Here is a 62,690-nt window from a genome sequence, read left to right as displayed (position 1 = left end):
TCACGTGCAACGAACCCTTTCTCTCCGACCAAAGTACAAAAGCGACTCAACCAGAGTGCATTTTCGATGCGAACGACCTACAAATCTAATCTTATGTCATAAGCCTAGTTTATCATCCGCGCAAATACACTATTTAGCGATAATAACACATATCTCAGTAAATTGGTCTGAGTTTCGTGTGTGATTTATTATTTTGGCTCGTGAACAGCGCGAGGTTAGGCTTGTACGACTACATGGCTTTAAGTACTGGAATCAAGTGTTACAGCTTCTTTCAATTTCAAATATATTTGGAATAGCGAGCTATCTCGTCTCAATCAAGTAGGAAGTTATTTACCTAGTTATACACATGTGGGTTAGCAAATAAAGCTCCGTATACTTTGTGTATTTAAGCTATCAGTTGCATGTTTATTTTACAAATACGTGGTTGCGGTGAGTGCAGCGATCATTGTTGCATTGTTTATCGTTGCACAATTATGGCGGATCGCGCTCAGCCGTTGAAAACAAATTGAATGTATTACGCGTACCGCACCACTACACCAGCTTCATACACCATACACGCTTTATGTCAGTTTATACACACATTGTGATAGTTTATACTGTGCATTTTATGATATGTGCGTGCTATTTTGTACCATGTCAGAATAACGTTAGCTGAGAGTAACGATGTGACCAGTTTTAAGATAGTTTTACGAGTTAGTTCCCGATATTGCACGTTGAAAAGCTGTAATACGTTTCTTTTTCTTCTACAAGTTAGTTATGTTGATATAGTAAAAACTGCACTTTGCTGGAAAATTGCAAAAAGTACAAAGTAAGTGATTTCTCTTACTAGTAGTTCGTCGATGGAGGTATATAAAATGGAGCACCTTGGGGTTGAAACCGTGTCATTTGAAATATTGTAATTGGAGTGGCGAGCGGCGGCTGAGTCCGCGGCCCGACGGCGAAGTGCGACCTTTCTCCTTAAATGGATACCAAACCTCTCAGCTTTTACGCGAAAAATCTTTCGGAAAATAAATGAATCCATACCGTATGTAAATCGTATGCCGTGGAAAGTTTTTATTGAAAAACTTGAAGAACTGATGAAAATGGGGCCGCAACGTTAAAGATCTCTCCTCCTTTCTTATGAATGTGATTCGCAGTTCTCAAAGTTACTTTTGTCTTTTTCAACATTTTCTTATTTCGCCGCTGGAAAGTGGTGCCTTATTGAGCTACCGCTGTGATCGAATAGAGATACTTTATTGAGTAAACCAATCCGATCAATCAGTTTTAGTATCTCTGATAGAACATTTTATAAACTATAAACCCAAATAAGCAGGCCAAGTATTAAATTGACGAGCTTTGGTGAATAAATAATACTATTGAGTTAAGCGGAGGGTGTTTACATAATTCAGTTACTTAAGATTAGAGGGGCGAGTTGAGGACGGCACTCAGAGAGGGCACAGGGCAGAGGCCGGTCCTCAGCCAAGAGGCTAAGTAATTGATAAAGCTAACTCCACTGTCCTCAATCACGGCGAACTGCAAGTTAAACTTCGTAATGAGTTATTTATTAAGTTGTCTACGAACTTGATTAGTAGGTAGTCACATGCCTATTATTTATATTCATTAGATACATATACTTAGTGTGCTTATGTACAATATCGTATTCTGCTTACTACTTATTTAATGTTACAATTATTAGTAAGTATAAAAATATAATCTAATCTTGTAACAGTAACAAGACAGTGCGGCGAGTCACCATAAATCACATTTTATGATCACATATTCTGCTCTAGATATTTAACTAAATTAGCTCGCCCATGGTAAACCTATAAATAAATTAGAAGAAGCGTGTTTAGTGTCGCGATGACTAGTTCAGAATTTGGACTGTAATTTACAGAGCATACGCCTGACGTGACTCATGCATACTAGACTACTTATTAATAAACATACACAAAGAAAAAATAAACTACTAACTTCCTTTGCGTGCTTATAAACATAAAAGTTTTTCGTGCGTATCCTAACGAAAACATAAATTAGGTAAATTTACTACATTTTATAGAGAGCATCCCCTTCGTTACAATATGTCCGTAACGACAGCGGGGCACTGCGCGGACTCCCCTCGATTCGTAACGGCTTCGAATCGGCAAAATTATCAAAACTTTTGAAAGTAACAACTTTTCTTCGAACGCTTAAAGCGAGCGAGCTTCCTCATTCGCTCCGAGCTTTCGCAGATTGAGCTTTTGAGCACACTTCGTCCTTGTCTGGCGAGGAAGGTGCGAGCCAGAGGGCAGAGCGAGTGTCGGCGTACAGCGCTCGCAGTGGCGGGCGCCGGGCGGCGGTTGCCATCCGCCACTAGCCGCGCCAGTCAGTTCAGTCCCCGTCGCTGCGATGTCGGTGGCGCACGCCACGCCGCACGCTCCCCTACTTTACTTTACGTTACGAGGATCGCGCCGATTCTTTCCAAACTAATAAATCACGCGAAGCGAAGTAAACCCTCACGAACAGATTATAACTCGATATGAGATAACAAGCTTGCGGTCAGTGATTAATTGTTGGGAGTCAGTCCGAATGATTGGAACGGAAGCGTAATCTCCGAGTTTTGGATTAGTTGCGTGTAATGTAAACAGAGGAACATTCGAAGTTTTCGTGTATTGTTTGTTGACATTAGCGGTGGATGCATGGCGGTATGATGGGCAGGCGGGCGCGGGCGTAGCTGGTGCTGCAGACATGCGGGCGGCGGCGCTGCTGGTGCTGGCGGGCGCGCTGGTGGTGGCGCGGGCTGACTCCTGGACCACCTACCAGGAGCAGCCGTGCTGCCGGCCCGTCTCGCACCACCGGGTCCGGCACCACAGAGGTAACACTCTTAAATTGGTTACCATTATCAAAACATTGGTTTCAAACATAATTAAACTGGTTCTTTTATCGCTTAACATAAAGACGGCGCGACAATAAATGTTTATGTAGAGTCAGTTATTGTAGCTACCTATAATGATAATACCTACCTATGTAGGTAGACATTGGATTGATAAAATGGAACACTTCAAGATCACATGCTCATAAAAATGGAATTCGGAGCCATCATCATTTAGGAGTTCCGTTAGTGGATGTATTAGGAACAAAAACAAGAGTACAGAGTAACGGGCGCAGTCGCCGGTCGTCGTCCGATAATATCTCATGATGACTCACGTGCTAAATATTCTACCTAATACTAATGCAATAAGGTGATAATATGATACTAACGAGTTTAATACCTATTCTTAAAATATTTCGTCACAAGAATGCGTTATTTTAGGTCGTAACAAAGTTAGTCGACAAGACTTGCTTTGTATTTGAGAGTTAATTTTTAAGTCTATAAATTAATTTTGCTGGTTGTGTTTTTGGTTTGACAGAGTAATTTACTAAGTACTAATTAGGCGGTATATACATAAATTAGGTAACAAAATATAAAATAGTAGGTAGGTACCTCTAACCTACTTTACTTATAGGTTATTAGTCAACGCGTGTGGTTAGTTAACGGTTAAATATTCCGAGTAATGAAGTAGTAGGAATAACTCGACGACTCAGATTGTGTTTTTTGGCCGATTGTCCAAAATTTTATTTTAATTTTGAATTCTACTAAAACAATTTTGATAATGCAGCAAAGATCACAGTTACTATAGATTTTCATCGAAATTATTAATAACGCTGATTAAACTATTACATAAACGTAGGTAGTCTATGTACCTACGTATAATATACGTTCCACTGCTGGGAACAGGCCTTCCCTCAATCAACCGGAGGAGCTATGGAGCATACTCACGCTGCGCCAATGCGGGTCGGTGGAGTTGTTTTTACGGCTATATGTAGATGGGACCGAAAACTTAACGTGTACTCCGAAGCACGATTAAACAATGAAATTGATTTACTATAAGTACATTGCATAACTGATGATCTTCGTGGCGTTTCACTTTAGCAGTTTTGACAATTTTGCGAATGGTAACTGTGTCAAAGTGCTCTGATGAACAAAGGTTCATTAGATTTTCATTTATTGAATTTAGTTAAAAGATTAGGTCTGGGCATTATTCTCTCTCCATTTACCTATCTACTTTCTCTTAAGTAGTGTAGCGTGTGTGGGTAGTTGTCCAGAATGAGTTTCTTCTAGTTTGAAGTCACAGGCATATTCTAGTTAAGCGACGATCTTCCTCCAGTCTTCGACCGCATTTCTTTTGTTATCGAAAAACGAAAACCTAGGTAGGCAGATAGGTATTTTCTTTGAAATCCCGTCTCCTGGGGTCCTACGTACGAACCTACACACCTACTACTACTTACTACGAACCTACACACCTATTAATTACCCATTTTACGTATTATATGTATATACTACATACTTATTATACTAAGTGCACAAATTATTCATTACGCATAGGTTGTTTTATTTAATTTTAATGAAGTAAACGGAGAGAAAATGCAAGAGTTGGAAATAATTGCTTCCCCGGATTAGAAGGGTCAGATTGGATACGAGATACTTACCTAGCGCTTCATTAGTTCTCCATTTGCATCTAAATCCATTGCATGTATAAATACCTACATTGAATTCGTTATTATTTCCAGTGAAAATAACATACCTACGTTTTAGTTTGTAGGTACCAAATGCATCCATAATATATGATATTATAAATAGGAAAGTGTCTGTCTGTTTGTTTGTCCGCCTTTCACGGCAAAACGGAGTGACGAATTGATGTGATTTTTGAAGTGGAGATGGAGAGTGGCATAGGCTACTTTTTGTCTCATTCTAATCCCCACGTCTTTTTGTATGGAGCATTTCCCAATTTTTAAGGTAGAAAGCCAAATATTGGTATGCATTTTTTTTGGCGCCAACCCCTTCAAAGAGGGGGTGAAACTTTATATGGGACTTTTCGCAGTTTTCAAGGTAGGAAGCTAAAAATTTGTATATTAGGAAAGGGGAATCGTGGTACCCGGAATTTAACGCGAGCGAAACCGTGGGCAAAAGCTTGTTACACGTTACTAGAAGCTCAGTGGCCATTCCGTAAATCTTTATAGATTTTGGTTAGGCAAGACTTGAACAGATAATACTTCCGAGCGCGCTCTACCTGTATAGGTGTATAGTTATTATAGGTGTATTGTCAAATTTATTTCAAATAGGTAACCATCATCATGGTAAAACACTTATACAGGTAGTGCGCGCTCGGAGGTTTTATCCTTTCGAGTCTTGCCTAACCAAACTCTACAGAGATTTATGGAATGACCATTGAGCTTCCGCCGGTAGGAAACATAGTACGCAGTATTAGAACGTTCGAAAGTTTAGAAGATCGACCTCCGTGGACCAGTGGTTGAGCGTTAGGCTCACGATCCGGAGGTCCCGGGTTCGAATCCCGGTGGAGAAATATCACAAAAATTACTTTGTGATCCCTAAATTGGTTAGGACATTACAGGCTAATCACCTGATTGTCCGAAAGTAAGATGATCCGTGCTTTGGAAGGCACGTTAAGCCGTTGGTCCCGGTTACTACTTACTGATGTAAGTAAGTAGTCGTTACATGAGTTATGTCAGGGGCCTTTGGCGGTTCAATTGTAACCCTGACACCAGGGTTGATGAGGTTGGTAATCCACTTCACAACCCACCCGAGAAAAGAAGTTTAGAAGAAATTCAAACGCGAAACGTACCTACGTGTTATTTCTTAGTGTCGTTCAGATAGGCTATAGTGCTTATTTTATACCATCCGAGCTTCCAACTGCCCTATACCTACCCAGTTTATGAATAAATATGTAAAGTTACAGCATAGAAACGAGACCGCGCCATAGGAGGCTTACAGCCAAAGCGAGTAAACATCTCCCACGCTACTAACTACACTATACTTAAACCTGAGAAAAAGGAACAAACGTGTTTATATTTAAAAATAAATGTGTTCTATTCTTTATTTTGATGTCGAAATATTTTTACTAAATAATACTTAAATAAAATAACATTTTATGCGAATTAAATAAGAAATAGCAGTCGCTATATTTCCCAATGCGCCCGGAATTCATCACATTACTTTAAAATTAATCACATTGAAACAGTAGGGCACAGTCACTACACAATTCGTTAGTAATTTATTAATAGGGTTTGGTTGCAAAGTTTTGATGTGTTTTCAGATTCAGATTTCAGAAGTATTCAGATTTGTAGATAGGTACATATTTTAGTATTTTGTTAAGAAATACGTAATAGTTACGTTATAAAGGTATTTTATATAGGTAAGTATAAACATATAATATTATCTAGCAATGTCTGAGTCAAATTGCGACGTTTAGCGGTCATTAGGGGCCATCAGCGAAATAACTGGCAATTTAAAAGTTTAGTTTGGGCTGAGGGTCGCATGGTAGAGTCGCATACAAACTTGTATTTGTACGACTATCGAGTTCCGGTCGACACACGCGAAACATTATATGTGTATATAGTGGCCAATATCGTTCAGGTTATTTATATAATTTTTACTTTTTTATAAGCGTGTTTTAGGCTGTGACTAAAAGTACTTACCTAATGTAATACCTAACATATGTAATCTTTTCACTGGCATTATAGATTCGATTAAACGACTCATTGGCATAATGTAAAAAAAGAGATATTACAGAACTACATTATGGCGATTAAACTTTCAGGTCAATTATGTAGGTACCTATATAGATATATATACATTTAATTTTTATATAGGCGTATTTTAGGCAACGGGCAAACGTAGTAACTTTCCTAGTCTTTTCACAATAAACTTTTATAAAGCTTCGTTGGTGATTAAACTCTCAGTCCAATGATTTTAATGTTCTAAATAAAAGTTTCTAATTTGAAAAAGTACAAATTACTTTTAAAGCCGGAAATTGAGTGGTAATAATTCTACTTCATTTGTTTGATGAATAGGAACTGGTCATCTGTTCATTAATTCTCAGGGATACTCAACACTTCCGCAATTTAGAAAAACTGTGACTGTAAACATTACAAAAAGTTACAAGCAGAGTGCTAACACTCTATTAGTAGTATACTATTAGTAGTATACAAGCAGATTTGGTTTGCTGTGCTAACACAATGGAACTTTAGTTTTCTAGCATTTTCTCATTCGACAGATGGGACAGATATCCAACTAAATTATCTTGTTTAGTAGGTATATAAAGTACATAAAGGTGGATGGAGCTTCACACACTATAATTTGAATTTATGATCGCCCGAATAATGTCCTACTAACACTAGTTTATAAGTTGTTTGTATACTAACATTCTATGGACTTTGTCTGAAATAAACGATTTTTATTTATTTATTTATAATTAACAAATAAAACTCAAAGTTGAGTTTTTTGAATTATGTACTTTATATACCATACGGCAGCATCTATGCTGCCAAGTTTAAAAATATTGTTACGAAAGTGGGTTTCGGCATTGGAAGAAAACTCACTAAGTCCAAGGGAAAACGAATTTATGCTCTACACATGAGGTACAGCACTAGCATAGAGCTACGCGGTTTAACTTCGTCCCCGTCACTTCACTTTATTTCGCACTTTACTCGACACTGGAACACTACACGAAACACAGCACTTTTAACACTTCACTAGACACAACCTAAACACTGTTACTTCACTTCCACTATTTCTTTGCTTTCACTTTTCCACTTCTTCTTCTTGCTTCGATCGCTCTAGACTGAACTGGCTCTCCTTGCCCTTCCCGATCCTTATATACTTACCCTATAATCACATACTAGAATTGTTGACTCCTTTCTGGAAAAATCTCGGATAGAACCACCTTGACCATTCCAGTACACAAAGACAAGGAGGATGCTATGCGTTAGAAATAGATACTGTCAAGAGAAAAAGGGAAAGGAGAAGTTTATGACAATTTTCGAGAACTCTCTGGTTGAAAAGTTTGTTGTGACAGACGTTAAATTGTCAATCCGTCATAATATTAATATCGTTCCGGACTTCGGTAAGCGTATTTCCATGTCTGTTAAATATTTAATTTTAGATGAAGAATATCCGCGCCGATTTTTTGTTGGACATCTGCGAAGTTGTCTTCATTAGTACGAAGCAAGCATTCCACACTCACGCGACCAGAAAGTAAAACACCCTTCTTAAAATACTGACGTATCATACTCCTTTCTGGGGACAGTACCATTATACAAATCACAGCATTACTTTAGGCTAACCTAGTCTCAACCCTAGATGGTTGCGCTTCGAAGTACAAAGATAACTAAAATAATAAACATACAATTCAATAATAATTCTATGAGATTATAATAATCATACCACGTTTCATGACTCAAATTAGAACTAAACCGACAACTTTACGTCCGAATCAAAAGCTTTATTTTCGTGTTTAGGAGGTCTCTATTAGGTTACCTGCATGTACCAACAATATCAGAATTATTATTACTTACGGAAATATTTTAATTAGTAAGATTAACAACTTTTGCTGTGTATAAATCGAATATTTCATATAACGGTGACAGTTTAAAACAAATTGCAAACAAGACAATTTTAATAAAGTTTACATAAATTAGCAGTTTGTAGCTAATAAAATTATTACTTCATCGAGCCAGTATTATCTATAGAGGCGATTGACGCTAATAATTGCTTTGCTAGAGTCAATTGAGTTATCTCCAATTATCCAGCCAGAAACTATTAGCATAAATATACAGTGGGAGATTATTTATCGTCGGTATTTACCGATACGGCCGGCAGTGGTCCGGTCGCTTCGTTATAACAAGGATTCGTTAAGGGGCCGCTTGCGAGGAGTTAGAGCAAAAAAACCCAGTGTGCGATGGGCGATGGGTCCGAGTGGAGTCGCTGGGGGGCAGGGGGCCGCGGGGCGGAGCGCCGCGAACCGGCTTCGCGTGCGCTCGCGCAGGTAATTGACTCTACCGCGCGACCTGGCTAAATTAAGTTATAAACGAGCTAGAGTAATCGGAGTATAAGCGATGCCCGCCGGTTTTATTATAACGTTCTTTTCATGACACCCCATTAAGATGGAATTTATATAATGTCTTCAGCGATTAGAAACGACATTACCACTATTTTTTGTAAAGACATTTTATAGTCAGACAGGGTCGCCGTAAGTGACTAGTTCTTAGTAGCTTTTAATACACAGAAGTGCAAAGTGCAGTCAGTTGTTTGCGACTGTGAATACCAAGTTAAAATAACTTTGATATTTCGAAATTCTTTTCCCGACATTCGGGCAGCTGTAATTAGCCAACGACAGACATCTTAACCACAACCAACCGGAGATAATACGTTTTTATCACTATAATTGTCCGTCGAACATGCGCTTGATTCGGTGGCATTTTTGAAGTCAATGACAATGGAAAATAATTTATTTATTCATCGGTGAGCATTGGATTTTATTGTCCGTGTCCAGGTGTTTGAACTGAGCGTTACTCTTGGTTCTATATCCGTGTATTGTGCAATCCGTGGGTCGTGGGAATCGTAAATGTCTCTATCTGCGATATCTTTTCTAGCCTTTGCGCTGTACGATTAGTAGGTATTTGTAGATTACTTTTGATTTATCGTTAGTGCACTGTGCCTAAATTGCGGTTACTGATAATGTTTGTGGTCCAATGTCGTGGTCGTTGAAGCCACAATGGATGTCGGCCTGGCGTGTGGTCCGCCGCGAGAGCGATCGTTCTGACAGCCGCTATTCTGGCGATCTTATCGCACTTATAAACCTATTTACTCTGTGCCGGTATTCACTGGTAACCGCTATTCACAGGTCAAACACACTCCCCCTTAAATATAATATCGTTGATACATCACGGACTACAAAAGCAATAAACACCGTGTGTTTTTTTAAACTGGTAAAAACCTGTATTGCCTCGTTATATTGTTGTTTTATTATGTTACTTATATCGACAAATTCATGTACGTATCAAAATATAACATGGAGTATTCGAAAATACAATATCTCAAGTAATATTTTTACAATTTGACACTCGAATCCACATCGCAAGCTATGAAATATTGTTCAAACTGAAATGCCAAACATAATGTATGTTAGATTCTGCTTTCGACAAATACGTAGGTTGGTACTTACGTTTGGCGGACTGCATAAAGTATAGATATTGAGAACGGTGTGATTAAATATCAGAATTTACCGTTAGCTGAAGTCAAAGGTTAACTGGCTTTAAATTACTATTGTACTTTAAATATATATGGTTGGTTGTTTTGCGTCGTAATAACGTCGTGTAGTGAATAAATCGTGCCTTTTAACGACGTCGCTTAAATCCTTCGTAGGAAAGTCGTATTGCGCGACGCGTATTGCTTAGTTACCTGCCGTTATTACCTCTCCTGTGTGTTTGTGCGATGTAAAGCCTCACCAATATCGCTGGGTGTCGTGTAGGGATTTCCTTTGCAGTGTTAAGCGAGCTTTATTGGTCGTGAGACGTCGCGTCGCGGGTGGTTCGGGAGCGGTGAGGCAAACTAACTCTAACCGGCATACATGCACTCGGATTGACTGACGTGGCTCACTCTATTCTATCCCAAGTAAACCTAGCGTGTCTTAGAATAACAACCAGCCCGTCCCGAATACGATTACAGCCAATTACCGGGCGGTAAAGGCTCGCAATAAAACCATTTTAAAGTGGATGAGGCTGCGCTGTAGCTACAATTACCTACTTAGGTACATGTAATGTTGTGGTGCAATGTGCATGTACTTACTTATTATGGCTGTTAAAGAAAACCCTGTATTCTAATATACGGATGATACGTACAAGTAGTAATGATGCTTACCATTTTGAAATTGTAGCATAGCTGGCAATGGCTCTATTTTTCTCACAATATTTTGATATTTGTTAAGCGTTTGGTAAGGCAAAGTATATTGCCTACAATGGGGCTTTTATGACTAAACAACATCAATTGAGAGGTGGGTACTAACAAGTTATCAATTGTAACATTATTGCGTGGAAGCAAACACAAAGCGGTCGAGTATTGACACTAGTATTCAAATACAGGGTCCGTAGTGTAGATAAGAGCGGTAACATGACACTCCTGGCATCGTGGGCACAAGAGCCTCTTGCCCGCACTCCACAACGGATGCTCAGGTTGTGTGCTCGCTCTTTGACATCGCTGAGAAATGTTAGAGCTCAGGACATCCTACACCGGACACTATCTGTACCGTCGGCACAAACACTCTCAATGACTAAGCCGGCACTTGTCTTATCTTCCATTACACTCGTATTTTCGAGCGGAATGTGACAATCGTAAATCTAGCCAGCAGGTTGTATGGCGTTTGTAAACACTTCCCTATCTTCATTCCCGAGATAGCTTCGATTTCTACTGCGACCGTGACAGGCTGTTAAGGAGGTGAAATATGAGATGTTTTGTTTTACGGCCAGCCGTAAACAACGCAGTTAATATCTTAGTGTCAATAGATATCTATGTAGAAATAAACTATTATCTACATGGCCACATTGCTCAATCTCCAAAAATAATAATTAGACGTAAATTATTATTAGGTAGGAAAAAACCCCGATTGTCCAAAAAGTAAGATAATCCGTGCTTCGGAAGGCACGTTAAGCCGTTGGTCCCGGTTACTACTTACTGATGTAAGTGAGTAATCGTTATGAGCCATGTTAGGGGCCTTTGGCGGCTCAATAATTACCCTGATACCAGGGTTGATGGGGTTGGTAATCCACCTCACAACCCACACGATAGAAGAAGAGAAGATTAGGTAGGAAGGTTTAGGTTAGGGTTGAAAGGTTGCCACGAGATAAGAAAAGGTCAGTGGGTAGACCAGCGGCCCAGTACTTGGATGACATCGTTGCAGCTACTGGAAAGTTGTGGATGAAGTTAGCGCAGGACCGCAAAGAGTGGTGCAAATAGAGGTGGCCTGGGATGATGCTTGCTGATTGATGATGATGTCAATTTTATGATCTATCGTTACACTAGAAAAAGGTTTTCTTAAACTTAACTTTTAACCGTAGAATTTATTTTACATTCAGGTATATTTTATGACTAGTTAATATAGCAAATAATAAAGCAAAGTTTATTTCGACTTGCACATGAGTAGATAATATTCTACTAATTCTTCTAATCATTTAGCTCGTGTTGGGATGTAGATAACATTATGATGGTGATAACATTTTGATTTAGTAGGTAACATGAGTTGATGAAAATACGGAAACACTGTAATATATAATAATAGCAATGGCCAACACGTTTTCATTAGTATTGAAGTCCTAACTTAAAATTTACGGAGCTGACAAGACTCCGGGTCAAATTATTTCGGTCCAGCCTACTAAATATAACTGCGACGCGCGCCAAAGCAACACCAACGATAAATTGGCAATTATTTCCAATTTTTTGTGCAATTCATACCCGCCGGGTTGTGTTTATGGCAACGCTTAGTTGAGTGGAATGATTGTGTAAAACTGTTGGAGCCCGTCCAACGGGAGCGGCGAGAAACAAACGGCTCAAATATAGTCAAATAAGTGAACCCTGCAAAGCCAGTGCACCAGAGGAGAATCCACCGGCCGATTACCTTCAAAATAAACCAATTTTAGCATATTCGTAATTGATCCTCCAACTGAAAAGCGTGCGAACAATAAAATCGGTATACCTACCTACCCAGGCACAGTAAAGATGACTTCATCAAATACATTCTCAAATTGAAAACTCGCTGAAAGATAGTAAATTGGCTATGTAAAGATACTAGGTACTCTCTTTTAACATTCATGAAGATTTATAGTACGAGATTCAATCAATTGATTTTGTAAGTTCAAGTCAAATGTTAGTTAACAAGATTCGCAGAACGAAGCGTCGTCGCGGCAAGTTATTTCTGTATCAGCAGTGTCTTCTTAGAAATGTGTGCAAGCTATATCAATGGCCCTTTACATTGACTGTATTGTGTATGTTCGGGTTCAGATACTGCGGCGCGTAATCTGACGGAAGTGATAAAAATGCGGCGAGGCCAACCACTCGCTGCGGGAGTCTTGACACCTGTCTGCTTGGCCGTGGGTTATAGCTGTAATTTTACTATACTCAAAGGAAATTATTTTCCCTTTTTGGTGGACCCAAGGCAGATGGCATGATGATAAAAACCAGCAAAAAAATCTTTGTAGTGCCGGTTATTTTTTATTAAGTAGGTACGTAATAATCTCTGATACAACCTTACATGACAGCAAAAATATATGTTCAATAATCTACGGCTTACGTAATATATTTTCGCTACAAATGACAATATAATAAATCAAGTACCTGCCATATAAAATGATCAAAATGTCGTGGCGTACCAAACACAAGCGGCGGCGGCGCGGGCGGCGCAGTGTCGGGAGCATAGTGTAATAGGCGAGGCAGCGTGTTGCTCCGCTGGCATCGCTCCAGTCGTTTCAATTTTATCCCGCGGGACGCTCTGTAAACATCCCTAAATGATAAACGCATAATTTAACGCCCCACCGAAACACGAAAAATCGTGCATCCATTTATTTTCCCGATCACAGGAGCGTGAAGACGTTCATTTCTGAAATTTACGACCTTATGTGAATTCTATTCTCAGTTTTCTCACAACATGCTTTTTGGTTTTGTTATTTATAGGCAACACATGTATCACACATGAAATACGATGATTATAAGACTTAGGTAAGTAGGTATATTATAATTTTACAAGACGAAGATAGAATTGGATTATTATATAACGTTGCGAGACAATCTTGATTATGAGCGATAAAACAAGATGCGAGAGTTATATTACCGGCTTTATGAAGTTTTTATAAGCCTATAAGAAGTTTATATTATATCTTAAAAGCTATATGAAACGATTTAAGATCATTAGCCCGAAGAGTCGATCAAGAAATTCTCCCGAGAAAATTGACGTCGATATTCATCTGAAATTAATTGGTGGCGCTAACTTTTGATATCAGTTTTAAAGGTTTCTCGATTGACTCACTAAAAGTTTTGTCAAAGAAGTACAACGATGCGGTGTTCCTTACAAAGAAGTGTTGCTCGATGTTCAATAGGAGGGGTTATTAAATTTCTCCGCGACTATGCGGTTGTCATGCTTTGACATGGCGGTATACCGAGGAAAATCCAATTCCCACGAAATAACAATAGCGCGCGAGGCTGCGGGCGCAGAGCGCGGATGTAGAGGCCCGGGGCCCGGCCGATACCATCGCCGGCGTCGTCGCCGCACCACATAAATCTAGCTTTGATACATTTTGGTAAGAAGCCAACTACCTACATGCTGCATAGCCACCCGAACACTCGCTGTTGCAAAGTAATAACGGTTTCTTTCGACACATGATTTTATTTCAGCTTCATAACACGCTGTGCTGAAATTTTCTCACTACATTTCCCTAAATGCTAAAATACAAACATTTTAAGAAAACGGTCCCGTAGACATCTAAGCTTTTAAGCTACCTATTTATCTTCAAAGAGATGAATCTATTGTCGTATTGTGGTGTCGCGTCGGTTAAATTTGGTTAATTTTTCATACGCCCACTTCTGCGTTTGTTGTACGCAGCCCAAACTACTCAATTAAAGCCAACAATGAAACTGTGTATGTAACAGAGTATTGTGACTATGTAATCACTAGTTATGGAGTACAATGAGCGCTGACTCACTGTGCTGTTCATTCGGTTTTCATATTAAATAATCCGATTGTTACAAAAGATTTATCTTGTGCAATAAAGGCATTGTGGCTGCGGTTCGTGTGCGTTCATATCGAAATAAAGACATTATGTTACAGCGTTATGATACGGAGAGCCGATCGGTTGCATAATGAATCGCGGGACCGCGGTCCGCGGCGCGGGAGGTACTACTATCTGCGACCGGCCCACGTCGCCCGAAACACAGGTCCCTAGTGCCTATGAAGTTTGTCGTGGATTTGAATCCGTTCTATGCATGCTTTAGGACAAAGAATACAATTTTGAATCTCTTTCTCCTCGCGAAGGGATAGTACCTCAGGCTAGTACATTACTAGGTACAATCAAATATGGCTAAAAGGTATTTAGTTCGTATTATTGGCCCCATCTCTATGTTTACATTATGTTGAATTGGTATATGTAATTATTTTAAGCGACTGAAATAGCAAAGAGCTTAAAAAAGTTCCAACAAAAAAAAATGTAGGACAAGGACGAAATAACTATCAACTAGCAACAAATTAACATCCAGAATAAAAACAGAATGGCTCATTTTATAAAAGCTTTCCAAAAGCTTCGAACCAATATAAGTTTGCTTTTATTTCATACTCATAATGGAACTAATAAGGCTCTAAACGTCCGCGCGCGGGCTGAAAGTCAGCAATTAGAGTTTACTTTCCTCGGGCGATAAGTTCGTTAAGTAATAGGGTTCATTTTCAAGTCGGTGAGGCAGCCTCGTTAATCACGGCTTCCGTCGCGCGCGCCGGAACTCCAGCTTATTTTTGATTGTTTTTGATAAAACAAACAAAGACAAATTATAAACGCGAATCGTTAATCATGTGTGTGAAATAAACCGTACTTCCTTCTGAAAATATTATTGTTTTCTTTTTATTGCTTGCCAGGCATTTATATATTAGTCGCAGGTCACGTTGGGGTTAACCTTTAATGTGTTTAATGCGGATCTATATCTTATTCGTCACTACCAGGGAGAAGAGGGTGAACTTTATGAGCTTTTTATGACGTTTAGTTCACTTAAAGCTCGTAGCTCTGTATCGAGATTAAACCCGGCAATCTATGCGCTGGGACGAAAATTTAAACAAGTGCATTGTTGCCTCGCGATCAAAACACAATGGCTTAGCGGCTCATCCGGATAGTAAAAGAAAACAATTTGATAGCATTGAATGAATTGTGACCGAGTTTTCATTGTATGACTATGTACAAAAGTGAAACAATTTTGAAAGAGGATTGAGTTAGTAGTGATATCGCAAAATCCGCGGGAACGGGCGGGTGTGCGCGGGTGGGGTGTTATGAAAAAGCGATCACCGCGGCGTCGCTCACGCCTCGCACCGGTTACCAAATTAATGTGTCACGAACTGTATCGGCTACAATATTGATGTTGAAAAATGACGCGCCTTGACGTTTGATTGCACTCGTAAATCTCTGCTTGTGTGAGCATGCAGCCCTTCATTTGCAATGTTATAAGATTTTGATGGTCATATTTCGATATGGTTCAGATTTGCTTTGATCTGTTATTTATCATTAATCTATTTGAGTCATTGAAGTTGCCTATCTAGAACCCCATAATGTGTCTAATGATTAATAGTGGCACTATCCGCCGATGTGGATACGGAGGCGAGCCCGAGATCGGAACGATTATCATGAAGCTCACGCTTGGGTGATCACGGAACAAAATTAATTTAGCTCAAGGCAGCGGAGGCCGAGCTGCCGAGTACCCGAGGGTATTTCAAGCTCGATGCGGCGACTTGTATTCATGCCGGTCGAGTGCCTGTCAGTCTGTCGAGCGCCGGAATTGATCTGTAAAATTGATTTCTATTCGATTTTGACAAACAAAGCTTTGGTGGCGGCTTTCTGAAAAGCTCTTTTTTCGCAGACTATAAAGTAAGACAAGGATGCTGCTATGCGTCAGAAAAGGATGTCGCTAAGAGAAAAAGAGAAAGAAGGATTTACATTCGAGAATTATCTGCGGTTGCGGAGTTTATGTGATGTGAAATTGACAAACCGTCACACCTCCAAGACATGCTCATTCCGAGCATCGTTAGAACTGTGATACTGAGCCAGTCGATCCACATGCACCACCCTTGGAGGACCTTTCGAATTCTGTAGGTAACATCATTGATTCTTGTTATAACTTCATAAGGTCCTTCCCAACTTGGCTGGAGCTTTGGAGACTTTCCTTTTCGCTGCACACGGTTGTGAAACTTCGCCTACCTACCAGAGACCCTTCGCTGAAAGTGTTCGAATTCGTGTTTCTATCGTAGCGAGTTTTCATTCACTCACTGGCTCGTAGGTTTTCCTCCCTCACATATTCATGGATTTCTTATAATTTCTTCCTTAAATCACTGGCATAATCAGTCAAGCAGCCGATGGGTGGTAAAAACTCTCGAAAAATACTTTTTTTTCTGTTGTGACTTATTGCAGATTTGCCGCAAATGGCATTAATTACTTCACCTGAGATTCGAAAAATACTCTGAGCATAAGCTATTAGTGATAATATAATACAACAATTATTTGTACAATATTATCACAAAACTATGGTCCCAACAAAAATATTTTCATGTAAAATGTAACCAAGACGAGACGAGAAACGGCTAAGCCACTTATTGTGCCTAACATGTGTTTTTAAACTTCGGGTTTCTTTAGTTAGGGTGTGAAGAGTTAGGCTTGCGTTTACATGAGATCTGATTACTTTTTGACATTGCGATTGATATGATCTCGTCTTGGCAAGATTTTACGTGAAAATGTTTTTGTTGGAATTTCAGTTATTTTTGATAGATGCTTAGGCACAGCAATCGCGCCGCGCACGGCAGCGCAAATATCGAGGGTTTTGACCTATAGATGAAGCGAATGCTATCTACGCAGATAAACGTCTCTATTTGTGTGCCACAGGCAATTTTGCTCAACTGCGCACCCTCTTAACGTCCTGGGCGTGTAAATCAGCAATGTACCAAAAAAGGTTCGACTTTTTTTTTAATTGAAGCGCTGTCAACCTAGCTACGGCGGGACAAATTTATTTTTTCACTTCGTACAATACAATTGCGATACAATATGTTTGAGACTCGACCGCATTAATGAATTTGTCTTTGTTTGGTGGGTAAAAGTTCGAAGTTTTAGAATTTTCTCGTTGTTTGTGTACTGACTGATACTCGCTTACATCCCAAATTTCAGCTTTCTAAGACATCTGGAAGAATCTTATAATTTTAATGATCGTTAGTGCGTCAGTCAGTGAGTGTCAAAATCGGGGTTATTTTGCATATTAATAAAATAGCTATGAGTTTAAAACGTTATATCTTTAATAAATCCACTGCTGACTACATATATCCTGAGAATTTGGTTTATTTGGTATAATCCAAATAAGAGTTATGAGGGTTCAAAAAATCGACGAAACGTTTCGAGAAAAGGTAGGCAGTGCCCTGCCCTTGCGCTTCGCTTTGCTCGTCTTGGCGGGGGCGCTCCCGTGCCCCCAGACAGTTAGTTTCGTGTAGACTGGTGCAATGACCTGTCTGATGGCGCCGAATTCAGTACCTACAAATTAATTCATTTTTAATCAACTCTATTTGACTTCGTATCTCCGGCTGTGAGCTGCGTGTTGAATGATTCACTGCTTTCAATTTACTTAAATAAGAGCTATTTATATTTCATCCCAAACGCATTAAATTTGGACATGCTGAGTAACAATCAAATCAATAGTTTGATGAATTGGGTTAGGCATGTTTGTCAGGACCTTAATTAGGAATTAATTAATTTATGTTTGTTAACATGGACAATAATTAGCGCAACCGAGGTTGGAATTTGATATTAATGTTTAGTTTGTAACACTATTGTTCCAGCGGATTCATCTATTCTACCTAGGCTATGTTTATCCGTCACATACAACCTCAGGCCCATAATGGAGTGGGCACTGTATTCTAATAACTTGCAGCCAATGTGGATACGAAGTCTTAAGACACATCTATCCTAGTATAACCAAATTTCTATAAGTCGTGGCTTGATCATAGAATTGATCATTTCATGATGTGTTCAACCATTTCATGAAATGGTCATATTTCATGAAATAGCCAACTTAAGATGACCATATCGTTGAAACGTCAACGTTTAATGATATTTCAATCAACGTTTGGCCATATCGTTAATGTAGGCGGTGTCCATGCTATGTGGTGTAATAAAAATGCAAATAGTCGTTAATTTATTAGGTTTAAAATTATGTACCTATTCCATATGGAAAATTGGACAATTACATTGATTCATCGATTATAATATCAATCAAGTTTTAAATATAATCGACTCCAGCGCCACTACCGGTGGATAATGTTACTAATTTTACGATTTGATTACCAACGTTTGGCCATATCATGAAATAATCATGCATTTAGTTTCTCATATCGTTAAACGTTTTGTGTTCATTTATCTGGACAAACTACATCATAATGTGGCCAACGTGTTATATTCTATTTCATGAAATGATTGAGCACATCATGAAATGATCAATTCTAAGCTCTGGCCACGACATATACATAATTTCGTGCAGATAGACAAGAGAAAGTGATCAGAGGTAGGGAATGCAATCCCGATCTCGCGAGACTCCTTTAATTTTTCGGGATTAATCCCGAAGCATAATATGACGAGATCCCGTTCGAGATTGAGGGAATAGGGCGAATCGCCTTGAGTTATACTCTTTGTTTTGACTATGCTGATTTCCAAAGAAAAACATTTAGTTAGTATTTGAAAAATAAAAGTATTTTGTTTTAATTAACCTCATACTTATCACAAACAAGGTCATTTCGTATCGGTTTTAGCAATCTTAACTTACATTTTTTTAGGAACTAGACGAGATCCAGAAAAATTCTGGATTGCATTCTTCAAACTGAGGGAAATTTATAGTTATCACATCACAAATAATATACCATCAGTTAATAATGTATATTACTAATGTTCTCGATCCCTGCAGACACTTCCTAATTTTATTTTAAGTTCTACCCGTCATTTTCTTATCCGCCGAAAAGGAAATGGACAGATGAGTGACAATTGTTAATTTTAAAATGAATAAATAACCGAATAAAATAGGCATCTCGCTGATATGCAACCCGGTTGACGTGAGCTGTTAACTTAATTCTGTCGGGTTATTGGCCAATATACAATTTTGGGAGGATTTTTTAAATTTCTGCCTAAAATTGACGTGTGTTCCATACATTTTATGCCTGTACATAACCCGTCTCCTTACTTTCACAAAAAAAAAATAGAGATATAATTTAAACTGAAATTAGATTGTGAGTACTGGAATCTGCACCATTAGTTATTTAAATTTAATCAATAAATAAATGTACAATATACTTAATGTTACTTCAAAATGTATTTAACATAGACAATTTATTTAACATAAGAAATTAATTAATTATATCAATGTTATTATACTGTATACTTAGGTAAAGGTTATTTATTCGTAGGGTATAATAATATGATGTGTAAGGTGACGAAATAAAGACAGAATACACGTGGGTTTTCGTCTTTACGTATTGACCTAAATCGCCAGTGTTGGCCATTTAAAGTCAGACCAACGTAAAAACATTTTAAGAGTTTATGATTCTCGTCATGCAGATGAAGGAAGAAGAATACATACCGCGCTTTCTTCATCTTCTATAGTTCTATAGTTAATCATAGTTGCGTGTTCGCGTTGTCAGAGTGCAGAATAAATCCGAATAGTTAACAGGAAACAAGCCCTTACGTGTGGTTGTGGGTGTTGATAGATCGGAGTTGGTTAATAGACACTCGATTGAATTAAATCAATCGAGGCATGGATCCAATGCCTCTGAGGGCACCCCACCGACGCATCGACGCGGCTGTGAAATGATAACGTAAAGTGTGAATATGCTTGATCGCTCATTATAGTATTAAATATTGGTTTTTGATAGATGATCAAACCTTTGAATAAATATGTAAACAAAGTTTATTGATATATATATCTATATAGATCAACTTAATTCTGATATAAACGAATTGATGCTTAAAGTGATTTCGATATCGATCGATTAGATGAGTTGAAAGTCAAACAACTAACTTGGATAACAACTAACTTTTGCTTAGAAAATCACAGTTGAAGAAACTTATTCACTTTGTCAATGCACTATAAAGTGTATGTATAAAGAAAATTGCTCGTCTTGGCGGGGGCACTGCCGTGCCCCAGATCCCGATTAATGCTAATATCATGACATGTGGTTTCTCCTGATCTTGTTTATCCTAACCACAAGCATAAAGTGTTGTGCAACTGACAAGTGGATCTCGATCTCAGTTTACACAATTTTCAGTAGTTGCAACTTTAATTTTGTTTGAACGATCCGACCTCTTTAGTTCCAGTTCTAGTTCAGATTTATCCGGGGATTGTGGAAAAAAACTTTTTGTCAAGAACTTTCATCATCTCGTAAATGTCGTAATTAAGAATGTCATCGACACTAACACGTTGAACGTGTTACTGAAATACATGCTGGTAACTGTATTTCACAGTTCATATTAAGTATTTTATGTGCAGCTGGTTTCTCATTATAAATTCATGAAGAATTAACACGTCCATTGTATTTTCCTTTACACACAAATGCCAAAAGAGTCCGCTTATATGTATTCTTCTCTTTTTCTCTCGTGTGGGTTGTGAGGTGGATTACCAATCTCATCAACCCTGGTGTCAGGGTTACTATTGAGCCGCCAAAGGCCCCTGACATGACTCATGTAACGACTACGTACTTACATCAGTACTACTAAGTAGTAACCGGTTCCAACGGTTTAACGTGCCTTCCGAAGCATCAGATCTTACTTTCGGACAATCAGGTGACCAGCCTGTAATGTCCTAACTAAACTAGTGATCACAAAGTGATTTTTGTGATATGTCCCCACCGGTATTCGAACCCGAGACCTCCGTATCGTGAGCCCAACGCTCAACTACCGAGGCCGTATGTATTCTGAACAATTGTGACTCTGTTTTTTGCGCGTGTGTACTATTGAAAAGTAGTTTATAATAATACATTCTGGATGCAGAATCTTAATCCATTACTCATTACCTCCCACGTCGTCTGCGCTTGAGTTCGGTGTACCTACATCCTAGAGCAATTAAAATGGCGTGTGGGAGGAAATATCGTTACCTACAAAACGTGACACCTCACAACTTTCATGATAATTATTAATTTTATATGTCTAGAGACAAAAAAGAGAAACTAAGAAAATTATCCATTTAAAAGTAGACAGTTTAGTATACAGAGGAGTCAACGAAACGATGAAGAAACGGGTCCTACCTTTTTTTTAAACACTGAAAAGTTCTCTCCATCTTCTGATTTTCCTGAACTGCATCCTGAACTGTACGAGTCCCATAAAACTCGTTAGTACGAAATAATGATACCGTTTATTTGGATTTAAAACTTTTTATACGTAGAGACATAGTTGCAGCAGTATCTTGTGTTTCTCTGGAGGCAATATATTCAGTACGTCCATGTGAACACAACTAACGACGTAAAAACGTTTGTCACTGCATTTTATAGTGGTCGACCGGTCGTCGTGAGTTGGCTACGGATGTGTCCGCCTGGATAATCGTATTCGTGAGGGCTTGTATCGTAAATCTCTATACAGGAATGGTAACAGCAACGGCCCCATAAATTGGCCATCCATACTTTACGATGCACTCTGAAAGGAAGCAACCTCACGCTATGAGAAAACTCCAATTTCAACATATCTGCGGATTTATAGGTTTACGCTGTGATAGACTGCGCCGCGAATGATAATTATTTATAGGTATTTGGTACTGTGATGAGTGTGTGTTACTAGCCATTAAGAGTGTTTATGGTTTAAAGTTTTTAATTGTATTTTATCGTCGGCAGCGTATCTACGCTTGAAATAGTAAGTACCTATTTATTCTTAGCTGGGCCTTCGACGTTGTTGTGACTAAACCATCATTTTCAGAGGCTTCTTTGGTCTCTGAGGACTATCAATTTATTAGTTAAAGGAGCTAAATATTAATGAGCGAAAGGTGTGGAGTGTGAGGATGATAGAGACACTTATTATAATAACTAATTCTAATAAACTCCTATTTCGATCATCCTGACAGTCCACACCTTTCGCTCACTAATATTTTGTCGCTTGCGTTTATTTTAATTCCGCTTAATAATTTCTGCAGTAAAACCAGGGTTGGCATTCTTACTAGACATTCTTTTACATTGCTATGTAAATACTATCACTGTTGTCCATCACAGTAACAATAATGTGTGAGTCTATTATATACCTATAAGTAAATGAAGTAATCTTATGTGAAATATGTTAATGCAATTTATTTTTACTATATAGTTTTCTGAGTATAGAGAGAATACAAAGTAATAGTATCTGATTACTTTAATCAAACCTTTTAGTGAAGGGTATTTTGGTTGACGGCATCCAGTTAAGCGCTTGCCGTTGCTTCACTTCTTATACCATGAACTTCAATCCATGAAAACAACCGTTGTAAGCTGCGACATTTCTCTAAATGTTTTTCTTCTCAGTAAAATTCGTATTTATCTCGATAAAGTAACATCTATTTAAATCCGTATGAAATCAACTCGAGAAAAGTACCAAGCACTCTTGTAACTTCTAATTCCAGGTCTTAAAATGTTTTTCGTTATTTTCGTGTTTCAATTGAGACTCAGAAAAATAAACCACTTAGGTCCAATATCGAAAGCTAAAGGTTGTAAAATCCAAAATTACTATTTATGTTATCTTAAAGTAGCATATAACTATATAGTATCTTGCCAACCCGGGGAAAGCCTAACCAAATAACAATTGGCAACGCACAGGCCGACTACCGCCATTGAAATCATACCGGAATGTCTGCGAGGCGGCTGCGTTAAGCTTGGGCCGCTAATTAAAACGGGCTCCAGAGTAAATGTATATTTCATGGCACTAAACGTCTCTACGGGCGCGGGTCGAGACGCCTCTTCATTAACAATACATTGTTGCATTTAAGCTTTTTACCGCATTCCTTTAAAATTCCCTCACAAACCTAAACCATCACAAGAAATTCCCTAGAGCGTACAGCGGTTCACCAGCCGTGTAATAATAAACAACACGATGAGCTCTTCAAACATGATGATCAACTAATTATATTATTAATTAATCAAAATGAATCACTCGTTCTTCTTAATTTGTTTCCTGTTTACTTTTAACGTTTGAAAGGCCAGCACCAATTGAAGAAATACAAAGTTTCGCGAACCGAATAAATTCGGGTGTATTGATCAAGATTTAATTAAGAGCAATACGAAGATACTTTCATGCGTAAAAAGTAAATGGTAAGAGTAAGATCTCCTGTGAATCTCAAATAGGGCAAAATTATTTCCGAGAGGCTGGAATCAATCAGAGCGCACCTTGAGGCCTCATTGAAATGCAAGGGATCCATTTATTACCTCGCATTCGATTTACCAAGCCTCTGTTTCCTTCTAAAGAATTGTTAATGAAAATGTTCAGTCGACGTCGATCCTGCGTATTCATATTAAAATTTATGTGCATACCAATGCGGGTGCAGATGCAGCAATTAAAACTTTCACACTTATTTAAGTGCTAAGTTATTATGCGCTTAAACTATAATTTTAATTGAAACTTTAGAATTTATATTATTACCACTTATAGTATATGAAACAGAATGATGCAGACTGAAAAAATAATAGAGCATAAAACGCACATATTAGAATGTGTTTTACCATATTTAAATACCAAAATCTACCGTCAACAATATACAGAACAAAAGCGACGGGTGAATCAAAGCGCAAAAGTAGTAAGCGCTGATAGAGCTAAAAAGTTGAGTTGTAAAGCTCTCGGGCAAATATATATATGAACATTTGCTTTTAGGATTTGCAGTGATACGCTGAACGTTGATGTTTATTTATTCGGAGGGATTAAGCTGGATAGTGCGCGTTGCACCGCAGAGGTTCTACTTAAACTTCACTAAACGGCCAGTTTCCGACAGCCTTCTAAACTCCCTCTGCATTTCCAGTTTTGTTATGTGTTTCTCTGTACTCGTATTTAACGGATTTTACCAAATGAGAAATTTGAATTAAAATAAGTATAAATATTAAGATTACTGATGCTAATATATAATTATTATTTTGTTTTTTATAATTATCAATGCTGCTGTTATTGTGACTTGTTTCCGTAAATGGTTTAAGTTTTTGTAGTTAGTTAGATAGACACATATAACAATTTCCCTAAAATAAATAAATAAAATTATATTTACTGATATGATGTTTCCGACCAAGTAGTGAATGCTGGAAGCGGCAAATCTACAACAAATATGATGACATAGAGTACTCTGTTGCAGTAAGTAGTAATCCTGACACCAGGCTTGATAGGGTTGGTAATCCACCTCACAACCCACACGATAGAAGAAGAAATATAATTAAGTATATCCATTACTATTGATGCAATTTGATATTTGTTACTGAATATCAAGCAGGTATTTGAGCTATGTAGCGAACGTGATTGTACAAGTACCTAAATGTTCTAGTCTATAGTTTATTATTAATGAGGCTATCTGCTAAAAAACATACGTGTCAAATATTAAGGTTAGATAAGTGTACTCTGTGGAAACGGGATAACTCTAGGGAAACGATGAGACTACGCTACCCAATATAGGTTGTTGTTTGAATATTCCGACAGTGTCTACGGAATGGAGTGGAGGCTACGAAAATAGTCATAACTAGTCTAAACAGTGACTGGCGCTGGCTGGAAGCTTGTCAAAAGTTTCTCTAACTGCCGAGGCGGATGCCTGGTCTCCGCTCGAGACCTGCCCACCGCTCACTGTGCATTTTACACACGAACAACCCCAATAACACTTAGTCCTCATTTTATTCCCCAATAACACAAAATACATACACTTAGACCTACAAAAACTCAGATAACAAATTGTAGACACTTTCGATATTAGTAACTTTACGTATACATATAAGTATCTACATCACATCAAAAACTTTATTCAAACGACCATCTTCTCTTTCATGTAGTGATTGATGATTTATTTTTACTACCGCATACAAAACCATTGAAAGTTTTAATATATCGATAGTAGAGCAACAATTCAAAGAAATAGATGGAAACTTCAATAAAATTTAATTGAACACCTATCAAAATGTCAGCCGGAGATAAGTAAAGGGCAATCTGTTTTGGATGAAAAATGGGCTCCGGGTGCAACGTGGCTGAGATAGCTGGAGCAAGAGATAATGCTGGATGTAAATCACTAAGCCATGAGACTTGCTCCTAATAAATCCAAGTTGGTGTTTACAAAGCAACTGCTACTGAAATAACTCCTTTTTAGACGAAAGTGTAACTCCTTGATGGGTCATCTGAAATGATAAACTAGTTTCACGTTCATTTGTTATTGAGTTTCTAAGTAAAATAGGTTTCCTAGATATTAAAATGTAAAACAGTGCCACATAGTAGAATGAGATATTGGTAAAGATTCAATACAACAGCCAGCGAGCATTGAGGATTGAGTTGTTTGTAAATAGAATTGCCATTTTAAAAGCTTCCCGTTGTTTTTTCTGAGAATCTCGGTGTATTTGGTCATCGGATGTCGAAACGAGAGATGTATCGGATTACAGTGAATAATAAACGATCGCTCTTGTCGCTGTCGTTGTTGGAGCGCATCGCATTGCTAATGCACCATTAGTCGTTAACGCACATCTAGGAAACCAATATTGGTTCGTAGAAAGGCATTAAATTGTACCTCGATAGTAGATTTCTACATCGTCCGCGGTGAAAGATTTTATAGTTCACTTAAACATTGTTTCTTTGATGAAGTTGCAACAAGTGACATCATCCCACTATGTGATATTGGCATTAAAATGGTGTATAGCAGAGTAGTCTCGGCGCCGCGGAGCTGTACCATTTTCATTAAAAGATACATTACTCCTTTTATTCTTGTTTAGATTGCAAATACTCTCTAGTGCTTTGTCTCATTTAGCATTTATTTACGGCGTATTCAATTTAAATACCGGTCCTTTCGTTTTATCGCAGCAGAAATTGGAGTCGGACCTCGGCTCCGTTTATTTATTTGTCAGTTTTGCTCCTCTTGTTCTGTTATGATTTTGTTTCAGTTGTGAAGATTCCCCCATCCTGACATAAAATCTCCATTCGATTTTTGAAATGGAATTTAAAAATAAGCGAACCACCTCATGACGTGCTATGATTTGTGCGGTACATGACAAATTAAATGTATATGGAATAATGATGTTGAAATGAGTTATGACGTCAAAATACAGTCCAACGTCTATTACTGGCATACTAACCCTAATATCCCACATACATGCAATAACCAATCGCTTTATGAGGAAGCTGTGCTCCCTTAGAGTCCAGGTACCAATTTGTTAACATACTTATCTATTGAATGATTTCGGTTAACCTAAAACGATGAAATAAAAATTCTACTTAAGATTCAAAAAACGGAATCTAATGTTGGTTACTTCTTTTAAAACGTCGTTACAACGGGCGGGAGCTTACAAAAGCGTAATTAAAACTTAAAGCTTGTATTATGGCGGCAGCAGCGGAGTGCGGAATGTGAAGTGTGCCAAGTGTCGGATTTCAAACGTGCCCCGCGTCCGCAATGCCGCGGCCGCGACGCCGCCGGCGTGTGACTCGCACAGAGCCCGCGACTCCGCCGACCTGCTGCCACTACGCTCGCTCAAACCGCAGAATATCCCCACTTTTTGCTAATCCCCGGTACACTTTTCCAGCCAAGTAGCACGACGGTTTTGCTATTTGTGACGTCGGGATGTAGAGCTTATCTTGGATTCTTAGGTAAAACTAGCTTGTTTATTAATGTACTTATGCTTATCTTGAGTTGCGTTTACTTCCCATTTCCTCTTTCATGGTTTACATTGGAGGTACTCGGAAGTGAATTTAATCAACGTAAAAAAGGAAGATGTGTTTTCTGAGGAACGCGATTTTAGCACCACGTTGTGGAGGTTTTGCGGCGCCTACGTAGCGCCTGGGAAGATTAAAGTCTGTCTGGGTGCGGGCTAATTAAAACCGAGGCACGCGAGACGCGCGCCGGCCGGAGGCTGGGACCGAGGGCGAGAGTTTGCCCTCGCGTCTTTTTCAGCCCATTGTCACAGGCCACCGCGCTCAGTATAATGCTTTTGAATAACCTTTTTATGCTTGTAAAAGTGAATCATGTTTGCTTCAATTTGTAAACCTTAACGATGTTTACTTGCTTCCGATAAGTTGGAGTATTTACCTACCTAAAATACTTTCATTAACTTTCATTACTAGATGTAAGTATTAAAGAAAATCAAGTGTTACAATGTTATCCACAAACACTACAAAGGCAATACTCCCCTATTCCAGTATCACATACCTACTACCTACATATAACTAGGTAGGTATGTCGGATTAGTTACCTCAAATTGAATCCGAGGTGTTATTACTAATGTATGACACAAACTCTGTACGTGTAATTGTATTACCGGTTCAAAAGTTGTGACGTTTTAATTAAAATTACTGCTCGTTTTTGTGTTCACCCATCGTACGTGTCCCGTGCACGTGACATCCATTGTAACATTTGTACAAACTTTGTGAGGATTGCGGTCCCACGGCATAATTTCAGAATAGACGAGGGTGAGAGGCATAAAACTGTAACTTGTATCTGTGTAGCGAAATATGAACAGGGCGTCCACTATCCGGGCAGATAGATACCTCGCAAACAAATGACTGAGCAACGAGACAAGATTGTTTATATCTCTTTTATAGTCCCTTACTTATGGACGTTCTGCGAATTTATCAGCCATTGCGCGTTTTATACGACTTACAACAAACTATTTGAGTTAATAAAATGATAGTATAAAAGCATGGGACACTTTATTAAGAGACAAAATTCAGATTAATGTTTGGAATATTTTTGAAATATAAAACAAATAGAGTGGGAGGAAAATTGGGGGAGCTTTTCGTAAATATACAGTGCTTACGTTTGGTATATGGACGGACATTATTCAGGCGAGTGCTCATGTAATTGCCGGTAGCTTTTAGCGGCGGAGTAGAGCAGGATACCGGCAGGTAATTAATGCGCTGGCGCACTGCTGCAAAAATGTTCCAGGATTAACGTCCGCATTACACCGCCGGCGGTCCCCGAGCTGATACTCAACTGAAGGATGATCAGCTGAGTGCTTTATTATCAATGTCGTGAATTTACATAGTCATTTTAAAATAAAATTATATTTACCTTTTAAAATTGGGTCACGGAATTTTCAAGGTACTTATGAAATAAAAAGACCATACGAGTACATAAACCAAATTCCAGTACACCGTATGACGACAAGAAAAACAAAATCAAAACTATACGAAAATAAAATATACTCACGAAACAAAGAAAATATAAAATGATACGATATTTAACAAAGAAAAAAGGCATACCTACATTAATAACGGTACAGATAAAAATAAAAGTAGGTACAACAACACAACGTCTTGAAAGGTGATACAATTGTGGCAAGACGGAAAAAAACAACATGTTCATTTGGAGAGAAGTAAAAGGTTGAGTGCGAGTTAGTCGTATTTTGATTTTTCAAAGAAAAAGACTATATTTGATTCTTACAGTTTAGATAAAGTATCTATGGGTACTTACCTATATGCGATGAATTGTACGCAACTTCCTGAGTAGAGAAAGTCCTTACAAACTTAAAAGGATTGAGAAAAGGGGTGGAGTCATTTGCCCAGCAGTGGATTACAACAGGCTAATTGAGTATCTATGTGGGTAATATAGGTGATACCTTCTGCAAGTTACAAAGCTAAAGTTCCACGAATGACAATGCTGAAACAGATTTCACGTTAAGCCATCATTTACATGTAGTGAGTGCGTAGCTGCTGAGATTAGATCGTTCAATTACAACGTTACAGACCAGCCATTCAGAGGACACGCTCTCCGGAGGGCACTTTCACTCCTCCAGAAAAGGGAAGTCACAAACTCATCGCGAGCCCATTCCAGGGTCCCAACAAAATAAATATATTTTGCTGATTCCTGGCGAAATTTGCAAGTCTGCCAAGAATATTCGTACCAAATCGTTTTCCTATAATTGGAGTACATGTGAATTTGTATTCAGTGGCGCATCCACCACGGATGGAATTTCGCCATTTCGCGGAACCTCGTCCTCCATCATGCGTGCTTATTGGAGTAATTTCTGTAACCCGCCCTCTCAAAACCTCTAATTGAATTTTACTTTTCTTTATTTTTCGAGTGTGACGGGGGATCTATTATTGTTAACGTACTGGTTATGTAGCTCTGTTGATATAAAGAATTGAATACGGCCAAATGTACGAACGAGGCCATCGTATATTATATTCTTTGAAATGTAATGTACGGGTATTTTGTTTCTACGACACAATTATTATCACCGTTCTTTCACTCCACAGAATGTACTTTATGAAAGTCTTTTTCATTTTGCTTTAGGACTCATTACTACGGCGCTTACCAAGCGTGTTGTTATTCCAGTGTGATATATATTAATTAAAGTGGGTTATTTTATATTATTTGTGTCAAAATTGGTATTTTTTTACCGGGTGAGAGCCTTCAGCGCTCCCCATTTGTCCGGCCAAGTAGTTATTGCTATCTGCGGCAAATCTACAATAAGTCACAACAAAAAAAAAAAAACAAAAAAAATGTATTTATTTTCCATAAAGCGAGACGAGACCGGAAGTAATGGCAATGAACTTTCTGATTATAGAAAGCGGAATTTGGAGTATTCTGCAAGTTCATAAATTATTAAGCCAGTCCTCAGGAGAATTTTCTGTTTGCCGTCTTTTATAGACAGGACGGCCTATAAAACAAATTGACCCGCTGGGGCTTGTCGGGCAGCGATAGTAAATTACAAGCGTAACAAACGGCGTAAACAAATTTCGTTTCCTATTAAAGTATATCTTTTATATTTCAATTTGTTTCTTGGTGTAGGTGGAGTAGGTATCTACTTGGAATTATTAGGTAGTATATTTCGCGCGTTATGAATGTGGCGGGGTAATGTATGCGGTATTATTTGAAGCTCTTGGCGAGGCGACACAGCTTCGAGGCTATCAGCGTCACGCGTGGCTGCGCTTGCACCGCCGCTGCAGCCGTCCCCGCCCCGCCCCCCGCCCCGCCCGCCTTCATGTGCGCTCATTTTCCATGTTTACCCCCAACTCTGAACTTGGAATGACATAAACAGCCACGAATATATTTTACTAAGCTATGCATACCAGTCTCAAACAGATTAAATGATTACCGTTTGTAGTTAACTACAAAAGGAATTTAAGATTTTATTATCCACACTCAAAGCTTTTTTACGTCAATATCAAAATTCAAAGTTTGTAAGAAATAAGGAGTTTCATCTTGTCTATTTGTATGTTTCCATAGAATTATCTTACCGTGCTTAAACAAAGCCGATCGGTACCAAATCCTGTATTCCAATGTATATGTGGTATTCAATGTATTTTAACACGAATGAAACTACCATAGGGCTTTTATTTTAGAAAGACACATCCCGTAACCTGATACGGGTGTTATGAAGCTGTAATTATGTCGTACAAATTAGGATGAGCTATTTCATTAAACAAGCGCGGAGCGTCACAAGTTATTTTTACGAGCAATTTTAAAAGAATGCAGCCACCGGCTCCGACGGCGGCGGGAGCACCCAGGAAGCCCTGAGCTCATTTCACGGTGTCGCTTCCATATTTTACACTATTCAAAATATTTTTTACATCCAAGCAAAACCTTACTTACCTAATTTACAATTCTCCGCACTTACTAGGTTTTAGAGCGCAATATAGGTAGTTCGAACCATTTAATAATTCAACAGTATCTTTACTACATGGTCTAGTTCCGTCGTAATGTATGCTCGCATGTGCTGGAACAAAAGAATGAAAGTCGTAACTCTACATTATGAAAGTTGTTATACCCTCGTAATTTTGTACACACCCAGCGCCGTTCTTAACACTAAACTTTGTCATATTATTGACGAAACTTCCGCCTAATAACCCAGTATGAACATTGTGCTGTTATCGAGTTTTAACAACTTAATCTAAGTAAGTATTCTATTTTAATTCTTTGTTTAAGTTGTTAAAATTCAGTATACGGTACTGGATAAAAACAGACCGCTCAAACTTTTTACTAGGTTTCCTTGAAAACATTTTAACAGAACCAGTACGAGAGGGATAACTTTACATTCAAGTACGGACTACATTGATGTAGCTTTATATTTGCATTTTTATGTACTACACTCGTATGAATAATCGGATTTAGTCTCTTGTGCTTGCTCACAGCAAATATACTCAAACAACACTGTATGGAGTGCCTTTTGACATAACGGAGGATTTAAAGCCTCGAAAATCGTGCACCAGGGGCACGCGGTATTAGAGAGTGCACTAAACCGCCTTATCTCCCCTACTTGTTTAGATAGATGGCAACGTCTTCCGTAGAATGCATCTTTTAGAAGTTGGCAGATAAGATTTTATGTTCAGAATAATGCCTGACTAAGAACATGCGAGGGTATTTGTGTGTCTATGAATTGAATCAATCATAAAATCGATATTTATTCGTTGAAATTGAATAGCGCTTTCAAAGCGGGGGTTCTGAATTCATATTGGCCCCGATTCCTGGAGACACCGTCTAATTTTATTTTAAGTTATATCTGTCATTTTCATATCCGTCGAAAAGGAAAGGGACGGATGATTCACAGCTCTTAATTTTAGGAAGAATGAGTAAATGAACGTGTCGGATTATTGACCGATGTAAAATTTTTAGACGGTTGGTTTTGATTTGTGCTTAAAATTGACGTGTGTTCCATAAATTTTATGCTTGTCGATTACCCGTCCCTTTCCTTTTCGGCGGATAAGAAAATGACAGATATAACTTAAAATAAAATTAGATGGTATTTACAGGAATTAGCACCATTGAATGTGTATGGAGTTGTTAGGCAACAAGTAGTATTCCATCAAATACATAGTTGTAGTGTTCGTATGAGCGTTTTATTTGTTGAGCATTTGGGAATATGGAGCAGGTCGGAGGTGAGGTTGGCAGCGGGCAGCGGGCCTGGTGCTGGCTGCTCACCGGCACTCCGCACTGACCTACATCCGCTTTGGCACCGTTCACAATCGCCGCTTCAACTTAATTGTGCCGACACTTCGAGCCTCTCCTAACGATTGTGCCGCAATCGGCCGATTTAAGGGGGCCGCCGACACTGCGCCGTGACCGCCTCGGATAACCTCAGCACAGTCCGCGCCGGGTACACACCGGCCCGCAAGCCGCAGTCGAGATCACGTTATGCAAATACCGCTTTGTAATTTTGCAATTCAGGCGTTTGTTAGTGAAGCACTTTTCATGTTTCACAAAAATAAATTGCTGCCCCGGTGCATCCCCGCGTGGAACAAAGTTAAAATGGGACACGTTGCGCGTTGTCGGAGTGCCACGTTACAGACATATTAATGAAAGAGGGGGATTACAATTTGCCTTTGTGACGGCGTCGTCCAATTACATTAATCTGCCGTAGTCGTAGCGAGGCGCCCGCCGCAAGCAACTTGATTAAAAATTCTATTAGTTGAAAGGCACAGACATCTTCTTAATAGATAAAGTGCACGGTGAGATTGTTGCGGTTACGAGGCTTGTAAATGTTACGTGATAAAAATATCACCCGCAGTCATTCTATGCAACTCTGATACTTACCTAATTGGTACGTACTTAGTATTTGAATTGAACAAGGCTTTCATAGTATTAATCGTTAGGAAAAGTAACTAACTCTATCACCTTGATCTTGAATGAATTGAAGTCAATGGTGTCAGCAAACAATGTTAAGCATGAATATGAATAAACTGAATACATTTAATTTCGTGTTCTCATTTTCTTTCATAAAATTTCCATTTGATACATTTTATCTAGAATACTTAGCAATCAGCTATGTAACTCCTTGACATTATCTAGAACTTTTGTAACTGAAGAACAGATAAACTTATCTTGCAGGTAGAAGATAGTTTAAATTTAAAAAGCCAACAAAGATAGTTAACAATAAATCAGTGGAACAGTGGAGTGGCGAAAAAGGAGCAAGTGGTGTCGGGTCCGGTGGCGGCCGCGATATCTTGCGGACCGACCCGTCGCCGCGCCGCCCGCGCCGCCGTCCGACAGATTTACGCGAGATCCACACTATCTCGTTCCGCATCTTCCACTGTTGGCAAAAACTATTCAATTCTCAGCTTTAATTTAGAAACAATGTAATCCTTTTCTTACACACGTGGTAAATATCTTTGATAATTTTTTATATTGATATTTTTTTGGTTTTTATTTTGGCTTCACATTCCTATATTTCTAAGGTTATAAACTAGGAGTTCCGTAAGAGGTTGGGAGCTTGGTGATCTGTCACATAGGGTCGCACTTAGTATAGACACTAGTCTCTCACAAATGAACTACAGTAAGTATGTATCATTACCCTAGTTAAGATTATATTTATGTTACCTTTATGAAGAGAAAAGAAATATTTTTATTATTTATCAAAACTTATAGGTATCTTGTGTTGTGAAATTTAAATCATGACAGTTTACGATAGAGTACGTAATACATCGTGGATATACCATTTTAATAAAACAAGAAAAATAAATTGTTATAATCACATTAATTAAAAATATCACCTATACGGGTTTACTTGCAACTTGGAAGTATTGGCTAAGTAATCGTAACAAGTTGAAATTTGTGTTTTCTGCCTACACTTTATTTAAAACAGGCGTATTCTACAGGTACGTAAACATTTGTTGTAAGCAAAAGTAGAGCTCTTGAAACTTAGGCTTAAGAAAAATTGGTATACTATTACGCTATTTCTAAAAGCATTGCTACGGAAAATGCTGTAGTTTTCTTACGTTCCACAGCGGAAACTCTTGCCTTCCGATATGGGAGACAATGTAAGCAAATGTTCTTTTAAAAGTCAGGCGCCGGTATCGTACAACGTTAGGCCGGGCCTCCAACTGAACCAAACTCTAGTAAAACGTTTACCCGGGAATTGTTCTTTTTGAGCAAACAGAACTCTCTCTGAAAGTCGTCGACGGTGTGAGGTCTTTGTAAATACACAAACTGAGTTAAGTGTGTTATTTGAACTGTCTCGGTTTGGTCTGATTTACTTTGTCGAGGGCAGAGCTTTGCTGACTGAATGTGTAAAAGTATTCAACCTCATTTTTAATTAAGTTAATGTTAAACGAACGACATTATAAACGCCCATTTCTAGTTTCCAAAGTTACGTTCCCAACAAAGCTTCCCATAGTTTGCTGGCAGAAACTAGAATTATGCTCTACCTTTTGTCTGTCCAATCAATAATTTTCATTTTGTCTTCATGTGTTCTCCTGTGTATAATAAACTATTACGAAAATAAAACAAGCAAATTAATATGTGCTTTAAGTATATTTCAGAATAAAATTACCATTTGAAGCGCTCGGAGACAATTTTGCGATGTCTAAACCTTAATTGAGCTGTTAAAAACGAGCGGGGATAAAATAAAAAGGCAATAAAACTATCAGTGGTTGGGTTACGGGCTGCGTGGCAACAAAACGGCACCGACGACCAACGGTTGAACATCTGCGCCGTACTGTGCATACACCAGCTATTCGTCCGCTACCACTGTTGCTGTCTTTTTGGACTAGCTGCTACTCAAATAAATAAACGATGTATTTTTAATTTGATTTTTTTTATATTAGTTTCAGCTTTTTAGATAAAAGTACTTTTATTAAAACAATTTACCTACCTACTCATTTGTACGACGCTTTTCAGGGTGAAAATTACGAATAAGTATGCTATGGATACATTTACTGAAAACAACATGTCGTCATACATCTACAACAACATAAAATTGAATTAAGCATCCAGCAATACATCACAATTCGTCCTTGCTTATTGCTTTTGGCAATCAATTGCAATGTTCAACACTTGGGACATGTAAATGACCGAGTGAAAACAATTCCATTTTAATATTAAAATGATTTTAAAATAGAAGGGGCGGGGTATTTGTGCGGGCGGGGATGTTGACACAAACTGCTGGCTGTTCGGCAGTTTACTTGTTGCGGTATTTAACCGGCGAATAAATGATATCTGCATAATGCGGTCGTGAGCGGCCCGGCGAGCGGCGCGCGCGGCGGCCCGCCGGGTGGCGAGGCGGCTGCCTGCGTGTACACCTCCCTCGTTATCATGGAATTACATTTAACCCCACTTACCCATATTGCCAATTTAGCTGAAATTAATTTACGACGCGATTTGGCACCGTTGTTGTACACTATTAAATTAATTGCGATTTTATATTAACTTAAACGTTGTCACTGACAGGCTTAGCGAAAATCCCTTGATTTGTTGTTAGGAAAATTTTATTACATTTACTTTTAATAGGATTATGTCGAGCGCTGTTTTAATTAAGTGGCCTTTATGATCCCAATCAAAATGGGAAGTGTTTGCCCACACAGATTCAGATTCACGCGGCTATTACGTGTTAACGGAGCAGCGTGACGTGTTCGCTGGCGGCCATATAAGTAAATCGCTGTACACAGTTCGTTAGATATTCAAACAATGACTTCATTAGCGCTGTAATCGTTGCGGTGCCGGCGGCCGCAGGGACGCTGACGACTCCGTACATTTACATACGTGTTCACCGCGCGCCATCGCCAGCCGCCAGCCGCCAGCCGCTCACAATTATTGCGTGCCAACAACCAATGCTTCTCTCTTTATTTAAGAGCTGCGCTCTTGTCGGTGGAGTAATCGCCATTCCTCTCTTCTTTCCGCCAAAACCTTCACCTCCCGATACGACCTGCACCTTCTCTTTTATTTGTTTCATAAATGTTATCCTAGGACTACCCCTTCCTCTCTTCCCTTCAATTTTTACTTCTATAATGTTTGTTATAAATGAATCGTGTCGTATCACGTGGCCAATCATATTTCTTCTCCGGTTCTCTATAGTCTTCAATATGGTTCTTTTTTCTTCAACACTTTCCAGCACTATTTCATTTGACACCATTTCAGTCCAGCTTATACCCTCCATCTTTCGCCAACACCACATCTCAAACGCTTCCAACCTGTCTCTGTCTCTCTGTGTCATAGTCCACGTTTCACTTCCATAGAGTGCAATGCTCAAAATATAAATTATGATTTAATAAACCAATTTATTTATTAAACCAATGCTTGTACCTTACTTCTTCTTCTATCGTGTGGATTGAGAGGTACATTACCAACCTCATCAACCCTGGTGTCAGGGTTATTATTGAGCCGCCAAAGGCCCCTGACATGGCTCATGTAACGACTACTTACTTACATCATTAAGTAGTAACCGGGACCAACGGCTTAACGTGCCTTCCGAAGCACGGATCATCTTACTTTTTGGACAATCAGGTGATCAGCCTGTAATGTCCTAACCAAACTAGGGATCACAAAGTGATTTTTGTGATATGTCCCCACCGGGATTCGAACCCGGGACCTCCGGATCGTGAGCCCAACGCTCAACCACTGGACCACAGAGGTCGTCACTAATTGTACCTTACTAATTTCCACACTATAAGTTTCTCCAAACCGTTATAGTTCCAAACGATAATACAATCAGAAACAATTCCGTGACACGTCGGTCATTAAAAGATAGGTATGACTTTTAGGTAAAGTTTAATATATTTAAGTAGGGGCAGTTGTAAAATGTTATAAGGTAGGGGTTTAGCGTCACGAGAGGTTGCGTGCGCGCCGGTGGCCCACCTGCCAATAATCATGGCTTATTGTGGCCACAGTTATAATTAGCCTCCGACTGAAATTGCAACCGCCTATTGCCTTCATGCTAATATCTAGACGAATTTGACGCCGCACTGGCGGGGGTATTTCACAACTCGATTTATGTTTACCCGACTGCGCCAGAATGAGAGTTATGTTTATCGAGTTTATGTATGTACATGTGGATATGTAAGATACATTTTATTATATCTATTTCTTTGGCCCGCTCTGTAGACTAAAAAACTTGATGGATTTTTGCATATTATATTTTTAAAATATTTTTATTTTATACAATATATTATATATTTTTATTTTCCATTTTAACATTAACTACTTGACCGGACAAATAGGGAGCGGGGAGGGCTCTTATCCGGTAAGGGGTATATGAAAACTATTAAAAAGCTGTTTCAAATAAACATACTTACACATATGACGTACTTAATTTAAATAGTCGAAAATCCCCACTAATTTAAAAAAGATAAAAGCAAGATTACCTTCTGTCTAATCCCACACCATGTATAATACATACGTAATCCATAATTTTAAACAATCAAGGCCTGGAGGATTGATAAGGGCAAAAAATGATTTTTTTGTGATATGTCCCCACAGGGATTCGAACACGGGACCTCCAGATCGTGAGCCCACGCTCAACCACGGGACTACGTAGGCCGTCCTTATAAGATTAATGATTACCTAAATGATAAAATGCCTGGTATGAAATGTGTTTCTTTAGTTATCAAATAACTTGTAATGTATTTTCATTGATATTACTTATTCTGGAGTGCAGGTTTTGTCTATCAGTAGGATGTCATAGTCGACTTGATATGGAAGGTACTAATTGATATTATCTTCAATTGTTGACAGATCACATCCGCGAGTTTACATGCGGCAATCTCTTCTACCGCACTCTGTACGTGAATGAAGAGAGGAATACGCTTTACGTCGGTGCTATGTAAGTATAACACTTTTGTATACAAACGCCATTGTTCTATTGTGCTTCAGATTAATTTACAACAGACTGCCAAGTCTCACGGAGCTTTCACGTTCAAATGTGTGCTCACAAATGCTATCGCATACATTGACTTTCCTGATTTATTGGGTATTAGGTATAGCTTAGACATGGGTAAAGTGAAAACAGAAGGTACCTACTGGCTTGTAAGATTTATTTTACGAACCTATAACGCAATATTTTTCTACGGCAGCATGTCGATGGTACTTATTCTTTGGTATAATGATGAAAGAAATTTCCAAACTGTGAGGGATGTTTTCGCATATTGCCTAAGTTGCGTAAAAAGAAGTAAATAAAATAATAGGCAGCCACCGCGTTATTGTACGGTCACGAGTACTAATATATATACACTTTGAAACCATGTCACATTAACTTTTTTGACAAATTAAACCGTAAGTCTCATTAAATGTCAAATATGATATTGCGACAGGGTTCTAAAGTGGGTACATGATATTGCTCATGACTGTACTCCTATTAAAATCTCAAATAACTAAAATAATAATTCCTACATAAGATACAATAAAACATGATTCATTCTGCAGGCCCATTATTATTCCACCGGTAATAATATAGTTGCTATTTGTCTGCCACGAAAAATATAGGTTTCATACAAATCCTTTCATAATAATTATATACACACGCGTACATATGTATTCATTAAGTAGGTACACAACGTGGCAGCAATTGATCGTTATTAGCCACCGAGCAAGTCGACATAATAATGATTTACCCAGGGGAAATGGAGCCTAGACATGGAACTCAATTACCCACTATTTCTGTCAACCTTTATTTGAACTTCTTTCTGGCTATTTGACGGTTTAAGTGAGGAAGACCCGCATCCTTCATTATGCCAATGTTTGCTTCTTGAGGTGCGGTGCCCAATAGGGAAGCTTTTGTTAAAGGTTCAATTGTAAATAAGTAAATACTTGTATGTCAAAGATGCCGATGGGAATGCTTTCTATATGTTAATGGGTTGTGTCTGTCTTCCTTGTAGACTAAAGTCCGAATGGACTAAGTTCAATTACCTGTTGTGTTACTGAGACGAAACAATGAACATGCGCTATTTACAAATCCTCACGTACCTAGTTGTTGTGACTGCAAACTCAGGATAGATAACAAATGTTTAATTAAAAAGGAACGAAGGATGAAGAAAAAAAAATGATGAAGGATGAGGATGAGGGAAGGAAGGATTTTATTTACATGCATAACGACTTCGCAAATGCATATATTTATTTGGTATACTTACTGACAGAATGCCGTTTCAATTCATCTTGTAATACCTACCCACTTGAATACCTACACCACCAACTTGAAATGTTTGACCCGGGAACATATTAATTAGTCCATCGCAATATAAAGAACGAGATATTTTATTACATGTTTGTGATAGTAAACAAGCAGTATGGAATTCTCTTTTCAATCAATAGTCTGCATAGAAGGTTACTGATTCTAAATAAACATAACTTCATTGCTGCAATATAATTATTTACATACTCGCTCGTTCTCCATAAGCCTTGTATAAGAACGTTAAATTAACATACACGTTATTCCAATATAGGCAATATGAACTCTTATTTTCCCATACGAATAACAACTAGGAAAATATCTTTAGAGAGTGTGGACCTCTCCACAAAGCAATACTAATATCGATAAGTCGCTTGTGCACTGAGCTGATGTCAAAGCTTATTTTTCTTTTAGCTAAGCACCTGTACCGCAATCTATTTGTTTACTTTGTTCTTCACCACTTTAATACAAATCATAATTTGTTCTCTGAAGGATTTAAACGTATCGTAACAGACTACAATAACATTGCAAAGTGCTTCTAAATACCCAAGTGGCCATTATTATATATTTTGTCTTTCCATTTATTCATGCTGTTGATTTGAAAGCACAACAGTTATGATCGTTATAAGCATCAATTCACAGTAATGCTTAAAACAACCAATATTTGTAGCAGAATTAACCATAATAATTCGCTTCTTAACAAATATTACATTGTTAACTTTATCGTTAGTTAAAGCACGACAAGAACGTGTTACAAGACAGGGTGAAAAGATTAAAGAGTGTTGTGTTCCCAGGACAAACAGTTCCGCGTAATTCATCCGCTCGCTCGTTCCCGCTAGCCGGCTAGCAGTGGTTGTAGCAAATAAAGCAAATGCACTGTCGCGTCCCATGCAACGTGCCCCACACTCCACACCGCAATTTATTTATTTCCCTTCGCCTTTTTACAACCTAAATTTATATCTTCCAACCATTTTATAATACTAAACTGGTGCAAACAAAAAATATAACGGAATTCTTTGAAAAAAGCTTTCAATATTATACGCGCTTATGAAAATATTTCATCAGGTTTAAAAGTTAGTCAGGTATAAAATTAAAAATAATTTCATATTTTACAAACCCGTGAATAGTGTGTGGAAACATTATTTATTTATACATGATTTTTATTATTAATAAACGAAACGTGTCTAATAAAATGTAATGTGTAATTTTGTTGCAGGGATCGAGTATTCAAACTGAACATGTCGGATATAAGTCAATCGCATTGTGAGGTAAGTTGTGCTTGTGTCCCACGTGACATCTATTAAAAAGGCGAGCTCAAGAGACCTTTGAATGAGGATATACTCGAGTAGTTTCCTTTATGATATCGTTTACGGTACTCAGGATTTAAAAGAAGCTCTTTTCTACCATTCCCTTGGCTTCAAAAGTACAACTTACTTTTACACACGTGTTTTCCACATTTCCCGAGACAAGTGTCATCGTCTTTTCAAAGGCAGCTCTTATAATTAGCTGCACACTCAGCTTCTCTTTCTAAAAAAAGAAATTTAGGAAAATGTTTACTTAAGTGTTATTATCTCTAAGTCTTGAGAGCCAGGAGGGATTTAAGTGCATAATATATTAAGAAATTAATTGAATTGATAACATCTTCTCAATTCGAGTTTCTAATCTTTGCTTGAATAAATAAAGCTCGCGATTACATTCAATGAGGTAGAAATTCAGAGAGGTGAACTTAACTTTGGTGGAAGTTAACTGGTGCAAAAGAGCGCTTTGTTTAATAAGTAAGAAAGCTGTGCGACCCACTTGAAATATTTGCATAAGAAAACAAACATTTTTTACGAACTTTAAGTTCGAAGTTTAACTTAAAATACGAACAATATGAACTGATATTGGACTAAAATAAAGTTATACTTTGTTTTCTTCAATGAACACTCTTAAATACATTTTTTTTATAAGGAAATATTAAGAAAAGATTGAGCTTTATTTAAAAAAGTTCACTGTAGTGTTCCGTTCTTTTAAGCGACCGCCAAAAAATGTATAAACACATGCAGTATGACGTGTTTTTTAATTTAATTTATTTTTTATAGAGAGATGCCCTCCTACTAGAAGCAAGCAACGTGGCGCGATGTGTAAGCAAGGGCAAGTCGGAGCCCTTCGAGTGCAGGAACCATGTCCGGGTACTGCAACCCCTGGGCGACGGGGACAGGCTCTATGTCTGTGGAACCAACGCGCACAGCCCTAAGGATTGGGTCGTCTATGTGAGTATACATCTTTTGCTACCGTTATTACCGTAGAGCAATGATACAATTGTCTACTGGGGGTTTATCTTCTCCTCAGTGGTTTCTCTGCTCTCAACAGCCCTAAGGCCTGGGTGATGTATGTGAGTATCATTTAACTTTCAGAGACACAACATCTTCAGCCTTGTCTTTGGTTTTGGTTTCATACAAAACTATTAACCCGGCCCCAGGGGGAACAGAGTCATCTTCTCTGCCCTCCACTGGGGAATTCTTGTTCGCCGCGTCCTTGCCGCGGGGATGGGCGCTTATTTTAGTAGGCCGGAGTCAGATGGTGGCTGAATTTTGATGGCGCCCATACCATACCTACGGGGTATAATGTTGAATCCTTGCCCAGGTATACGGGGGAAGACCTAAACCGTTCAGAATGCTACACCGACAAGAGCGTGGCTCCTAATTTAGTGATGATGAACGTCTACAGACGACGGTTCGTTTCCAAGTGTTATTTAATGAAAAGTCCTGAAATCAGGATTCCCTTGCTTTTAAGCTTAAATCCGAACGGAAACGTTTAAGAGTAATGTTATTTTATTTATTTCCCCGACGACGAAACAATTTAAATTAGATTAGGAGGTTGCCAAAATAAATCGTTCAATCTGTTCAGTAAGCAAACCTTTCAGGCGAATTACATAATGTTACACCATTATCATGATTGTTTTCTCTCGCAGTTAAACCTCACACATCTCCCTCGGCACGAGTACGTACCAGGAGTTGGTTTGGGAGTGGCTAAGTGTCCTTATGATCCTGCGGACAACAGCACAGCTGTCTGGGTGAACAAAGGCAACCCTGGAAACCTACCAGCACTGTATGCAGGGACCAACGCTGAATTCACAAAAGCGGATCCCGTCATATTCCGCAACGATCTCTTCGATCTCAGAACGGGTCAGAAGAAGTTTAACTTTAAAAGGACGTTGAAATATGACTCTAAGTGGCTGGATAGTAAGTATCTTTCGGAATTCAAATTTTTAAGATTATTTTTCAATTTCATTGTTTTAACATAATAATCTTGTCATAGAAACCAACTTTGTCGGCTCGTTCGATGTGGGGGAGTATGTGTTGTTCTTCTTCCGGGAGACGGCGGTAGAGTTTATGAACTGCGGCAAGGCTGTGTATTCGCGAGTGGCCAGGGTATGCAAGCAGGACACGGGAGGCAAACACATACTTAGCCAAAACTGGGCCACGTACCTGAAAGCTAGACTGAACTGCAGCATACCTGGGGAGTTCCCCTTCTATTTTGATGAAATACGTGAGTATGACTTTGCATTTTAAAGAACATCAGCAAAAGAGCAGCCAAGGTGAACTGGGCGTCAATATATTTTAAGTTTATAAGTGATTGCCAACCCAAAGTCCACCAAATGAGTTAAAATTATGAGAAAGTTAAAATTATGAATTAATTTGTTTTACGTTTTTTAAACAATGTATGTTTTGATAACTCACAGCATTTTTTAGAAATTTTCTACGTTATATTTGTTCTCCAAACAGAGAGTGTGTACCAAATGCCGGACGACCCCAGCCGGTTCTATGCGGCCTTCACGACCGGCGCAAGCGACGGTCTAGTGGGCTCCGCTATATGCACTTACACTATGGAGGACATTCAGGAAGCATTCGCAGGCCGGTTCAAGGAACAGGTATGTGAATTGAATAACTTCACCCGTAACATTCACATTACTCACGAAACCTTACTTGGAATTACTTTACGAGCTACATTTCCCTGTAACATACGATTGACAACCAATAGAAAGGTTATGTAAATGAGTGCTGTACCTACGACTGACTCTCTGATATTCCACGGGCGTTGTTGCTCGGCTCTGTTGGAAGTTTGGAACGGGCTATCTATCCTGAGTACTTAAAACGAGTCACGAGACATCGTGACAATCGTGACAAAACGATGGGCAGCAATATCGCAATGACACCAACGCATCGCGCGAAGAACACAGGTGAAAATCACAGGTGATTTTTTGTAAGTGTCTGTTGCATGGAATTTCTGTGGCGCATTTTAAGTATTGGCTACAAAATAAATGCCTCTTAGATAATAAGATCCGGGGAAAAACATATCCTATGTATGCGCAATTCCTGTCGCTTTACCGTTCAAGAAACAATAGCGTCATCGATATTACGTTTACGGGCACTTTCAAAAATTCACCGTGTCGGTGATTTTTTATATTCTAATAAGCTTTATATGCTCTAAGGTTTTATTTCTCTTACTGTTACTTAAATGGTTGCAATATGGATGAATCACTTTTTAAGTGAAGCTTATCTTTAGTTTTCACTAACACAGTTGGCTCGACCATTATAGCCGGCGATACGGCCTACCACGTTGATCTAACCGAAATCTCGGTGAGGTGTGGGTACTTATTTCATCTTGCGATGTCACTCTCTGGCCACTCTTATTGGGATATAGTGATAAGCTTATGTGTTATGTGAACGTTAGGTGGATCAAGGGGGGAATCCACATAATTTCCAGTTTATACTACTTATGATGTGCTCAGCGGTGAAGGAAAACATCATGAGGTAACCCACATTCCCGGGAAACGCATTTTCGGAGGTATGTGACCTAATCTGCATTGAGCTGGTTTTCCCTTGGCGGGTTGGAAGGTCAGTCAGGCAGTCGCTTCTGTAAAAACCGGACCTGTCAAATCTTCAGGTTAGGTAAGCGGACCTTGTGGAAAACGGGATAATGCTAGGGAGATGATACTATTTGTGATATACCAGGCGACGTCGAGTTCAGCATGGCTGCCGGTGCTGCGGGCGCGGGTCCCGGAGCCGCGGCCCGGCACTTGCGTCAACAACACCGAGGCCCTGCCTGACAACGTGCTCAACTTTATCAGGTACTTACTAGTTTCACGAAACGTTACTGTTCGAGTAACGAACGTATAGGTAAGTACTAAGTACCCTCTCTAATCGGTAAAGCTCTCCACACAGAATTGATACGCAAGCGACGCGTGTCGAGGAGGGGGAGTTTGCGAACGCGTGCATATGATATCAGAAATCAGAATCATTTATTCAACAGAATTATCATGGATAAAGTTGTCGAAGGTCAATGTAACATTTTTGAAATTACGTCATTTCGCAAGGTGTTATGGCTGAGGAGAAGAAATGACAAGAAACTGCAACAGCAACACATCTATTAAAAACCAATGAGGGTATACATTACAAGTTATATAATAACTAGAGGAACACATTCAATACCAGACATTTTTATCATTTAGGTAGTCATTAATCTTATAATAAGTTTTTTTACATAAAGTAAGCTTCACATGAGCTTTAAATTTATTTTCTGACAAATTAAAAATATTATCTGGTATTTTATTGTAAAAATGTATACATAACCCAAAAAAAGATGAATTTAATTTAATTAATCTAGAATTTTGAATAGCAATTTGATTTTTATTTCTTGTATTGTAAGTATGCCTTTCACAGTTTCTCGGAAGGAGAGATACATATGAACTCAAAAGTTACAAAATATTTCCGGAATGGAAAGCCGCCTGTGTACTTCAAGCTTCAATATAGGTATAGAGGAAAACTCGCTCTTCCCTCTAAACAAAATTTTTATCTAAAATTACTTATGTACGTGTACACTACTTACCTACACACGTACTTTATAACCACCACTCTAAGTACCTGTTTCAACCGATATCATTTCGGATCTGTAAACATTATAATCTTTAACATTAGATAATTATCTACTGTATTTATGTCGTTGGTATAAATATAAAATGAACCAAAAATTGCCTTGAAGAGATTGTTACGTGGCAATTAAGGCCGCTTATTATATTACTTCCGTTTCTCTTTTTGTATATGTGTGAAATAAAGTATTTGTTATGGATCATAAATGCTGTCGTAACAGGACGGCGCGGCGGCTAACCACGCGTCTCGGCTTACCATTTCGACATCGAACGCGTTGAATTCGTAAAGACTTGCGGTTTGCATACGTGATTTTGTGTCTGCACACAGTATAACATAAACATAACATAACCAGCCTATTACGTCCCACTGCTTGGCACAGGCCTCCCCTCAATCAACCGAAGGGGGTATGGAGCATACTGCACCACGCTGCTCCAATGCGGGTTGGTGGAGGTGTTTTTACGACTAACAGCCGGGACCAACGGTTTAACGTGCCCTCCGAAGCACGGAATCATCTTACTTTTTCAGACAATCAGGTGATTCAAGCCTGAAAAGTCCTTACCAAACAAGGACAGTCTCACAAAGTGATTTCGACAATGTCCCCATCGGGAATCGAACCCGGACCTGCAGATCGTGAGCCTAACGCTGTAACCACTAGACCACGGAGGCTGTTATACACAGTATATTGAACAAGTTTTATGAAGCTATATAGTTGTACTGGATAAATCTGAAATTTAAATATGTTGAGCTATTTAGGAAATTAGATAGCTTCATCTTGTGTTCCCTCGAGTGTAATCCAGTAATGTGGAACCTCACATTAGTTGCAAGACGCGTGTTCTCTAATTGGGTCAGACTCGCGTGATTTAATTGATGGCGCGGTGTGAAATCCGTATAGACACCAAACCTTATTCCTTTAAGCTCTATTCCGCTTCCAAGCTTTGGAAAATTGGAGCGTTATTCCTGATGGGAGAATAGTTCGCGCTAAATGCTCAACCACTTGAAGTTCGAAAGCGAGTTTGCGGCAAAGTGAGATTTTTGTAGAGCTCTTTATTGAAGACAATAAGAGTCTCTATGAAACACGAATTTCTTTCTTACAGAATTCATTGCAGGCCGAATCACGTAATTGTCCGAAAAAGTAAAAGGGTTCTGTGCTTCGGAAGGAACGTTAACCCGCACTGCAGCAGTGTGGTGGAGTACGATGCTCCATACTCGACTCCTGTTGATTGGGGAGAGGTCTGGGCCCAGCAGTGGGACGTATATAGATTATTTATGTCATGTAATGGTTCTTACAAATAAACTTCACGGGCTGTGATTACTAAATTCAGTGGGATTATATAGGCTAATAATAATAATATAATTATAGTTCATAAATAGCACCGGTAATTGGAAATCCTAATAATAAGTAGATAAGTATCTTGTAACACGTGTCTTGTCCGTCCACGTGTAGGTCACACCCACTGATGGACTCGGCAGTGCGTCACGAGGGGGACACTCCAGCGTTCTACAAGCGGGACTTGGTGCTCACTACGCTAGTGGTGGACAAACAGTTCGTCGACATGCTGGGCGATGACATCACCTACACCGTGTTCTACGCTGGCACAAGTAAGTAAAAACAAAGGCCACGCTCATGTCGGTGTAGCATTTTCCATCTAAAATTGTTCTATGATTTTTTTTCTTGGTCCATTCCTCTTTTCCTATCTGTTTTACCTTTCGTATTTGTAATAAATTCGTCGTGTCTTAATGTCAAAACAGTAAAAGTAGTAGTCCAATACAGTAAAATGTAGCAATATTTATAAAATTTCACCCCCCGACGCTCCTTCTGGGAGAACAACTATGTCAGTCAGTCAGTCAGTCAATACATGGGTTTGTAGCTTTATATAATATAATGCCTAAAACAGTGTATTGATAGTAATATGTTAACTACACTGGCCTGCAAAATTAAGTACGAGCTTTAAATGTATTTTTTTAAACTTTAAAAGTTGTATATTTTAAATTAAAAACGTGTCATAAATAATTTTGTCAGCTTTCTTTGTAATTATTAAACTATACATTAGAATTCTTTCCTAAAAAAGTAATTATAATTTTAAAAGTGTAGTACTTAGTTTTTCAGACCAGTGTATATAGTATTAATATTCATCTTTATGTCTAAATAATAATGTTAAGAACCTTCTGGCCGCAGAGAGATGAAGGGTCCTCGCCTACGGGCTTAGTCTAGACAAACATAAGTTAATAGACATCCAATTGCGAGCTTCAGTTACACAGTCGTGGGCAAATTCTGCAATTCAAATAAAACATATTATTCCCGAGTATTTTAATTTTATTGTCGTAACAAATGTTTAAGCACCGTTCAACTCATTTAACCAGGTGAAGGTGAAGTGTATAAGATAGTGCAATGGGCCGGAGGCGGTTCAAGAGTAGCAGACGTTTGGAGAGCTTCTGGAGACGAGCCAGTCCGGGCTCTAGCACTTTCTAGAAGAGTCCACTCGTTATATCTTGCCACTGATTATAGACTACGTCAGTTGCCACTCAGAGCTTGCACGCATCGGTAAGTTATTCAGTAATTTAACATCTCCTAGATAAAAGTCATTCCATGTCATTCAATTTTAGCCCTGGGGTTTAGCGGGTCATCGTATTTCCATTTTAGCCGACCGGGCGCGACAGCAAAGGCAATGATTTGTTTGGCAACCTTGTGGATTATTCTGTGAAATTGATTTTATTTTCACTTTAACTAAGACCGCTACGCTGTTTTTCGATATTAAGTACTTACCTGCTTTTGTTCAAATCAGTTTTCAAAATGGTATTTGCGTCGAGTCACCTTTATTAGATAATAGATATTATCTAGGCTAAAAGATTTCTGATTTCTGAAGGCATGCAAGCGATTAGTCAGAAATTGATGGACTCAAAGTTCAATGCTTGCAACCTAGAAAGAAGGTTGTTAAGGGTTGTTCAGGACATCATGGTCTTTTATGGTTTTTTTTATCCTAACAGTTACGACAGCTGTGTGCGTTGTGTCCTGGACCCCTACTGTGGCTGGGACAAGGAAGTGGGAGCTTGCCGTCCATACACCCCTGGTCTCCTCCACGACGCCACAAACTCCACTCCCTCGATATGCGAGGCCAGTGCCCCTCAGAGGACAGTCAGAGCTGGCTACGGGCAAAGCGTCCACCTCGCCGCTTTCGGAAAGACCCCGGAGGCCTTAAAAGACCAGCAAGTAACTTGGTACCACCATTCAAGGGAGAAGGGGCGGTATAAAATTAATTTCAAGTAAGTGTTTTTTTCGTACTACTATATAAATAAATATGCAGATTATTGCAGATGTTTGTTAAACTTTGCTTCATCAAATATAGTTGCCATTTTGGATCTGAAAGGTCACAATTTCGTGTCATGGACTAAATCTAGATATTATTTTCGAAGCTATTGTACCTCACGATTATAGGCATATACATTTACAGGCATTGAACGAAAATATTGTGATGAAACCAATGAATAATATTTATTATATCCATTGACATACTATAACCAAGATTATACCTCCCTTATTACCTACATGAAACCTTTTAAATGGATCGTTATCGAAGGTTATAAATAAAGTATTCAAAATGATTATATTCCTTTATGTAGAATAGCATAAAACACATAAACATCCTACACACGTCCCACGCTAAGCACAGGCCTCCCGTCATTCAATCAGAGGGCGTATGGAGTATAATCCACCACGCTGCTCCACTGCGGATTGGTGGAGGTGTTTTACGGCTAATAGCCACGACCAACGCCTTAACGTGCTCTCCGAAGCCCGGATTCATCTTACTTTTTCGGACAATCAGGCGATTTAAGCCTGCAAAGTCCTTACCAAACAAAGGACAGTCTTACAAACTCATAGAATAGTGTAGAATAGATTAGAAATTATTTATTATAAAAGGACACCACACAAAATCAAGACAATTACATCACTTAAAATTATCTCTTACTACAGCTTTGATGATCATAAATAGCTGTGTATGGAAACTAGAACATTAATCTCTGGGAATATACGGCTAATACATAAATTACCTATGTCTATTTGAGCCGGAGAACATGATCCATCGTAGAAGAGTAATTACCAAGTCAGTTAATATACCTCTGTTAGATATCCCGATTTTCAAGGTTAGTCGACTTAGACAGGTAGTAAGTTTCAGAAATCCACGTGATGTGGCAACATTATCAGTCCACATAAATTAAGCATTATACCAGACGAACTCCATCGAATTAGTCCACAAACTTATGTGACATATTTTGATTTTAATTTCGCTTTTCTATTCATATATTATATGGGGTTAAAAATACCATAGTGAAACTATATTACTACTAAACATTTATTAAAATTACGTACTCATTTTTTAATGCGCAAATGTCAAATTGCAATATTTCTTTTTAAATTAACCCTTTGTTCTCCCAATTGTGATAGAAGGTAAAAAAAATCATGAATGTGACCTGTGTTCTGGAGTGGGCACAGAACTATAAGTACGCTGATTATTTTCCGAAATTCGAAGATCTTACCGTACTGTACGAATAAATTACGCCATCTCCCTTACCAAATGTTAAGATGAAATCACTAGGTACATAGTATAAAAAAGTCGCTTTTTCTGTCCCTATATCCCTATGTACGCTTAAATCTTTAAAACTACGCAACGGATTTTGATGCGGTTTTTTAATAGATAGAGTGATTCAAGAGGAAGGTTTATGTGTATAATAACATCAATTAAATAGTGGAGAAATACTTTATTTTTGAGGTTTTTAATGTGATGTCGTGAATGATTTCATTTTTTCCTCAGCATTGCACCCGAGCGAAGCCGGGGCGGGTCGCTAGTATACATATAAGTAGTTAACAAAAACGTTTGTTACAGCTGGGAGCGGGTTCTAGAAACTTCGGAGCGAGGTCTGGTGCTGCTGTCAGTAACGGAGTCAGACCGTGGACGGTACGAATGTTACTTCGGACCCACGCTGCTTGCTTCCTATAACTTGGACATCGATGTTCACAGGTAAATAAATACAGGACGTGTGATGTTTTATTCATGCGAAGAGGTTTGACAACTTTGGAAATTAATACTTACGGACGCCCAGTAGGTATTTGTAGCGATCAAAGTAAATTACACAATAATTTGGATTAGACTAATATCTGGTTATCTTATTACTGACACGTGGCTCGTCCAGATATTTATACAAGTGTTACTTATGTAGCATCTCAATATGTATGTATAATCACATTGATATACTGAGAAAAGTTCACGTTTTATAACATAACAAGCTCACGACTATACCCTGATTTGGGTACATCTATTACAAGATGAACTAAGTACTCACGCCTTATCGAGCTTTCTGTGACATTCGTTCACCTTTTGTATTATAAACAAACAGGAGCAATGTTAGTTACACACACGCACAGTTGGCTTGATCATTACAGACGGCGGCGATGCGGCTCATCACCTACCACGACGGCCTAACATGACGCTTGGTAAGGCGTGGGCACTAAGTTCATCATGCCATGAATTACATGTCGTCGTGGACTTATGTGTTGAAGTGATGTTAACATTTAATGGTGACAGAGGACCTCATTATTTTTTGCAGATGCACTCAGCCAAGCAAGTCGCAGGAGTACAAACAAGTGTACTCGGACTGGTGCCACGAGTTCGAGAAGTACAAGAGCGCCATGAAAGCTTGGGAGTCCAGACAAATGGTAAGCTTACTACCTCTCCTCTCTAACTTGTACATTTCTACTTCACTAAGTACTTCGTATAAGCCAGTCGCTGGTAAGTTTTCCTACAGACGAGAGTATGCATTTTAAACATATTATAATTACTTTTATTCACTAACGAACGAATATTTCACAGTCATAATTATACTTATTAATGATGTCAAAAACCCAGTCAGTACATATTAGCGTGGAACGAAAATATAAAATATATTGAATTGGAAATGCACAAAAAGTACAGTTTTAAAATGGCACAATCGAGTCTATTGGACAGGTATAGGTATGCAATTTTGTCAGAAGTAATTTGGTAGATTTGAATAAGCCTAAAATACAGCTATCGTGTGGTCCTATTTGTTAGAAGCTCGTCTATTATTGGTCCAGTCGCCAAGCAATGCCTACACGAGTTTTATTTTACGTCTGAAATTTCCGTTTATTATCCCCAATTTACTTCTTTTCAACTCAACGACTTCGTCGATTGAATACTTTATGCCGTAATTACTCATAATCGTGGCCTAATAAAATACGTAAGCTTCTAGCGGCGGCGTATGATTCGTTTATTATAGGTGTTATTATTTACCGCGTCGTAGCAGGACGTTTATTGAACGTTAGAAATATTAGATTCGTAAACCTGACTTGGTTACACCTATTTCAGTACACGTGAAAATTGTAAATTATTTTTTTACGTTTCCTTTTTTGTATTGTTAGACATTAATTATTTCATAAATGAGCTTTATTACGGTTTTCTCTAATTGTTACTCATTAGGTAGCAGTACGCGCTAGTAAATTACCGTCACGTTATACGTATGTTTTTTTACTGGTAGGTAGACAACAATAATGCGCATTATTATCATTTCTGGCCGTTTATGACTTTTTCAAAATGATTTACTGAAAATACTTTTATTGTTTGTTATATCGGCCTTCGTTACTTAGATCTGTAGAAGCTGCTGGAAGAAAACAAAGACATTGTTTTCCTTGTAATGTTGTGGATACATAATATTGTGGTTCTGTATATCCACTTAGGACTTCGTATCAAAAGTGGCTGCAAGTTGTCTTTTGATTACTTGTGGCTCTGGCTCTGCCTATACCGTTTGCGATTTACGGGCGTGTGTAGGTAGGTATGCGTCTGTATTATGACGACAGTACTAATTCAGTGTTAAATTTACAGCAATGCTCCAAAAGCCTGAACGCATCGAGCCAGCAGAACAGTATGGCGAACGAGATCGTCGCGTCGCTGCGGTGATAGGGCACAGCTAGTGATTAATGGACGATTACACACCGCCTCTAACATAAACTATCCGATATTTCGCCGACAGACCCACTGCCGCTACCAATTGCCATCTTGCGAGTTCTTCGCGAGAAACTAAACAAGGATGAGAAACTCGAATCATGTGAGTACGGCGTGATAACTTTTCCACTACGCAAGCCTAACAAAGTGAAAAGTATTTCCATCAGCGACAAAAGCTCGTGCTACCCGTGAGATGGCCACCCGTAGTAGGGGCACGGCTGCCGAAAGGGGAATGATAATGTAGTAAGGGGATGATCTGTTAAAATAGATTTGTTGGTCGTTTCTCGTTCCACAGACTGCTTTTGATGGATCACTGACTTTTGTTCGACCTCCCAACATTGTTCTTTGTTTCCGCTTCTTCGACTTATCGAATAACTTATGTTACGGGGTAATGTTTAACTAATTGTTGATGAAAGCGACTGAGTATATGATAAGCTGGAAATTTTATCGAATTCAAACAGCGCAATAACTAATATCCACATTGTATGTGAAATTAATTTCGGCTCCGCGTGTAATTCTAGTGTAAATAGTTTGTGAGTAAACAACATGGTGTGTGGGTAGCGCCGCTACAAAATGCTGTGATATCAGTTCTTGTTGGATTATATTTTGGTACCATCACCACCAAAATTATGAACAACGTTCGCCATTGTTTGGTTTGTAGAGATTTTTTGTTAACAAATACTATAATTTATCATGTTGTAAACACAGACTAATACAAGGACAGCATTTATTATCTACTTTAAGTATGGAATGCATTTTTTATACAAGTCACGACGTAAGTTTTTAGGTAAAATAATGAGCAATACGAACGCCAATTTAGCTGTAAGTGTAAGTTAATTATTAAAGCTTGTGTGCGCGAGGACGTCGACGCTTAGAGTCGAGTAACATAGCCGGGATAGTAATGTCGGAGTACGGGGTTCGAATCTGCGAGGTTGCGTGATACACTCCTATTCAACATTGTGTAGGACTTTCAATTTCTGTTGATTTATGTTTCAAAGAGTTGGTGTTATTAATTCATTGCCATAAAATGTAATTTTAGGCCCGACTTCGGACTTGGAAACCGAATTTAATAGAAGTTGTTTGTATTGTTTTGTTTGAGTTATATTAGATATCTCGCTAGAATAGTGCCTTGTGAAGCATGCTTACGGTATAAATAAATATAATTAAATATTAATTAATATTTTTGTGTACTATGTAAAAATTATTAGAGTAGAGTTTATGAAATATTCATTATGATAGTAAAGTCGTTTGTGAAAAAAAGCAATAACGTTCCACTGAAATTAAAAGTCGCCAGTATTACGTACTATAAATTGTTTGCAGAGTAGTAGTGACGTACTTAAGGTGAAGATTAGTGTTAAGAATAAAATGTTATAAACGTACTTTATTTGCTTCTTCCACGCGTTATAGGCTATAGGTGCCCAGAAATGTTCAGAATGTATTTAAAAGACAACACTCAACTAAAAAGACAATGACAATTGTGTAATACTGGAGAATATCTGATACTAGGTATCCCTGTATGTATTTAGATTTCATATTATTTCTACTGTATAGATTCAGTTTACAACAACTATAAGTATTTACGAGCGTAGGTTGTTGATAAATTCCTTTCAAATGAAAATGTTAAAGTTAAAAGGAGTATTGTAAATAATTTATGAATTTTAGTAGAAAGATCGCTATTATATGTTTATTGTAAAAATATATAAATTAAGGTAGAATAAGCGATTGTTTTATAAAAGGAACACAAAAATAAATTATTTTAGATTTATTCTAAGGCTCTTTATTTTTGCCTCTACATATAAATAAGTAAATCTTCCAGTACCTACATTAAACTGACGAAAAAAACCACATGAACTGTTCGACCACGAGTAGTCTTATTTTTCAATTCAACTAAAAGCGAGACAATACATCGAAGGAACAGAAATAAGACCATGATAATGAATAAAATATCTTTATTTATGAACGCTTGGAACCTTGGATTGTTAAAAATAAGCTCTTGTTTATGTGTTTACGGGCAATGAAGCCGTAATTTTGAGTATTGCAAACGGCGTCTGTCTTAGATTGGCGGACATCATAGAATTTAATTACCGAGGGAGACTGAAATAATTGGCGAGTCGCCTGTAATGGCCGCTTTACTGGCAAATTAATAGATTCCCACAGCAGCCCCGCTGAACCCGAGCTTTATATTAATTGCTGACCTAAAATCAGAATACTAATACAATTATTAATTGAAACTGTTTATTCATTTATAAGGAACTAGCTTTTGCCCGCGACTTCGTCCGCGTGGCGTGTTATATAAGAGAGAGATCTTTGTGTGTGTGGGAGTGCATACTTATGCAGTTTAGATTTTTTCATAAGTACGTTTTTTTTCCCAATAACTCCCATTTTTCAAAATACAGCCAAAAATAAACTTTATATTTACTAAGGTATGCATGCGTGCTAGATTGAATCAATTGATTGAATTGTTTTTTTTTTAATTGATTGTTCATTGAGTTTTAATTTTAATACACACTTCCTCTCTTCCCTTCAACGTTGCTGTGCCCTATAGGGTCCATGTTTTAGTTCCTATGCCTATGTAACACCCTATTGTACTACATGGAATGCAATAAATAATTTAATTGAATTGAATTGAAAATATCTATCTTACGCGGTTTCGATTTTTTTATACAAATGTTTTTTTCCCACTAACTCCCGTTTCCGTGGGAATTTTGCAATATCCTGTTGCAACTAAGCTTTAAGTTAACTAAGGTACCTGCATGCCAAATTTCAAGCGTCTAACTTAAGCGGTTTAGATTTTTCATACAAAAAGATTTTCCCGCTAATTTCCGTTCCCGTGGGAATTCCGGGAATTCCTTTCTTAGTGCACCTCTACGGTACCGAAGCTATGTCCCTTCCAAATTTCAAATGCCTACGTTTAGCCGTTCAGGCTATGCGTTGATATATGTCAGTCACTGAGTCAGTCAGTTTCTCCTTTTATTTAGATTTGATTTTTTCATACAAATGTTTTTTCCCGCTAACTACCGTTCCCGTGGGAATTTTGTAATATCCTGTTGCAACTAAGCTTTAAGTTTACTAAAGTACCTGCATGCCAAATTTCAAACGTCTAACTTGAGTGGTTTAGATTTTTCACACAAAAGGATTTTCCCGTTAATTCGCGTTCCCGTGGGAATTTGGGAATTCCTTTCTTAGTGCACCTCCACGGTACCTAAGGTACCTGCATGACAAATTTCAAAGGTCTAACTTGAGTGGTTTAGATTTTTCATACAAAAGGATTTTCCCGCTAATTCCCGTTCTCGTGGGAATTTCGGGAATTCCTTTCTTAGTGCACCACTACGGTACTTAAGGTATCTGCATGCCAAATTTCAAACATCTAACTTGAGTGTTTTAGATTTTTCATACAAAAGGATTTTCCCGCTAATTCCCGTTCCCGTGAGAATTTTGGGAATTCCTTTCTTAGTGCACCTCTACGGTACTTAAGGTACTTGCATGCCAAATTTCAATTGTCTAACTTGAGTGGTTTAGATTTTTCATACAAAAGGATTTTCCCGCTAATTCCCGTTCCCGTGAGAATTTTGGGAATTCCTTTCTTAGTGCACCTCTACGGTACTTAAGGTACTTGCATGCCAAATTTCAATTGTCTAACTTGAGTGGTTTAGATTTTTCATACAAAAGGATTTTCCCGCTAACTACCGTTCCCGTGGGAATTTTGTAATATCCTGTTGCAACTAAGCTAGTTTACTAAAGTACCTGCATGCCAAATTTCAAACGTCTAACTTGAGTGGTTTAGATTTTTCATACAAAAGGATTTTCCCGTTAATTCGCGTTCCCGTAGGAATTTCGGGAATTCCTTTCTTAGTGCACCTCTACGGTACTTAAGGTATCTGCATGCCAAATTTCAAACGTCTAACTTGAGTGGTTTAGATTTTTCATACAAAAGGATTTTCCCGCTAATTCCCGTTCTCGTGGGAATTTCGGGAATTCCTTTCTTAGTGCACCTCTACGGTACTTAAGGTATCTGCATGCCAAATTTCAAACGTCTAACTTGAGTGGTTTAGATTTTTCATACAAAAGGATTTTCCCGCTAATTCCCGTTCCCGTGAGAATTTTGGGAATTCCTTTCTTAGTGCACCTCTACGGTACTTAAGGTACCTGCATGCCAAATTTCAATTGTCTAACTTGAGTGGTTTAGATTTTTCATACAAAAGGATTTTCCCGCTAATTCCCGTTCCCGTGAGAATTTTGGGAATTCCTTTCTTAGTGCACCTCTACGTTACTTAAGGTACCTGCATGCCAAATTTCAATTGTCTAACTTGAGTGGTTTAGATTTTTCATACAAAAGGATTTTCCCGCTAAATCCCGTTCCCGTGGGAATTTCGGGAATTCCTTTCTTAGTACACCTCTACGGTATCTAAGGTACCTGCATGCCAAATTTCAAACGTCTAACTTGAGTGGTTTAGATTTTTCATACAAAAGGATTTTCCCGCTAATTCCCGTTCCCGTAGGATTTTCGGGAATTCCTTTCTTAGTATACCTCTACGGTATCTAAGGTACCTGCATGCCAAATTTCAAACGTCTAACTTGAGTGGTTTAGATTTTTCATACAAAAGAATTTCCCTTCACTACTCTGCTCCTATTGATTGTAGCGTGATGAAAAGTATACTATAACCTGTCCAGGAGTGTGAAGAATAATTGTACCAAGTTTCATTAAAATCCGTCCAGTAGTTTTTGTTTCTATAAGGAACATACAGACAGACAGACAGACAGACAGACAGACAGACAGACAGACAGACAGACAAAAATTTTACTGATTGCATTTTTGGCATCAGTATCGACCACTTATCACCCCCTGATAGTTATTTTGAAAAAATATTTAATGTACAGAATTGACCTCTCTACAGATTTATTATAAGTATAGATTTGTTTTGGATATTGGGGACATAAAAAAAGTCATGGGCACGTTTGCACCGCGGACGATTTTGTATTGACAATAACAATACACAACACAATACATATACAGGGTGTTAGTGACATCGTAACGAAAATTTTGAGGGATGATTCAGACCATGATTCTGAGTCGATATCAAGTGGATTTTTCCGTCGCAAAAATCATGTATTTTTTTTAGTTTTTTTAAATTATTTTCAATTCTGTACTTTTGCGATGGAAAATTCCACTTGATATTAACTCAGAATAATCAGCTGAATCATCCCTCTCAGTATTCGTTACGATGTCACATACACCCCGTACAAGTACTACGGTAGCCATACAAGTAGGTATGGGTGTTAGTGACACCGTAACGAATATTGAGGGGGACGATTCAGACCATGATTCTGAGTTGATATCAAGTGGAATTTCCTGTCAAAAAATTCATGTTTTTTTTTTGTTTTTTTTTTTTTTTTAATTATTTTCCTTTCCATACTTTTGCGACGGAAAATTCCACTTGATATCAACTCAGAATCATGGTCTGAATCATCCATCAAAGTTTTCATTACGATGTCACTAACACCCTGTATAACATGTAATAATTTAAATATAATAAGTAATATTTACTTATATTAAATAAGTTGGTATATAAGATCGATTATAATCCAGAACGAATTTTCCTACCCCCTTCAAATTCAAATTCACCCCCCCCCCCCCCCACAAAATTCAATTCTTTCCCCTTCATGTTTTTCTTCTCTCTTCTTCTCGTCTTTAATATTTCTAAGTATTATTTAATTTGTGAAATATCGCGTGTGTACACGTTTAGTTGGTAACTATTTGGGTATATCGTATTTTTTATTCTACATTATTGAAAGACTATATAGGTATAACTTGGGATAATGATTATAGAATGGTTATTTATACTATAGATCAATTATATAGATATGGGTGACTAAATACAAATAGCAAAGATTGATTGATCTCGCTCGATTTAGCGCGGACTGCCGGGCTAGTGACTAGTCATAGCCAGTGACGTTCTGTTCCCGGGAAAGTTCCCAAAGTGGGAATGTTCCTATTATAAAATTTCTAACAGTAAGGACACCGGATGTTTCTTTCATTTCACTCAAATTGTTATTTCTTGTACTCTGATCCTATCTTTTCGGCGCTTTTTCACCACGGAGAGAATTCCCGAAATGGGAAGATTCTCTGGAACGGCACATTACTGGTCATACATACATACATACATAAACTCACGCCCGTAATCCCTAATGGGGTGGGCAGAGCCACAAGTAATCAAAGACAACTTGCAGCCACTGTTGATATGATGTCGTAAGCTGGGTATGATGAACCTTATGGTGATAAGGGATCAGCCTATCGCCCATAACATTAGTCCATCATACATTGTTTTAAGGTTCCGAACATTCCGATATCAAAAACATACACAAGCGACAAAGAAAGAGGGAGACAGATATGTCTGCCCGTAGAAAATTATGGATCTACCTACTCCACTCCAATCTCATCAGTCATCCCGTGATCATGGCACTTGCAACAGTATCGAAATATCGGGAGTCTCATATCCCTATTTTAAACGCGATAAGAACCCGTTATTATTTGTTTTAATTAGTCCATCATGTTAGAGGACACAATCTCTCTGTCGGTTTTTACGACATGCCCGGGAAGACAAGCAGCTGAACGTGTTCTATGTTTTCTATTTGCTCCCAGAACAGTATAGAAGCATAATATTACTGGTCATAGCCATAGATAGCCTCATAGGTAGAGGTCTGAGCCAATAATTCTACCGCCGATTGACAGGAGAATTGGCGCCGCTTTGACGAGACTTAGTAATCCAATCCGGGTGAGTAGTGAAACCGTGATTAAAAAAAAAACAATTAAATATCATTGATGCCCACTGCATCTGATTGACACGATGACGTGTTATGTAATGTGAGATGGAAATTAATACGGTTTATTCGACCGAAGAGTATAGTCATTTCTTGTCTTGTCTTAAATAACAGTGTTGGTTATTAGCTCGTAATTTTACGATAGTGTGTGAAGTAGGTAGGTAGCGACAATAAAGATTGGAAAAAGTAACTTACTAAAGAGATTTTATATATATTATATATATTTTTTAGTGATTTTTTACTTTAAGTATATATTTGTTATCATTATGTTGAGGAAGCAGGAGAAGCAAATGGAATTCCATAGTCTCTGCTTACCCCTGTGGAAAATAGGTGTGGGTTTATATATTTATAACATGTAACGGGGTCATTCTCCCTGATGCGTAAGTATTAAAATGCAAAACAATAATATTATGTTAATACTTATAATGCAATCTTATTAATTTATTATAATAAAGACTGATTAACTAAATTATTCGCAGTATACCCGTAAAGACTGCTCTTTTGCATTTAGAATATTAACTACTAGCGACTCGCCCTGGCTTCGCTCGGGTGCAATGCTGAGAAAAAAAAGAAATTATTTACGACATCACATTAAAAACCTCAAAAATAACAGTATTTCTCCACTATTTAATGTATGCTATTATACATATAAACCTTCATCTTGAATTACTCTAACTATTAAAAGAAACCGCATAAAAATCCGTTGCGTAGTTTTAAAGATTTAAGCGTACATAGGGATATGGGGACAGAAAAAGCGACTTTGTTTATAATACGTAGTGATATATAGAAACATTACCTAAATCTTATAGATTATTTATGCTGCACCAAGAAAAATGATTGAAAATTGTTAATTTGGTACTTATTTTTCAAGTAAAAAAGGAATAAAAACACCACGTTCGTCAGGGTGGTACTCAGTTCATTTTGCGATAGATGTACCTACTTCTGACTAGCGGCATTGGAAATATAGTCGTGATCTTATGTTATGTTCGTGGTCTTCTAGTAGTAGCTTTTTAGTATTAGAAAATCAGCTGGTTTACGTTTAGTTTAGGTTATAAAATATAGAAGGGGTTTTATTCAGTAGAATAAGCAAGTGTGGGATAGCAGTGTCAGTCAGTCGGGTATTAGCGCGGCGCGGGCGGCTGCGGTCACCGCCGCTTGCCGCTCCGCACACCGACAATGGACTATTTATCGTTATACTACACATGTTATGTACTACACTACATAAGTAATCTGTACTAGCCGTACATATGAAAAGTTGTACATAAACTATACTTGTAACATAATTAAAACACACATAATAACAAGTTCTTACCGCGCGCAAAGCATATGAGACTCCCGATATTTCGACACTGTTGCAAGTGCCATGATCACGGGATGACTGATGAGATTGGAGTGGAGTAGGTAGATCCATAATAACCGCGTAAACTTAAAGCAATGTATATAAGTACTTGTAACAGTCATATGAGCTGGTCAGGAAAGGGAACAACTTTTAGATTTCAGTTCTTTTTTGACGTGACTTATTGTAAATAGCCGCAGATGGCATTAGCTACTTGGCCGGAATTAGATTTCAGTCTATTTGGCTTATCATACATAAAATGCGATGTAAGTATTGTATGGGAGATTGAGACTCCATCGCTTGTGACGTACTTATTTATAATAGGTTTTTCGGAACTATATATGCAATACTATAAGTATACAAATATATACGTACCATCTTCTGCGTAATATAGATGATAAGTACTTGATTAAAGTCCTAATAGTAAACTAAACGAACCTAATCACCAGTTAATTAAACCAAACTCTAGTGTGCTATTAATTGATCTAGAATTAATTAGATAGGCATGTTCGTGTGTACATACTTAGCTCTCTAACATACAGAGCTCATTACAAACTTCAATGATATTAATAATATGCTAATTAATTCCCATCTCAATGGCATCTGTTTCCTGGAAATGCAGTGCCTACACCATGCAATATTCTTGGAAGTTTTGACAAAAGTTATACTAAAACTGAACCGCCTTTAACGAACCCCGGAGAAGGCTGCCTGCATGCATAATACGGGTTATTCTTGCCTCTGCCCAAAATGTATTTTTGTATGTAGGCTTTGGGAGGCGTGCCCGTTGCACGCCTAACAAGGTAACAAGAATTGTTATAAAATATGCTTGAACTGATTCGGCATCCATAACATTACTGCTATAATTTCATTTAACTCTTCAGCCCAGACGCTATTTCGATTATCCTTTGATCTTCCGTCCCTGCTCCTTCCCAGTACTCGACTGCGCTCGCGAGGTCTCGATTCGTTCGAGTAATCGAATTAAGGAAAGGGCGTATAGAAGACGACTTAGTCGAGCGATAGAGCGAACGATGGGTCGTTTAGGAGCTCCAAGCATGATCGATCACACGACACACGTGAACGCAAGTTGTTCTTGATACGAAAACAATATCTTCAAAGGAGTAAACGCTACCCCTATTTAGTTCAATCAGAATTGACAATAAGTTAATCTTATAGAAACTGAAGTAGAGGCTTTCGTCAAAATATATCTATACCAGTTTAAATATATACCTTCATTCTAAGTTAAACAAAGCAACAATTAGTCATTATGATAGTTAAAGGTTAAAATAAATTGTACATGTATTTTGGTAGATTTAGCTGGACGTGTGGTAGAGCGTAGGAGTCGTCAACATGTGTTCGTCTCTACACATTCTTGTTTCGCTCCTGCCCAACGAGCCGCATAAATTACCGCTTTCCTGCGACTCGCTGAATGTTCCTTTATTTTTTGTGTTAATACCGTCGACTTAATTTATGGCAGCACAATGTAAAACTAAAGGAATTCCAAGCTATTTCACCGCTACAACGGAACGCGAATGTCATCATCACGAAATCTGAATAAGCCTTCACAAATCCGTATTAGTAGTTTAAGCTTAAGGGCTATGTTATCATAATAAAATGCAAATTGACACAGATTTAATCCGGACTTATGCCACTGAGCCCAATAACTGTTAATAATCCGGGCGCGGATGCCGACGCGCCGGACCGGGCCGGCCGCCCGGATGCCCGGACACCCGGACATGTCGGTCGCCGCGCGGTTTGCCTGAAGCTCACATTACAAACAATTAACACATTCGTAAATTATTTTCCTTTTTTGGTCAATTCAAAATAAGAATATACTTAATGATTTGAAAAATTATCTTAACAATAATTCAACGTCTAATTTCGTTGGTTTGCAAATAATTTATCATAAATGATAGTAAATTACTTCATAATTATCTTTATAAAAATGTGGTTACTTAACATATTCATGACCATATTCCCAATTGGACTAGTTGGCGAGGTATGGTTACTAACAAAGAAGTAA

General features: G+C 38.3%; 1 protein-coding gene across 1 annotated transcript; it reads left to right on the top strand.

Annotated features, from left to right (window-relative positions):
• Positions 1 to 2,328: 2,328 nt before the first annotated feature.
• Positions 2,329 to 52,795, top strand: LOC126366488 (semaphorin-2A-like). Its single transcript, XM_050009599.1, has 14 exons — positions 2,329 to 2,830; positions 38,165 to 38,252; positions 40,810 to 40,861; positions 41,675 to 41,845; positions 42,547 to 42,817; positions 42,894 to 43,124; positions 43,361 to 43,506; positions 44,591 to 44,706; positions 46,950 to 47,104; positions 47,867 to 48,047; positions 48,491 to 48,766; positions 50,386 to 50,520; positions 51,107 to 51,215; positions 52,396 to 52,795. Exons 1-14 carry the CDS (start codon positions 2,704 to 2,706, stop codon positions 52,468 to 52,470), a joined length of 2,133 nt encoding a protein of 710 aa, XP_049865556.1. The 5' UTR covers positions 2,329 to 2,703; the 3' UTR covers positions 52,471 to 52,795.
• The last annotated feature ends 9,895 nt before the right edge of the window (positions 52,796 to 62,690 follow it).

The sequence above is a fragment of the Pectinophora gossypiella genome, chromosome 4 (genome assembly GCF_024362695.1).
Source record: "Pectinophora gossypiella chromosome 4, ilPecGoss1.1, whole genome shotgun sequence".
In the NCBI taxonomy this organism is placed as follows: Eukaryota; Metazoa; Arthropoda; class Insecta; order Lepidoptera; family Gelechiidae; genus Pectinophora; species Pectinophora gossypiella.
This window is presented reverse-complemented; position numbering and strand designations above follow the sequence as displayed.

Excerpts from the sequence above, each read along its gene's own strand:
- LOC126366488 (XM_050009599.1), top strand. The coding sequence starts at position 2,704 with ATGCGGGCGGCGGCGCTGCTGGTGCTGGCGGGCGCGCTGGTGGTGGCG. Across the intron at positions 48,048-48,490 it reads CTCAGAGCTTGCACGCATCG|TTACGACAGCTGTGTGCGTT; the intron begins GTAAGTTATTCA and ends TTATCCTAACAG. Across the intron at positions 50,521-51,106 it reads TTGGACATCGATGTTCACAG|ATGCACTCAGCCAAGCAAGT; the intron begins GTAAATAAATAC and ends TATTTTTTGCAG.